Source organism: Nicotiana tabacum, chromosome 9, assembly GCF_000715075.1.
Source record: "Nicotiana tabacum cultivar K326 chromosome 9, ASM71507v2, whole genome shotgun sequence".
Classification (NCBI taxonomy): Eukaryota; Viridiplantae; Streptophyta; class Magnoliopsida; order Solanales; family Solanaceae; genus Nicotiana; species Nicotiana tabacum.
Window position 1 is genome coordinate 108,650,649 of NC_134088.1, and position 60,948 is coordinate 108,711,596.

General features: G+C 36.2%; 2 protein-coding genes across 2 annotated transcripts; one reads left to right on the forward strand and one right to left on the reverse strand.

Annotated features, from left to right (window-relative positions):
* The first annotated feature begins 29,099 nt into the window (after window positions 1–29,099).
* On the forward strand, window positions 29,100–39,913 carry LOC107826219 (isovaleryl-CoA dehydrogenase, mitochondrial). The gene is made up of 15 exons (XM_016653170.2): window positions 29,100–29,368; window positions 30,898–30,981; window positions 31,067–31,124; window positions 32,921–33,045; window positions 33,134–33,178; window positions 34,312–34,360; window positions 34,694–34,803; window positions 36,291–36,367; window positions 36,563–36,613; window positions 36,706–36,770; window positions 38,557–38,711; window positions 38,807–38,847; window positions 38,947–39,001; window positions 39,104–39,160; window positions 39,557–39,913. The coding sequence occupies exons 1-15, from the start codon at window positions 29,255–29,257 to the stop codon at window positions 39,701–39,703; spliced, it is 1,233 nt and encodes a 410-aa protein (XP_016508656.1). The 5' UTR covers window positions 29,100–29,254; the 3' UTR covers window positions 39,704–39,913.
* Window positions 39,914–41,644: 1,731 nt separating this feature from the next.
* On the reverse strand, window positions 41,645–53,779 carry LOC107826218 (auxin response factor 4). The gene is made up of 12 exons (XM_016653169.2): window positions 52,780–53,779; window positions 52,621–52,677; window positions 52,146–52,331; window positions 51,958–52,042; window positions 51,800–51,890; window positions 51,383–51,547; window positions 44,801–44,920; window positions 44,648–44,723; window positions 43,783–43,942; window positions 42,939–43,684; window positions 42,666–42,856; window positions 41,645–42,090 (listed from the first exon to the last, which is right to left on the reverse strand). Exons 1-12 carry the CDS (start codon window positions 53,158–53,160, stop codon window positions 41,907–41,909), a joined length of 2,442 nt encoding a protein of 813 aa, XP_016508655.1. The 5' UTR covers window positions 53,161–53,779; the 3' UTR covers window positions 41,645–41,906.
* Window positions 53,780–60,948: the final 7,169 nt, after the last annotated feature.

Genomic DNA, 60,948 nt, shown 5'->3' on the forward strand with positions numbered 1-60,948 from the left:
CTCTCCCCTCCCAAAACTATCTTGAAGCAGATTGAAAAACGGGCTGCTAATTTCTTCTGGGGCATGGAAAAATACAGGAACAAATATCATTGGTCATCTTGGCATAAGCTATCATTTCCTATGGTTGAAGGAGGAATTGGTTTTAGAATAATGAAAGATGTCTATCAATCAATGAGATTCAAATAGTGGTGGATATTTAGAACTAAGACCTCTCTCTGGAGAAACTTTCTTAGAGCTAAATACTGCCAAATATGACACCCAATTTCTAAGAAATGGGACACAGGACAATCATAAACTTGGAAGAAGATGATGACCAACAAAAAAAAAGTAGAGAAATATATTCAATGGAGGTTGCACTTTGGAAATTGTAGCTTTTGGTGGGATAACTGGTTGGGTACAGTGCACTTGCTAATTACAGAAGTGAAGGGGGTAGACCAGGAAAAATTACAGTTGCCCATTTCTGGGAAAATGGATAGTGGAACCTTCAAAAGTTGAACAAAAATGCTCCAGCTCATATGATTCATCATGCAAACTCTCATCCACTATATGCTACAGTCCCAAGATCAACCAATTTGGACACCTACAGTGACAAGGCAATTCACTTGTGCTTCTGCATGGGAAGTGATAAGGAACAAGAAGCAACCCAACTTCACCAACAAAGTGACCTGGCACAAAAGGACCGCATTCAAGTGGTCCTTTTGCTTGTGGAGGGACCTCAAAAATAAGTTGCTAACAAATGACAAGGTAATATCATTTGGTAACCCCACTGTTACCAGATGTGTATGTTGTATCAGACCTGCAGCTGAAATAATTGATCATATTTTTAGTAGAGGCAACTTTGCAACATTTGTCTGGAAGAAATATGGAGGGCCAGCTGGAATCAAAACTGAAAATATGCCACTAAGACTGCTTCTTATGAACTGGTGGCTACAGAAAAGATGAGGTTCAGAAGGTAATCCCAGATACAGTTCCTATCATCATTTGTTGGAACTTGTGGAAGAATAGATGCTCTGCAAAGTATGGAGGAAATAAGTCTTCTATAAATAGAGCCCCTTTTCCCATTAATTCTGACATTCACCTGTTGCTTCATGCAACTTACCCTGCTATTAGATGGCCTAAAATATGGGTGGATCTTTATTCTATCATTGAGGATATCAAGCATTGCACTACCACTCAACAGGTTGTTTGGACTAAACCAAATTCCAATTTTGTTAAAGTCAACTCTAATGGTAGTGCACTGACTAATCCAGGAAAGATAGGTGGTGGGGCCATCATTAGAAATCACCTAGGGGAGTTTCTTCAGAAACAGAAGCTGCTTGTTCTTTTGTGTAGGTTCTCTAAGACACTTCTAGCAATCCAATGTTATGAAAAGTGTTGTACTTTGATCCTCTCACACCTAATAGTCACCCAACCCATATACTTTAACCTACCACACCTACATCCACCAGTACACTACTCCAACAATAACACGCAGCCTTTATTTCATCCTCATCCCTTCCAGTCTTATAAGTTCAACTACAAAAGTAGTAGAGACCATTTCCTTCTTCCAGACTCCCCCCTTCCCTTATTTTTAAAAACCCCTTACAGAATCCAAAGAAAAATGCAAACATATAGCCATCACCACAAAAACATTTTTTTTAATAACTTTGCTTCATTTTTTGCAGGTACAATCCACTATGGTATACTCAATCATTTGACTTACACTCAGTGTCTGGTATTAGCAATCTCAAGGCTCATCCTACTGAGTGTTAGTCAAAGGTTCACAATATTCCATAAACCTCGTGCAATTTGGAAGAGAGGATTCTATAGCATCTATCTGCATAAGAAACTATCTCATCCTACCAACTATAACTCCACTAGACAAGCCTTTAGATGCCACAAGAACCTGAGATCAACACTCCATACTCATACACACAGGAACAACAACAACAACAACAATGGTCATAGAATACAATAATCCTCCTATACTGTCAGCAATGCCACATCCATTCATTGGAAGCAAGACAATGGTGCCCCTTTACTACTAATCTGTTTGTCGATTTTTGCAGGTACAATCAATAGGTCCATATCACTGATGCAGTTCCAAGGTATGGTATTAGCATCCTAGATGCTCAATCTATTGGAAATACATCAGTCTTTTAGGGTCTGTCTTGGTAATCCTTCCAATGCCACACACATATTTGGGTACAACAGGTCCACTCTCAGGCTTCAAATGTTAGGGACTCATAAGAACACAACTAGGGGCTCAAACCTTGGCCATCATACCACTATTATTACCAGAGTTCAGCTCCAGAAGTCTACATACTGCATCAATCTATCTTACATTGGAGAATGAAGTGTCTGGTTTCTACACTAATTATCATCTGTTACAAGTCCATTTCCTCTCCACTATTTTCTGGATAAAGACACCAAGGATAAGCTCAATCTCTTCTGTCAGTTGCATTCTTCAGAGGCAGCAAGATCAATCAACTACAAAGATTTCAGTCATCACTGTCTTCAAATTGGCTTTCTTTGCTCTCATTGTCAAAGCTAAATTGAAGACAGATTGTACCATACACATCTGGGTTTTGTCATGTTTCAAAGGGAGAATATATTTACCTTCTTGATGTAGGTTCTTTTGTTTCTGGAAGATGTATTCCCAAACTGCTTACATAATTGCCTTGGAATCAATTATTTGTATAGTTGACCTAGATTCATTTCACACTGTTTTTGTATACCCAATTGTCTGCCAACTATGGATAGGCAATTGGCATTTCATTATAGGTCTAACTTCACTCATTGTACATGATTCAATTGATTGTCTCTTTTGGATAATCAATTGTTTATCCACCATATATTTGGAGGTAAGGTCAATGTCCCCCTCCTTTGTTGTTCTAGTTGTTATTTTATTTATAAAAACTACTTCTACGCACAAGGCTTAGTGGATTTGACCAAAAAACAACCCCTTTGATCTGCTTACAGGAACCTCTAGTAGACAGTGGTAAAATGGATAGATACATAAGAAAACTAGGCATGAATCATGGTCTTTTCAACTGATCAAACAAAATATGGATACTCTAGACTACTGAAGTGGATGTTACTATAATCCAAGTGTCACGGCCCAAATTTCCCTCCATGGGATATCGTGATGACATCTAGTCTCTAAGACTAGGTAAGCCTAACACTTACTGAATTAATAGAAGAATTTAACCAATAATTAATAATGATAAAATAGAACCTTATTACACAACTTACAATTCCCATAATCGGTAGTACAAGTCATAAGCTCTAATGAGTTTACTAGGAAAATCCCTAAATATAACTGTTTGAAATGGAAGTTAAACAGTACAAATACAAAATCAGAGGGTGACTCCAAGGCATGCGAATGCGACAACAGGTTTACCTTTAGTCTCCACAGCTCGACCAGCCAGCTAATAATCAACAACAACCATGGCACCTGGATCTGCACAAAAATGTGCAGAAGCGTAGTATGAGTACACCACAGCGGTAACCAGTAAGTATCAAGACTAACCTCGGTGAAGTAGTGACGAGGGACAGTCAAGACACCTACCGGACTAAATATCCTAAACAAGTGTGAAGGTGAACTAGCAGAGAAACAATATTAATATAAAGCTAAGCAGGACAAGAAACACAAAACAATACTTGCAATGATACACTAATAACAATAATATTTAACGGGAAGCAGTCAAGTAGTAATACCGTAGAGTAAGATGGACACAATCTAAGTCAAGTGAAACCAAATAAAGGAAACCCAGCAACAACTCAATAAGAACAACCGCTTTCTCATCATATATGTTCGAGCATTTCCACGAGGTACCAGACCTCAAAATCACAGCTCACGGATCCCAATTCTTGAACCCTAATCATTTGGCATCTTGTGTCCACATTCTAATTCATAACCACATGGATGACTCACGTGCCAAGAGAACAACTCTCACGCAGAAGGCAAATAGACGAGAGTACATACAACGGTCAACAACGTCAGGAATCCTCTTCTTAAATCGATAGGGTGATTTAACTACGTGTATGCTTGTGCAAGTGTGCTACCACAGTTCAAGTCAACCGATAGGAGTAGAGACAATGAATGGCACATGAGAAACGATCACCACAAAATGTACAGAGTACTAAAAGCAGCAATGAAGTTGAAACAACGACTAGCACAACAAAGTTAGCTACACAGAACCAAACAAATAATGTAACACGGAGCAAGACAATTAATAGTATGCTAAGAAAACAATAAACAAATACAAGTGCACAGAAAAAGGGGAAATGAAAATAGAGCCCTCCCAAGGTACCGTCTCATAGTTTCAAATCGTAAATGAATCACAACGGCACAGCAGAAACCTCGTGCAAACAATAACAACTGCACGGCAGAAACCTCGTCCCACAATAACATTCGCATGATAGAAACCTCATGCCACAATAACATTCGCACGGCAGAAACCTCGTGCCACAACAATATTCGCACGGCGGTAACCTTGTGCCACAATAACATCCGCACGGCCGAAACCTCGTGCCACAATAACATCCGCACGGCCGAAACCTCGTGCCACAATAACTTCCGTACGGCAGTAACCTCGTGCCACAATAACATCCGCACGACAGAAACCTCATGCCATAATAACATCCGCACGGCAGAAACCTCGTGCCACACAACACTGAATACCACAACAATAACAATAATAACACAAGCGTACAACAAGTAATTCAACTCAGGAACTCCAAAACACAAAAAGATGGAAGAACGAACTCACAAGGAAAGACACAACAGGAGATAATGATACAACATAGCAATAGCTCAACAAGGAAGAGTTAATGTGTAGCAATGATCCCACATAAGTACAATTCAACGATAATAGGGATAACATGAATCAATGACTTCAATTAAGGGTAAGTCAACAATGATAAGGAATAACAAATCTTCACTTGGGGTGGAGCAATTACGGAAGAGATTCAGCAAATTCAATTAAGGATAAGCATATTATGAAAAAGATAATAATAACTTCAATCAAGGATAAACAATTACGAGAAGGATAGCATAGCACTAAAAGAGGCAACAATTTCAGTCAAGGCACATAAGAGTTTAATCGGCAATAAGGGTAAAACATGGAGCAATTAATTCCAATTAAGACACATAAAGGGTGAATTTAGTAAATGGGGGATTTAACATAACAAAACAACTTCATATCTAATGAACATAAGAACCTAAGGGCCCTAAACGGTCAAATTTTCACAAATAAGCCCGAGCACGTACTCGTCACCTCGCGTACGCGGACTTCACATGACACAATTATCACCAAAGACTCAAATCCTAAGGGGTAGTTTCTCCCACACAAGGTTAGGGAATATACATACCTCGAAGAAAATAGACCGTTACTCTAAAAGACCTGCTCGAGTGAAAAATCTTCGGACGGCTCAAATCTAGCCAAAATAACTTTAATTCATAAATAAAACTCATAGAAAACAATTCTGAATAATAAAGCTTCAATCTTTAACAAGATCTAAAAGTCGAACTCCGAGCCTGCACCTTGGAAAACGATAAAATTTACAAAACCCGAACACCCATTCCGATACGAGTTCAACCATACCATAGTTATAAATTTCCGACATCAATTCATCCTTTAAATCATCAATTTATATTTTGAAAGATTTCTTCAAAAATTTCCATTTTTCTCAACCCAAAACACTAATTATAAGATAAAAATAAAGATGGAATCATGGAATATAATAAACTATGGGTAAAAAATACTTACCCCAATGATTGGCTTGAAAAACCTACGGAGAATCTCTCAAAACCAAGGTCTACAACTCAAAATATGGTGAAAATAGCCAAACCCTCGACTTATATAATTCTGCCCAGAACTTCCGCATTTGCGGACAAGGAAGCGCAACTGCGCTCTCGCATTTGCGAGAAAATGTTTGCATCCGCGAACTCAACTGGACAGCCCAGTGGCCGCACCTGCGACTCCGCAAAAGCGCCCAAGCAGCTGCAGAAACGGACATCTTCGCATTTGCGATCGCTGGGCCGCAAAAGCGGCCATCGCACCTGCGTCAATTACTCCGCAAAAGCGAAGTTCCCCCAAGGCCTCAACATCGCAGAAGCGACAAAAACTTTGCATAAGCGACTCCGCATCTGCAATCAAACCTCCGCAGATGCGGATACACCAGAACACTGCCCAGCACCAAGATTGACCAAAATTGCCAAAACGATCTGAACCTCATCCAAAACTCATCCGAGCTACTTGAAACCCCGTCCGAATATACCATCAAGTCCCATAACATAACGCGGACCTATTCGGGGACTCAAATCATATCAAGCAACGTCGGAACTACGAATCACACCATGAATCGAACTTATGAAATTTCGAATATTCTAACTTCTAAAACTAGTGCTGAAACATATAAAAACAACCTGGAATGACGTCAAATTTTGCATGCAAATTCCAAATGACATAACGGAGCTAATCCAATGCTCAGAATAGCATTTCGAATCAGATAGCACCAAAGTCAACTCTCGGTCAAACGTAAGGTTGGCAAGTAGGCCGGTCCAGTCCCGGGACCGGCCCGGGACCGCGGGCCAAACGGGCCAGGAACGTTAGGACCGGTTTTAGTGGGCTTGGGCCGGTCTCGTGGGCCGGTCCTATGCTTTGGGCCCGCCAGGACCGGGACCATTTGGCCCGCCAGGGACCGAAACCGGTCCCGTCGCGGGCCAAACGGTCCCAACGGTCAACTTAAAAAAAAAAATAGCCGTTTAAATATATATATATATATATATATATATATATATATATATATATATATATATATATATATATATATATATATGTATGTGTGTGTGTGTGTGTGTGTGTGTATTTTTTTTAATTAGTTATATATGTGTGTATGTATTTTTTTAATTACTTATAATAATATAATAATATAACCCCTTTATTCTCCATTACTTCTTGTCCCCTTTATATAATAATATAATAAAATAACCCCTTTATTCTCCATTACTCCTTGTCCCCTTTATATAATAAAATAACCCCTTTATTCTTCATTACTTTTTGTCCCCTATATATAATAATATAATAATATAATAAGATAACCCATATTTAATTTTTTTTTTTAAATCTGGTGGGCCCACTTAGCCCATTTAGCCCGCGGGCCGGGACCGTTTAGCCCGGGACCAAACGGGCCCGGTCCCGGGCCGGTCTCTACAAAAAGACCGTTTAGTCTGTGCCCGTTTAATTTGGGACCGGCCCGGAACCGGGCCCGAGACCGTTTGGCCCGGCCCGTTTGGCCCGTTTAGGCCCGGGACCGGCCCACTTGTCACCCATAGTCAAACCCCTCAACCTCCCAAAACTTTAACTTTCCAATTTTTCACCGAAATGCTTCAAGTTACCCTATGGACCTCCAAATCCAAATCAGGACGCACGCATGAGTCCAAAATCGCCATAAGAGGCTATTGAAACCGTAAAAATCCCATTCCGGAGTTATTTACACAAAATTCAAATTCCGGTCAACTCTTACCGCTTAAACTTCTAAAATAAGAATCCTTCTTCCAAATTGACCCCGAATCATCCCAAAACTAAACTCGGCCGTACATGAAAGTTATAACATATAATACGAAACTTTTCGAGACCTTATGCCTCCGAACGGGACTTTAATTCTTAAAATGACCGGTCTGGTTGTTACACCAAGATAAGGAGCAACATGTCCTAATTAGTGCAAAACATTTCGACCACCCTTCTATCTTCTTAGTAGTTATCTATGCTAAATGCACTGAGGAAAGTAGAAGAGAGATATGGAAAGACCTGAAGAATATATCCAATAACATTCAAGGAGCTTGGGGTGTCATTGGCGACTTTAATGTTAGCACCTCCAATGAAGAAAAAAAGGGGTAGAAGCTACAAATTGGAGGAAAGCCTAGACTTCATTGAATGCCTTAATGAGTGTGGTCTTCAAGATGCAAGTTTCTTAGGATCAATATATACATAGTGTGATAACAGAGACCCTCACATAACTATCTAGAAGAGACTGGATAGACTTGTCTACAATAGTACATGGTTTGATACTATCTCCAGTACTTCAGTTACTCACCTGTCAAGAGCCTGCTCAGGCCATGCCCCTATTTTTGTCAAAATGAGTAAATGAGGTTACCAACCATATCAAATATTTCAAATTCCTTAATTTTTGGACTGAACACCAAGACTATATCCAGTACTTCAATAGAAGAAACTGGATAGACTTGTCTACAATAGTGCATGGTTTGATACTATCTCCAGTACTTTAGTTACTCACCTGTCAAGAGCTTGCTCAGGCATGCCTCTCTTCTTGTCAAAATGAGTAATGAGGTTACCAACCATATCAAATATTTCAAATTCCTTAATTTTTGGACTGAACACCAAGACTGCACCAAGGTAGTGAAGGATGCTTGGGAAGAAGCTGTGTATGGGAACCCTATGTATACACTCCATCAGAAAATCAAACATGTGTGTAAAGCTCTTAGTGTATGGTCCAGATAGGTATTTGGTGATATCTATGGGAACCCTCTGTATCAAGATAGTGAAGGATGCTTAGGAAGAGGAAGTGTATGGGAATCCTTTGTATACACTCTATCAGAAAATCAAACGTGTGTGTAAAGCTCTTAGTGTGTGGTTCAGATAGGTATTTGGTGATATCTATGAGGTTCCCAAAAGTTTGGAAGCAGAAATGAGAATACTGGAGGATAACTGTGTTAGTGATAACTCATCTGAAAACAGAAGTTCTCTCTCTAGATATAGAGCTGAATTCACAGGATACCTCAAGATTCAAGAGAGTATTCTGAGACAAAAAGCTAGAGACAAGTGGTTTAAAGAGAGTGATACCAACACAGCCTATTTTCAAAGTGTTATAAAGGAAATGAGAAGAAGATTGACCATTACTAAGATTATAGATGACCAAAATCAATGGTTGGAAGGAAATGATAGTATTGCAGAAGCAGTTGTGAGACACTTTCAAGGGATGCTCACTCAGAAATCTTAGACCACTAATTTCAGTGCTCTTAACTGTATAGAGAGGTGTATCACTAATGAACACAACAATATGCTTATTGTCATCCCTACTATTCATGAAATTAAAGAAGTTATTTTTATTATGGACAAGGGCAGTGCTCCAGGACCTAATGGACTAAGTGACTATTTCTATCAATCTACCTAGGATATTATATGCAATGATCTTCATAGAAAATGAAATTTTTCTTTCAAGGTACTAAACTGCCTAAGTTTTTCACACACACATGCTTGGTGATGATTCCCAAAATAGACCACCCTAAAATATTATCTGATCTCAAGTGTATTAGTCTTTGCAACTCCTATAGTAAAATCATCTCCAAAATCCTCAATAGTAGAATATCAAACATCCTTCCCAAACTTATCTCCAGAAATCAGTCTGGTTTTATAAATGGGAGAGCTATTATAGAAAATATTCTTTTGGCACAAAAAATTATCAATGATATTAAGAAGCCCTCTAGAGGTGAAAATATTGTAATTAAGCTAGATATGGATAAAGCTTATGACAGAGTCTCTTAGGACTTCTTATGCATGGCTCTTAAGACTTTTGGTTTCTCTGAGTGGTGGATACATCTTATTCACAACTACATATCCAACAATTAGTACTCTGTTATTGTAAATGGAAGAAGGCATAGTTTCTTTAAATCTAGTAGGGATCTGAGACAAGGAGACCCTATCTCACCATCTCTTTTTATCATCAATGTTGAACTCATATTCAAGATGCTGAATAATCTTCATGACAGATAAGGGTACAAAGGTTTCTACATGAGTGTCAATGGTCCCAAAAAAAAATCACCTTCATTTGCTGATGACACCATCCTCTTTTGTAATGGTAGTAAAAAGCATCTTGAAATGATCTTAAAAACTCTTGAAATCTATGAGGAAGTCTCTCGCCAACTCATCAATAAGGAAAAAAATTGCTTTGATGTAGCTGACAATACTAATGCTACTACGATTAATAAACTAAAGACCATCACATGAACCATCAATATTTTTCTATCAAATATCTTGGGTGCCCTCTTATTACCGAAAGGAAGAAAATATGCTACTACTCTGATATTGTCAACAAGATTATCAATAAAATAAGAGGTTGGCAAATAAATTTTCTATCTACAGGAGGAAGAGCCATTTTGATTAGAAGTGTGTTACTTACCTTACCTGTACATCTTCTTGCTGCCACAAACTCTCCCAAAGGTACCATTGATATCATAGAAAAATATATTGCAAGGTATTTTTTTGTCAAGGAATGATACAGGTGGTAAACACTATTGGACCTCTTGGAACAAATTGTGCTATCCTTATAATAAAGGAGGTACCAACTTCAGGTGTCTATCTGACATTTGCCATGCTTTTTAGAGCAAGCAATGGTAGACACTGAGAACTACAAACTCACTATGGAAAGATTTCATGCAAGGAATTTTTTTTACAATACTCATCCATCTATTGCTCAATGGACTTCTGACCAATCTCAGACCTGGAAAACTCTGTGCAGTATTAAAGAGGAGGTGGATAACAACATCTTACGGAGCATTAGTGTAGGAGAGGTGTCCTTTTGGTACGACAAGTGGTCAAACTTAGGTCCTCTCTATCTACCCCTTCAAGACAGGAATACACAAAACTATATCAGAGTAAATGAAGTCCTCATTAATGGGACTTAGGACTAGAGCAGATTTCAAGAGCAGCCTGATGAAGAAACTAAAAGGGTGATCAAGAATATGTACATCAAGCTATGCAGAAATAGGATGGACAAAGCCATATGGATGCCAAGCAATACATGACAATTTACAGTTAGCTCTGCCCGGGAGACCTTTAGACAGAGAAAGGAATTGAACATATATATCAGTGGGGTATGGCACAAAAAAGTTCCTTTCAAGATCTCTTTCCTCACTTGGACAACTATCTAAGATAAACTGTCTACAGAGGATAGATTTGCAAGATTTGGGGTTGATATTGATCCTATAAGCCACTGTTGTAACAATAACAATCAAAATTCTATTACTGAGAATGTTGATCATCTCTTCTGATTAGGAGAACATGCTAAGAAGATACGTAGATTCTTTGCTGGTCCTCTGTGAATTGACTATAATAACATGAACCTCAAAATGCTCTTTCTCAAATGGTGGAACTTCAAGGCTCGCAATTGTATTGCAAAACTCATTACTAGAATTCTTCCTCTGATTATTTGCTAGGAGTTATGGAAGTCAAGATGTAGCAAAAAATTTGAGAACATTAGACCCTCTTTTTATAGAACCAAAACTATATTTTTGTTTACTCTTGTGCAAATACTAAACAACAGTTTTGGTAGAGCAAGACTAAGAGAATATTGGCAAACAATATGTGTGGCGTGTGAAGCAGTGATAAAGCAGAGGATATCAAACATTGTCAAGTGGAACAAACCCCAACTCCAAGTTGTTAAACTTAATAGAGATGGGAGTTGTATTCAAGAAATGTGTGGTGGAGGAGGCTTGGTCAATGATAATCAGGAAATAGTTATTTTTGCCTACTCTATTCCTTTAGGACCAGGGACTAGCAACTTAGCAGAAGCAACGTTAATGATCTTTGGAATCAAATGGTGTGCTGCAAATGGTTATAGGCTAGCCTTGAGAGAGATTGACTTAATGCTCATCACTAGATGCATTAGAAGAAAATGGAAAGTCCCTCAGAAGATTAAGAGCATCATCACTGAGATCCAGAATATAGTTGAAGAGCATGGATTTGTTATCAACCATTGTTTAAGTGAAGCGAACAGACATGCTGATAAACTAGCAAGTCTCAGCCATAGTAGTGATATGATCCATGACTTCAACTCTTTTGTTGATCTCCTAATCAAGTCAAAGGACTCGTCAACATGAATAGATGGGATCTACCATCATTTAGGATTAAAAAAAGCCATATGAGGGCATGCCATATATGACCCACCATAGATTTTGTAAAATCATATACAATTTTAGTTAGGACTAACAACAGTTGTGTCATCTCAATGATCATGTACAAAGTTTGGGATGCCAAACTCAATATGTAACTTTTTGCATATAAATGATCAATGGGGACAATGTTTTAACCAAAAAAAGAAGCAAATCTAGTTAATCCTTTCTATTAGGAGTATACTCCTAATTTGATTTTAAACTTGTTGGTTGCTAATTCAGCCTTAGAAAAGTTTTTATTTGAATTTCTTTTTTAAAAAAAAAGAATTGACTCCGTATAATTTGTAAGAAAACTTTTTTAATATTATTTTTAGCTATACGAAAGATTGTACTTGGTATCATGTGAAGTATTTTTAATGTATATATAAAATATGTAAGAAAACTTTGCAGATATTTTGGAGAAGTAAAATTAGACAGCTACTATTACGGAATCATGTGAACTCTTATCAAAATAGTAGGCTTTGCGTGGTAAATTGAAAGCCTTACCTGGCTCCTATTTAGTTGTGGCAAAATAATGTCCAATTTCTCAAAAAGAAAAAAGGTTTCCAAAAATATATATTCACAAAAAACATTCACATGAGATCTACTTTACCGTTTTTCTACTTTATGATCCTCTCTTTTTATTCCTAAAATAATATTTAGGTATAGTCTCATATGTTATGCCAACAAATGGCAAACAATTCGGAATTTTCAACTATTGACTAAACTCCGAGCAAACTCAAAAGGCGATGATCATAAATGTTGGATGCTAAAATCTTGATTAGGTGATAAAGTCAACTTTTTTCTTAAATCATGATTAAAGTGAAGCGTATTATTAAATCATGTTTAGGTGATAATATATAAATAAAATATATGTATTTCGTATTTGTTGGTTTGATATAAATATGGTGGATATGATGATGGATAGTTCGATTAAACAAAGTTTAGCTTTCCAATTTATTTATTTTTGTCCATAATGAGTAACATATTTGTTGACAATAAAATTGCATCAAGAAAATAAGATCAACACCGAAAAATATTTCAACAATCGTAGTATTTTATTTCAAATAATATGAGTGTACAATCTCTATGAATCATCAGATTCTTCTTTCTAATAGTAAATAAAAAAGCATTCGAGCTTAATCTTGAATTTTATTTTATTTTAATCTAAGTGCTTGAAGCTTGATCTTGACGTATTTTTAATTCAAGGGCTTGCAGCTTGTTCTTGAATCTTCATCTCGATCTTTTAATCCTTAGAATACTTGCGTGTTTGTAGCTTTTAGAGAAATCTACAGTGTTTGATCCACGAGATCTCTCTTGCTTCTTGTTATAAGTTCTGGTGTCTTTTCTGGGTTATGAATACCCCTATTTATAGTTGTGGGAGGGAAGAGTTATGATAAGAACAAACTCTTTCCGACCAATCAAATTGAAGTGTGACATGACCGTATTTGATTGGCCAGAATGTCACTTGCACACGTGGCGTGGTTTCATTGGCCTTTTGATTTGGCTTTGCATGCCTTGTCACTTTGACACGTGGCACCAAACTAGGCCTATAGAAAGAAGACATGTTGAGCTTAATGAAGTAGGCTCCTCATTTGTAGCCCAATTAAATGGGTTAGCCCAACACATTTGGACTTATTTATTAAATTCATATTTATTAGATTTGAATAATTAATCTAATTATATTAACCCAATAAATTTATTTGGATTAATATATCTTGAATTTAAAATGTAGTCCAAATTAATTTACGAATTTAATTCATAAATTAATTTTATAAGCCTACAAATACCCCTATTTCAAGACTTATCGGGGTGTAGACCTGTCGAGCTTTTAAGACGAGACTTGAAGTATGTAAAAGACAATTACTACTCCATTTGATTGAATTCTTACAATTGCTCAGTTATTCTCCTCACATGTACTTGTTCTATAACGTAACTTGAGAAGAATGGGAATTTAAAAAGATTTGAGCTTTTAAGTGAAATTTCAGTGAAAACAGCCGAAGATAAGCCTACAATCCATAGTGACGATTCCTTTGTATTTCACTTGGACTTTTCACAAATCTTACTGGAATCAAACTGCTTCGATTGATTGGATAATAGCTTGTCCAACTCCAAATGGGTTTGGAAAACTATGCACCGCCTTTACCAAATTGAATCTTTCAAGGAGTTCAGCTATTGCAGTTGTCCCACATCGACATTGGCTCTCAAAAGCCACGACATCTATAAATACCGTACACCCTTCATTACATTAGTATCAATTACATCGCTTGCAAATTACTTTGAGTCTATTTTTGACGACTTGGAGATATTGATGCGAAGATAATTTTTTTTTTTTTGTGCTTTTTTTTACTATGTTATCTCCTTTTTTCTCTTTAGTCTTTTTATTTGACTTTGATTCTGCTGGAACTGGCTGGCTTCTGTTTTTGATGGCGTAACTTTGTCAAACTACGAAGTGCTTTAAAGTTCGAGACGAAGATCTTTAAAAGTTTGCGATGACAACCTTTAAATTTGCGGCGAAGACTCATAAAAGTTTGCGATGAAAACCTTTAAATTTTGTGAAGAAGACCTATAAAAATTCACGCAAAGATCCTTAAAAGCTCGCGGTCATGATCTTTAAAAGTTCACAGTGAAGACCTTTAAAAGTTCGCGGTGAAAACTTTTAAAAGCATGCGATGAATATTGATGATAGACTATAATTACGCATTTTAGTCGCTTATTATACTCTAATTTACTACACTTTAATTGAGTTTGAACTTTAATCGCTAGTGTTTTGCACTAATTGTGTGTTTTATGCCTTGTAGGAGTGATTCCGAGCTTTGTAGATATTATGGAATGAATTCAAGTAATTTGGAGTTTTGAAGTCTGAGTAAAACCCCAAAATAATTAAGTCGGGATCGTATTCGGGGATCAACGGATGATAGTTAAGAACGAACGAAGAATCGAGTAGGCATATTGCGCACTGTCTAGTAAAATACATATAACTTTTCTCTCAGAACTCTATTTGAGCTCCACAATATATGGTTGGAAAGCTAATTCAAAGTTCTACAACTTTCATGTTTTACGTTTTTCCAAATTCTAAACAGAACAGGGTAAAAATCGCGGTCGAATCTGCGGCCGCGGATCTAGCCGCAGATGTGAGGCAGAACACTGGGTAAAATCCGCGGCCGCGGACGTCCTGACCTAGAAAAGTGTCCTTTAAAAGTTCACAGTGAAGATCTTTAAAAGTTTGCGGTGCAGCCTTTTAAAAGCACGCGATGAAGACCTTAAAAATTCGTGGTGAAGATCCTTAAAAGTTCGCGATGACGACCTTTAAATTTGCGGTGAAGACCCATAAAAGTTTGCGATGAATACCTTTAAAATTTGTGGAGAAGACCTGTATAAATTCGCGCAAAGATTCATAAAAGCACACGGTAGAAATCTTTAAAAGTCGGTAATGAGGACCCTTTAAAGTTCACCACGAGTACCTTTAAAAGTTCGAGACGAACACCTTTAAATATTTGCAACGAAAATCTTTTTTAAAAAAATAAACTGACACGTTGATAGTTTTAGATTTGTGCAGCTTCACCAAAAATTTTGTATCTTGAGGTAGAAATGTTGAAATCGTGAACAGCTTGATATTATGGAAACTAGACTTCAAGATCTAAAAGATGTCCAAAATGTAGGATTTAATACTTTAAGGATAGTTTCACATAATATTTCGAAGTTAACATAAAATACCGATACGCTGACGATTTCAAACTTGCGCGACTTCACAAAAACTTTTATATCTTGATGTAAGAATGTCGAAATCACGAACCGTTTGATTTTTTGAAAAAAAAAACTTCCAAATCTAAAACATGTCTAAAATGTAGGATTTAATACCTTAAGGAAAGTTTCAGATAGTATTTTGAAATTAACATCAGATTTTGATATACCGACATTTCTGAATTGGCGCGACTTCTTCAAAATCTTTATGTTTTGGTATGGAAGCCTCAGGATCAAAAGACATTTTTCTTGCTATCAATAGAATTCAAGAGCTCCATTCTCACAAATATATTGGGTTCAAGTCTCACTGAACTTAAAACGTTATTCCAAGCTGTCACGACCCGATTTCTCCCTCTGTGAACCGTCGTGATGGCACCTAGTTTCTACGACTAGGTAAGCCTAATACTTTGCGAAAATAAAATAAAAGCATGAACATTAACTACTAACAGTAACAAATATCTAATAAGCAACTGAATGTCACTCGGCATATACAATTATCACCTCTGAAAAGTACGAAAAATATTTTTCAAAACCCGGAAACCCGCAAGTCACAAGCTACTGAGAAGTCTTAACTATTCTATACATCATTTCTACAGAAGGAAGGAAAAATGAACATAGGTGAATAGAGGGGGACTCCGAGGATCTGCGGGCGCAGGCAGATGTACCTTGAAGTCTCCAATAAGCAGCAATGACTGCAACTAGCGATGAGGCTGGTAAGATGAACCTGGATCTGCACACAAAAAATATGTGCAGTAAAGGGCGTGAGTACACTACAACGGTACCCAATAAGTACCAAGCCTAATCTCGGTCGAGTAGTGACGAGATCAGGTCAGGGCCCAACTGGTATAAATATAATAAAATAAGACATAATGAAATATCGCAATAAAAATAAATACGGATATCTAACAGGAATAGAATCAATGAAAGACAACAGCTCAGAACACAGTGATAACAATAGGGGATCTCCCAGAATACCGTCTCGTAGTCCCAAACGTAAATGTGCAGGGGGATCTCCCGGAATATCGTTCCGTAGTCCCAAAGTAAATATGCAAGACAGGAGGATCTACCGAAATACCGTTTCGTAGTCCCAAAGTAAATATGCTAGACAAGGGGATCTACTGGAATACCGTTCCGTAGTCTCAAAGTAAATATGCAATACAGGGGGGACCTACCGGAATACAGTTTCGTAGTCCCAAAGTAAATATGCAGTGCAAACAATAGAAATACAACTACATCACGAATTCTTACGATTTAGACTAAGTACAAGTCAAGGAAGAAGCAGGAAATTCACTAAGCATGCTGCACAAAGTTCACATAAACAATTAAGACACGTAGACATGTTGTTCTAAACTAAACAAGATAATTACATATGCTAGTGTAGCTCAGTTAAGGAAGACATGTATTTTACTAAATAAAAATGGAGTTTTGCAATAATAGCCCGTGTACGCACTCGTCACCTCACGTACACGGCGCTCATATATCAAAAACAGTACCAAATCCTAAGGGGAGTTCCCCCACACAAGGTTAGGCAAGCCACTTACCTCAAACCAAGCTCAAATCAAATCCGAAATCACGTTCTTGCCACAGGTATCCAACTCCTAGTGGCCCAAATCTAATCAAATCAATTACATAATGTAAATATAGCTACAAGTAACTAATCTAGCTAATGAAATCAAAGCTAAGACAAGAAAATAGAAAAACGCCCAAAAAGCCTCCCCGGGCCCACGTCTCGGAATCGGGTGAAAGTTACCAAATATGAACACCCATTCACTCACTAGTTTAACCATACCAAATTCACTCAAATCCGATACCAAAATTTCGATCAAAACCCCAAAATTTGGTCTAAGAACCTTTCTCAATGTTTTCCAATTTTTCATCCCAAATCTGAAATTAAATGATGAAATCAAGCATAGATTTGTGGGATTTAATCATAAAGGAGTTAGAAATCATTACCCAATATCTTCCTCCGAAAATCTCTCCAAATTTCGCCTTCTACCGAGCTCTCAATCAAATTTTGTGATATGAACCTAAACCCTCATTTTTGAACTTTAAATTCTGCCCAATGGTTCCTTAATCGCGATCGCGAAGAACAACTTCGCTCCCTCAGAAATTTACTCTACGCGAACGCGTAACACCTCACGCGAATGCCATGCACTAGCTTCTCACACCTACGCGATCGCAATAGTCCTCACGCGACCGCGAAGAGTAACACTCAAACTCCACTGCTGCTTCACTTCTTCGCGAATGCGGCCTAGCCTACGCGTTCGCTGTGCACTGCCTGATAACCTTACGCGATCGCGTCTTCAGCTTCGCGAACACGAAGAGTAATTTTAGTTGACCTCTCAGATGACCTACGCAATCGCGAGATCTCCCTCGCGAACGCGATGAAGAAAAATGTCTGCAATAACACCAGAAAATCTACCAACTCCCTAAGTCCAAAAATGACCCGTTGAGCATCCGAAACACGCCCGAGGCCCCCGGGATCTAAACTAAATATACCAACCAATCCTAAAATACCATACGAGTCGAGCCTTCAAATCACGTCGAACAACATCAAAAACACGGATTATGCACGGATTCAAGCCTAATAAACTTTAAAATTTCTAAATTCTACAAATGACGTCGAAACATACCAAATCTCATCTGAATGACCTCAAATTTTGCACACATGTTATATTCAACACTACGGATCTACTCCAACTTCTGGAATCAGAATCCGACCCCGATATCAAAATTTTCACTACCGGTCCAAATCTCTAAAAATTTGACTTTCGTCATTTCAAGTCTAAATGAGCTACGGACCTCCAAAACCCAATTCGGATACGCTCCTAAGTCCAAAATCACCCAATAGAGCTAACGGAACCAACAAAATTCCATTCTGGAGCCGTCTTCACACAGTTCCGACTACGATCCAAATCCTAAGGCTTAAACCTCCATTTAGGGACTAAGTGTCCCAAAACACTCTGAAACCAAAAATAAAACCTCCCGGCAAGTCATCTAAGTAGAAAAAGGTATGAGAAAAATAGTAAATAAGGGATTGGGGCTATTATTTTCAAAACGACCGGTCGGGTCATTACACAAGCAATCTTTCTTCTTATATTTGTGTTCCCTTTTGATGTCTCTCTTCTCTTCCCCTTTTTTTAGGGCAGTGAGCGGATATGAATACCAATAAACTTAAAGGTTATGCGAACCTGAAGACATAGAGAATCCCCATAATTCAATATAAATACGTTGTAGCCTCCTAAAAGACTGTCATCATTTCATTGAAGACACCAATTTACTATAGCGGCTTGCCCCTTTTAAATCAAATGGGATCCAAAGTTTAATAGAAGAATGGTATCTCAGCTCGATTTTCAAGTGCTGATTGAATAGATTACATTCCATCGTACTTCCTTCGAATAACGATTGGGGCACTATGTATCTTTTGAACTCATACGACTGAACTCAGAATGAAACTCTAAGCTGCCTACGTACCTCGGTGAAGAGGATCAAGTCATACTGTAGTTCAGAATGGGTGTATTTTTATATTTTATTTTTTTATTTTTTATGTCCTAACTTTTGCCTAGGTCGCCTCTTTCGAGGTTTTCAACCTAGCACTCTTTTGTTTTGGTAGGCCTTACACTATTTAGACTCATGCGGGCTAGGAGTGTAGGAACATGCAGTTTAGGCTCATGTGTCAAGGAGAGTTTCCACTTCAAGGATAATACTTCTTAAAAAACTTGCCATTGATAGAACCGATTCTCATGCCATCTGCATCAACCAACTTATAAGCCCCACTTGAATAAGCTTCTTGCATGACATATGGCCCATCCCATTTTGAAGTGAACTTCCCTACAGGTTTATGGGAAGTAATAATGGGTCCTCGTATGGCAAGGACTTGATCTCCTACTTGAAAGGAACTTGGGTGAACTCTTTTATTGAAGGCGCAAGACAATCGAGCTTGATAAAATTCAAGACTTTGTTGATCTTCCAACCTCTTCTCATCAAGAGCCTCTAACTATGTTAGTCAAAGTCGAGCATTCTCTTCATCAGTGATCCCTTCTTGAATAGCTAATCGTAATTAAGGTATTTAACGCTCGAGTGGCAAGACGGATTCGACTCCATAAACGAAGGGGTCGCTTGTGTTGGCATGCGATGAGTTGTCCTATATGCCCATAAAGCTTCTTCCATACGGTCATGCCAATCTCGTTTGGATTTGGAGATGAATTTCTTTAACAAGTTGCATAGAGTCTTGTTGAATGCCTCAGCTAGGCCATTGGCGGCAGCATTATACATAGAAGAGTTACGTTGCTTAAAGCCAAAGAGATCACAAATCTTGTTCATTAACCTATTGTCAAATGGCTTGCCATTATCCGTTATTATATAAAGAGGAATGCCAAAGCGATAGATTATGTTTACTCGGATGAAACTTGTAACATTTTTCTTATTTACTTCCTTAAGAGCAATGACTTCAACCCATTTTGAGAAGTAGTCAGTTGCAGCCAAGATATATAAGTGTCCACTAAAGGATTTTGGTAATGGTCCAACAACATCCAATCCCCAAGCGTCAAATGGCCAGGATGCAACAGTCGGGTGTAATACTTCGGGAGGCTGATGAATAAAATTTGCATGGAATTGGCAAGCCCTGCATCTTCGAGCGTAGTCCAAGCAACTTTTTACCATTGTCGGCCAATAATATTCCATACTTTTTATATGGAAGTGGAGCTTTGGTCCAGACTGATGTGATCCACATACCCCAGAATGTGCTTCTTGCAAAGCTTGGAGTGCTTCATCTTCCCCTAAGCACCGCAAGAGTACTACCTCAAATGATCTTTGTATAGGGTATCTTTGTAGTAAAGAAATCGTGGTGCACGACGGCGGATTTCAGTCTTTCTCCTCGGATTTTCTAGAAGTATCCCATAGCTCAAGTAATCGATAATGGGTTGTCTCCATTCTTCCTTCTCAATTTCAGAAATAGCGACAAAATGCCCGAGTTTATTTTTTTCACTTTCACCCTTATTTGGCGGCGGTACTATCCATTTTTGGCAGATAGTAACTTGTGCTTGATCTGGCAGGGTTAACGATAAAGTTAGGGCAGCTAAAGCATCAACCTTCTTGTTTTCCTTCCTAGGCACATGTTGAATAGTTACGTCACCGAGCCACCCCATTAATTTTTTAGCATAATCATGATATGGGCGTAGTTTAGGTTTCTTAACCTCGTAACTGCCTAAAAGCTGGTTGATCGGTAACTGAGAGTCACCCAAATACTTGCAATTGCAACCACTTCATTTCGACAGCCATTTCAAGCCCAAGTATTAATGCTTGATACTCAGCAACATTGTTAGAGCAGAGTTGTGTCAACGTAAAAGAGTAGGGCAGAACTTCGCCTTGAGAGGCGACAAATACTACGCTAGTACCAATCCTTCGCGATGTGCAGCACCATCAAAGTACATCTTCCATGGAGGTAGTATTTCAATGACCATTGCGTCTTTGTCAGGTAGTTCATCAGTTAGTTCCCAGTTATTAAGTATCAGATGATCTGCTAAGAAGTCTACCAATGCTTGTCCTTTTACAGCCTTTTGAGGGACGTACACAATCTCGAATTGTTGAATTTGGGGGTACCATCTTGCTAGTCGATCACTAAGAACAGGTTTTGACATCACGAACTTGATGGGATTTGCTTTAGAAACAAGACGAACAACATGAGCTTGAAAGTAGAGCTTCAAATTTTGAATCGAGAAGACTAACGCCAAACACAACTTTTTAATTGGTGAATAATTCATCTCGTTTGGTATCTTCATCCTGCTCAAGTAGTAAAGAGAGTTCTCTTTTCGCTCACTATTTTCTTGGGCCAACAGTGCTCCAACAGACATTTCTTGTGCTGCAATGTATAGTATCAATGGCTTTACAGGTATAGGGGTTGTTAAAATTGGAGGCTTCATCAAGTAGGATTTAATGCTCTCAAAGGCATTGCTACATGCTTGGTCCCACTTGAAAGGGACACCTTTCTTCATAAGGCGACTGAATGGTTGGTATCTCCCAGATATATTCGATATGAAACTCCTAAGATAAGCTAGCTTTCCTTGCAAGCTTTTCAATTCATGAATATCTCGAGGCTCAGGCATTTTCAAAATTGCATCAACTTTGGCTTGATCAATTTCCATCCCTCGATGTCGGATAATAAAACCAAGGAATTTTCCAGAAGTAACTCCAAAGGTACATTTCAATGGATTCATCCTAAGTTGGTACCTCAGGAGTAACTCAAATACCATTCTCAAGTCTTTTAAGTGGTCGCTCCTCTTTCTCGATTTTACCACCAAGTCGTCAACATAGCATTCAACGTTCTTGTGGAAAAGGTCATCAAAGATATTTTGCATAGCCCTTTGGTAAGTAGCGCCAGCGTTCTTCAAGCCAAAAGGCATTACCTTGTAGCAATAAATACCCTTAGGGGTGCGGAATACAGGAAACTCTTTATCTTTTAGTGCCATGCAAATTTGGTTATAGCCCGACGAATCGTCCATGAAAGACATTGCCTCATAACCAGTAGTAGCGCTGATCATCATCTCTGGAATAGAAAGCGGGAATTCGTCTTTGGGACACGCATTGTTGAGGTCCCTGAAGTCAACACACACTCAAATCTGGCTATTCTTCTTCCTTACAGGGACAATACTTGAGACCCACACTTGAGACCCATGTTGGGTATTTAACTTCACGAATAAAGCCAGCTTTAATGAGTTTATTAACTTCACTTTTAATCAAGGGAACCAAGTCCGGCCTAAAGCGCCTTTGAGCTTGCTTAACAGGACGAGCGTCATTCTTGACTGCAAGGTGAACGACTGCTACTTTAGGGTCCAAGCCAGGCATCTCTTTGTAACTCTAAGCAAAGACATTTTTAAACTCCTTGAGTAACTCAATATAAGTGCTTTCTTCATCGGCTACTAGTAAAGCACTTAGATAAGTGGGCCTCGGTTCTTTATTAGTGCCAAGGTTTACTTCTTTCAAAGCGTCCATTGTTGTCTTTACCCCTTCTTCAAGTTCAAGTAGAGCATCTTTTACATCTTCATCTTCTTGAGGGTCCCCATCATTGAAGGATATATGATAACACGGTGAAACATCCTCCAATTTTGCATCATCATCCATTGGAGATGGAACACCATTCTCGCCTTGTATAGTAACATCATACGAAGAACCCATGCTTTCTTTATCTTCCTCACGTTCCTTAGTGTAGACCATAGTATATGGCTTTACCTTCAGTACTTCTTTACATAAAATCACAAGTTTTGTTTGTCACCTCATCCTAGAATGAACCAAACTTTGGAAATCCTTAGAGATCTTTTGGATTCTGGGCGAAGCGGGTGTTTTTATGCTTTGATAATTTTTCTGGAACTTGTTCCCCTTCTTTAATGGACCCAATATCTCAAATACTGAAGTACTCACAGTTGATTTTCCAAGTCGATCAAAGACTGAAGGTCTGTTAGAAGCGGTAGATTCATCTTCTATAGTGATATAATTATTGCTTGCCCTTCTTATGGAGATGCGAACTGGTGATGGTTTCTTGTACCCCAAACCTCCACATGGTTGCCTTGTAGCAGCTTCTGATGGGAGCTTCCCTAATTTTGATGGCTCATTGGGATTGTATCCAGCTTTTGCAAATAGCATGTAAGCATTAGGATCAAAGCCTTCATTTGTACGCTTCGTAGGGAGTGCCACATTCTGCGAAGGATTTTGGGCCACAAACCCTGTAAGTAGCGTTGAGGGCAACTTTACTGCCTCAATTCGTTTGATCGGAAGAGTTAACTTCCTTAGCATATTGGTTTGGAGGTTGGCCTATTCTTCATCATCTTTCTTCTTTTTAGGTACATAGCAAAACACAGGAGTTACTTTCTCACCGTGAGACACAATGTTCCCTTTATGAGATTTATTTGAGCTAGGGTACACCTCCTCAGCAACATCTTTGGCTTTGTCGGCAACCACCTCAGCTCTCTTAATTGTGGAAGCATCATTCTTGCCATTCATGACATCATCAACTTTTAGCTCTTTCACAATGCAGTTCTTTAGGTAGAACTTTTCATCGGTAAAGTGTGATTCAGCCTCGGTGAATGGCTCGTCATCAACAACTATCTTCTTCTCGACTCCTCCCTCGTAGTACTTCAAACATTGATGGTAGGTAGATGGAACCACTTTATTCTTATGTATCCAAGGCCTTCCAAGAAAGACATTATATGAAGTCTTTGTATTGATCATATGCAGCCATGCACTTGATTGCATATCTTCAATGGTGATTCCCAACCTGATCGCACCTATGGCTCTTTGCCCCCCCCCCAGTTGAATCCTTGAATCATGACATGACTTTTCAAAAGTTCGTTCATAGGGATACCAAGTTCTTTCAGAGTACGAATTGGAAAGATGTTCACTAAGGATCCTCCATCAACTAAAATTCGATTTACCCTTTCATCGCGCATATAGCCAACCAGGTACATCGGTCGGTTATGAGTAGTGTCACCTAGTAGAAGATCATCATTTGTGAACTTAACTTTTTTATCGTAAGAATTAACTTCTTGAGGAATAGACTCGATGAGCTTTTTTGAATACTGTGCCAACAATAGGTCATCACTATTTTCTTCCCTTTTATCAGCATTGCAACAAGAGGCCTCAATACCATAATGGGAAATCTTCATGCGGAACCAACTTGGTAAGAACTCCTCCAAGTTCACTGGATGTCGTGGCTTTTGAGGGTGGTAAACCTCCACTTTTGCCTTTTTCAAATGCTTAACGGGATTCCATTTTCTTGTTATTTTTACCATCATTTTCCTTGTTGGTTGTTCTATCGATTCTTTACGTAGGCTCCTTTTGTGGCGTCTACGACGAGTCACCAACATTCAACCTTTATCATCATCAGGCTGATCAACTTCAACTTTAATGTTCTCCAATAATTCTTCATTTTTACTTTTTTTAAAATTACATAATTCATCTGGACTGAATGAGCCAAAGGTGATAGAGACTTGGTTTGTGCTTGCTTTCTCATCTTCAAGCACGATCTTCTTTTCACGAGTCAAGTCCATAACTTGTCCTTGAAGACAAAGCACTTCTCCAGAGAGTGGCTTACAAATCGATGGTATTTGCAGTAATTTGGGTCATTCGTTTTCCCAGCTTCATTTGGATGCTTCATTTTCGGAAGCTCAATGAGATTTAACTCGAAGAGATCTTCAAAAATTGCGGGCACATGGGTACTCCTTATCTTGCATTCCTTTTGGAGTCAAATTTCTACTTGGCTTATCTTGAAAAGAAGTGGATTTCATATTCTGCTTCTTGCTCACCTTCGTCGTGAACTTCGCAGGTGATGTATTCACATTCATAGCTTCTTTGCTTTCAGACTTGGGTAAGAACTTGCTCCATTTTCTGACTTCTTGCTTGTTGTTCCCCTTGCAAGGCTTATAGATGGGCAGCCTTTTATTTCCAGCAGAGGCCATGCTTAATTCCATGTTATGGGCACGAGTTGCAAGTTCTTCGAATGTGCTAGGCTTGATACCTTGCAAGATGTAGCGCAGTCCCAAATGCATGCCTTGGATGCACATCTCTATGCCAGAAGCTTCACTAAGCATGTCTTTGCAGTTGAGGCTTGCATTCCTCTAACGATTGATAAAGTCGATAACTGGTTCACCCTTCCGTTGGCGAGTATTTGTAAGTTCCACCATGCTTACAATGCGCATTGTGCTATAAAAGCGATTGAGGAACTCTTACTCTAGTTGATCCCAGCTATCAATAGATCCCGCCTCGAGGTCTGTATATCAACCAAAAGCATTTCCTGTTAGCGAGCGGACAAACTGCTTGACAAGGTAATCTCCATAAGTCCCAGCATTGTTGCACGTCTCAACGAAGTGCGCCACATGTTGTTTTGGATTACCTTTACCATCAAACCGTTGAAACTTTGGAGGTTGATAGCCAGCAGGCATCTTCAACATATCGATCCTTGTAGTATACGGCTTTGCGTATGTAAGAGAGGACTTGGTAGCAACTTCATACTTATTTTTAATAGTTCCTTCATTGAACTCCTTCAATTGATCGATTGGAATCATCCCTTCAGATGAGACAGAGATAGCCTTAGCAGATGCAACTTGTCTTGGGGGAAAATCACTCTCTAGAACTTCTGGGAGCTTGTCAGGTGCATGGGTGGGTTCTTTTTCTATCAAGATTCCCACCCTATCTGTTAACTTATCAATTCTAGAATCTTGATTTTGCATGCACTTGGTCAAGCCAACGATTGCTTCCATCAAGTTTTCCAACTGCTCATCCACAAATGAAGCGTTTGTCACCATGGCTTGCATGATTGTTGTGGCTGATGGAGAGTAGCACAGATTATCACACATATTGATTCTCGATAGGCTCACGTTATGCGGTGTAAGTAGAGAGGAACCACAGCTTAAAATATCATCATCTTCCTTCACATCAAAGTTCTTGGATCCGGAGAGATCAAGCAGAGCAAGAGTTTTCTTAATCTTTTCAGCAACATTGCTTCCTCCTTCAGGTGCGTTCGTGGAGGATCTTGCTCCTTTTGAGGATGAAGATCCAAAAACAGGGGTTGGTGCGGACGACACTTGGATTACTTGTTGTCCTGAAGAGCTTGCTTTGCTCCTCGTAACTGGTCTGAAGCTTCCAAAGGTAACATCGAGGATGTTTTCCACATCAGCACAAAACCTAGAGTTAGCAGCCTTAGTGGATGTTGATCTGGAGTTGATTTTCTTTGAAGCCATTTCGACGTTCGTGAACTTTGGTGATTGAAAAGTTGAGATGAGAGGTAGAGATTGTCCACTGGGCGTGCCAGAATTTGTAGACAATAAAATTGCATCAAGAAAATAAAAATCAAGACCGAAAAATATTGCAACAATTATAGTATTTTATTTCAAATAATATGAGTGTACAATCTTTATGAATCCTCTGATTCTTCTTTCCAATAGTAAATAAAAGAGCCTTCGAATTTAATCTTGAATTTTATTTTATTTTAATCCAAGTGCTTGATCTTGACGTATTTTTAATCCAAGAGCTTGCAGCTTGTTCTTGAATCTTCGTCTCGATCTTTTAATCCTTAGAACACTTGCATACTTGTAGCTTTTAGAGAAATCTGCGGCGTTTGATCCACGAGCTGTCTCTTTCTTCTTGTTATAACTTCTGGTGTCTTTTCTGGGTTATGAAGACCTCTATTTATAATTGTGGGAGGGAAGAGTTATGTAAGAACAAACTCTTTCCGGCCAATCAAATTGAAGCGTGACATGGCCGCATTTGATTGGCCAGAACATGTCACTTGCACACGTGGCGTGATTTCATTGGCCTTTTGATTTGGCTTTGCATGCCTTGTCATGTTGACACGTGGCGCGAACCTATTGGTTCTTTTGTTTGACTTGGCGTGCCACGTCATTTGACACGTGGCACCAAACTGGGCCTATAGGAAGAAGACATGTTGGGCTTAATGAAGTGGACTTATCATTTGTAGCCCAATTAAATTTGACTTATTTATTAAATCCATATTTATTGGATTTGAATAATTAATCCAATTATATTAACCAATAAATTTTTTTAGACTAATATATCTTGAATTTAAAATATAATTCAAATTAATTTATGAACTTAATTCATACAAGCTTTATATGCCTACAATATTTAACAAAAAAATAATAGATATTTCTCTCTCCGATTGGCACTATTTGCTAATTAATTTCATTTGGCAAAAGAGAATGCTATCGTACAACGTTTAGAAATAAATTAATTTTAGTTCTTTATTTCATGCTTAATGATATATTTTTATAATCATTAAAATAGTATGACAAATTTAATTTCGTACCTAGTTAAATTCTGTCATATAAGCTAAAACAAAAATAGCACATTTTTTAAACCTTAATCAATTCTGTATCCTTATGGGGCAATTAATATAATAATCTTAGCATCTTCCATTAAAAACGCGAACATCCTCATACTAGGAAGTTGGAATGGAGATTTTACCAGCTCACGTGTCTATCTGCATCTAGTCAGATGTTTATCTTGTAGTATTCCCAATAATTTAATCTTTAGTGTAAAATTGTATATTATTCCTTATTACTTATAAAATAATATATTGACATTCGGTGTAAAATAGTGTATAATTAATAGTAGGATTATTATCTAAAATAATGTTGTTAATTTCGTAATAACTTATACAATAATATATGTATTATTTATTATGAATAGAAGGTAAGAAAGAATATCTCGTTTTAGCAATACATCAAGATGAGTTTCTAAACATAATATGCTACATAATAATTCATGTATAATCTTTCATTATTATTTATTACATAATAAGTCTTGCTAGTATATTATTTTTTGTGTATAAAAATTTCTGCCTAAATCAAACGACCTCATAAAGTCTAAAAAACGATCTCTTAATCAAAGTCAAATATATTATTATTCAGTATTAAACAAATCCAATCTACCTAAGTCCAAATAAAATACCTAAAGTTTAAATAATTACATAATAATTTTTACTAGTAAATTATTTACTCTATATAAATAATTTCAACCTAAATCAAACGACCTCGTAAATTTTAAAAAAAAAGAACGATCTCTTGATCAAAGTCAAAATATATTATTATTCACTATATAAACAATTCCTATCTGTCTAACTCTAAATCAAACACCTTAAGTCTAAAAAAATGCATAATAATTTTTACTAGTATATTAATTTTGTTGTATAAATAGTTTATGCTTAACAACCTCGAAAAGTTAAAAAAAAAAAAAGAAGAACGATCTGTTATTAGAGTCAAAGTATATTATTATTCACTATATAAACAATTTCTGTCTACCTAACTCTAAATCAAACACCTAAAGTCTAAAAAATTACATAATAATTCTTATTAGTATATTACTTTTCCTGTATAAATATTTATGCTTAAATTAAACAACCTCGTAATATCTAAAAAAGAATAATTTTTTATTGGAGTCAAAGTATATTATTATTCACTATATAAACAATTCCTATCTACGTAACTCTAAATCAAACATCTAAAGTCTAAAAAATTACATAATAATTCTTATTAGTATATTATTTTTCATGTTTAAATATTTTATGCTTAGAAGGGAGTCTAGGAACAAACGGTAAAGTCATCTGTGTGACCTATACGTTACGGGTTCGAGCCGTGAAAACATTCACTAATGCTTATATTATGTAGTCTATCAACATCACTCTATTGGGTGCGGCCCTTCCCGAACACCGAATTGCCCAAATAATTTAGTCTTAGAGTCAAAGCATATTATTATTCACTAAATAATTTCTGACTAACTCTAAATCAAACACCTAAATTCAAAAAAACACGGCCTCTTAAAAGTCCTAGTGAAATTAATTAGTACCTTTTTAGGGACAAAGAAAGGCCCCAACTCTAATGTATATCTTACCAGAGTTTGCATAATTGCAGTTGCGTCCACAATTTGGATAGTCCAACCACCATAGTTTTTCTTTTGTCAAGTACACATAATCTGGAACTATAAATAAGCATCATTTAGTCATCTTTTTTCCAATTGTTCTCCATTTTCAAGAAACTGTGTGACAATACATACACATAAATAAAAGATATGCATAAATTGTTTGCGGCGAGGTCTTTGACATCTGCTTTGTGCAGAACCAAAAAGCAGCAACAGCTTGCTGCGTTTTCTACTTCATTACTCTTCGATGATACACAAAAACAGGTCCTAACCCATTTATCTATTAATGAAGTTACAATTACTTTGCATGTAATTATAGTTGCCTATCAACTGTGCTTTAATCTCCTCTATATTTTTTTTCCTTTTTTATATGATGGTGGTGTTCGGGCCTGAAGAAATTAGGCTAGCCATTAATATAGTACAATTTCTCTTTTTTGATTATAAATATAGTTGCCTATTTATGGTTTTTACAACTGGGTTGGTAATTCCAGGCTCTGTGATTTGTGTATGACTCTATGTAAGTATTTGGTTTAGGTAATTAATGATTTAATGCTGAATGGGTAGTCTTGTTTTAAATTTTAATGAAGACCCATTTACCTTTACACTCTTCTTTCTGATTTTCTCTCCCTTTTGTGGGCCCCTTCTGTAGCAATTTTGATTGAATTGCTTTTTGTCTTTGATCTCTGTTACTCTTGGTTTGCATCAGTGAAGGAGCCATGAATTCTGACAAGAGGATTCAAAAAGAATAAAAAATGCGGCACCTGGAATTTAAATATGTATTTCTCTTATATTAAGGGGATTCGAAATTCTATTTATGTATAAAAAAATGTTTTTACTCCATTTATGCAGTATTACTTTTCGGCAAAGGGGATTTCAATCGAATACCCTTGATTGCATGTGTCCCCGCCGCTGGTTCACATAGTCATATGTGATGCTCTATAATCTGATTTTTTTATAACCCTAAAATATGAATTATTTGTGAAAGGTGTTATCAAGGTTTTGGATGATTCTTGAAAGATGTCTGCTGAGACTGGGAATTGATAAATTGCTAATTTTATGTGTTCATTCTCTGTGCAAGCTGCATTATGGCTTCAGCAGTAGTCAATCTGCTGAATTGTCAATGAAATTGTGCAACTTTACTGAATCTTTATGAAAGAAAGCTCTTTCATCCTATATACTGTAAAAGGGGTGCTAAAAGGCCTAATTTCTATAAGCTATGCTAATGAGCCATTCCTCTTGCAGTAGGTTCAAAATCTCGCCTCCTATCAGTTGGGGGGGGGGGGGAGGGGGTTCATGTCACATGGATAAGTTGGAACCAGTTGTGGAGCCAGAAGTTCATCCAAGGGGTTTCAAAATATACAGAATGTCAAACCTAAGATTTGAACCTATGACCAAAAGTAATTTTTGAACCCCCTTTGCCACAACACCAGAATCTTTCCTTATGTCAAGGGGATTCAATAGTTTATATATAACCAAAAAAAATCATTTTTACCCTATTTGCGTGGTACAATTTTTCCGCGAAGGGGATTAATTGAACCCCCTTCCCTCCCCCTAGTTCCACCCCTCGTTGGAACCACTATAGAGGTCTGGGAATGGGATTAGAAATTGGTTTAGCATTTTCCTGTGCAATTCAGCGGTTAGTACATCACTGCTGAAAACTTTTCCTATTTACTTAAACCAGTTAAGAATATGTATTACTTTAAGGCAATAGTTTTAGTTGCATCACATGTGAATTTAATCTTTTTCGAATGCAGTATGGCAGTTTTCTAATTCTTCCGTATGCAAATTTACAGTTTAAAGAAAGCGTGGCACAATTTGCTCAAGAGAATATTGCCCCTCATGCTGAAAAGATAGATAAAACAAATTATTTCCCTCAGGTACATGCAATATCTGCTCTTTTTCTCAGGAGTATTCTATTAACAAGAAATGATATTTAAACCTTGATTCTTCTTGCGATATCAGGATGTTAATTTGTGGAAACTAATGGGGGATTTTAATCTCCATGGTATTACAGTGCCAGGTAAGCCTTTGATCATATTCTCTCTATTGATTTTGATGTGATATTATAGGGACAAGAGAGGGCGGAGAAGAAAACTATTAACACTCCTCTAGAGAGCTATATTTTAAAGAAGAACCCAGACACTGATATAGACACCATAGTGTAACCTTCTTGATGTTAAAAGCCGTACTTGCTTTTATACTCTTTCTTGACTTGCATTATTTTCCTGGATTCTGAGAATAAAAAAAGTAACTTAATACTTCATATTATCTTAATTGATTTTTTGTGCACTTACATACACTGTATTGGAGATATTCTGGCTAAACAGTTATCTGTCGGAGGGCTTAATCTGTTCATTAAGATGGACATTTATGCATGGACATTATATCAGCCGAAGCTGTGATAGGGCTAAACAAAATTATTTCATTGAACACTTTTTCCCCAAGTGAATCAACATACTACCAGCTGACAATTACACTCTTTAATAATTGGGCGTGCAAACTTGGAAACAGTATCTCAGCTCTTACTTTTGTATACCTTACATTATCGAAAGTCTGGATCAGTCTATTGTCCACCAGCCTTTCTCTTGTATGGTGTTTGAAACCACTATGTTCGCTGCCTTCAGCACAAATGATCAGCTTGCCATGAAATGGCAAGGACCAATACCGAAAGGGAAATCTCACTTAACTGGGGATGAAGCTGTCACGCGTCAGTTCTTTTATTTCATATAACTAGATCAACCTGTCTTTGCTCTAGGGAAACCTGGTATGGAGGCAGTCATATAGTAAAAGGATTTGTAAAGTAACCTATTTGTAGTTCCAGCTAAAAAAAGGGGAAGATGTAAAATATGATAACTTTCAATGTCTCTCTTATTTTGCTCTTTAGTCTCCCTCTTTTAAGGTTTCACTCCAATATGTGTTTAGCCGTGTGACTAGGAAATGGATTTGCCCTTGAATTGAATTGATGAGGCATCCTCGTTAGCGTGCATCCAATTAGGAACTGAACTACTAATTTATTAATTATGAATTGGGTGCTTCAGCCACTTGCCATGGTGGAAATTGGTTGAAGATAGTATAATGCAAGTGAATGTGTACGAAGAAGCTGTTGTACGATTTCTTTGTTTGCTTCGTTGTGGATCAATCTAGCACTCCATCACTGGCCCTATGATCTTTACAGATTGAGAATAGGGTTTTATCAGTTGCCAATGTAATTTGAAGCTTCAAATTCAGATTAGAGTATAATGTTTTAGTGATCATGAACTTCAATATTCTTAACATGTGTAACAGGAGTTAGGTTCACATAGAGGAAGCGGAAATCGGAATCTCCTGATGTCTTGAATAAAGCGTTAATCAGGATATCTTTTTCTGGTGGTATTGTTTATCTCTGCTGAAGCCCATACTTCTGAGGGACGTTATCTTGTGGGAATTGATTTCATTTGTTGACTTGCGTTAAACAAAGACAGGAGTCTATCCTACTCTTCCTTTGGGTTGCAGAAGCATATAGCTAATATGTATGCTTCATTTCGCTCAAGAGATACTGTTCTTTGCCTTTTGAATTAAGAAATTAACATCCCGTGTCCAAAATATGTTTATGAAAGCAGTTATTTGTAGGGAATGAGTAACCGTGTAGCCCGACTTCTTTCACTTTAGAGCTCTCTTTCTTTTTGTTTTCTTTCCTTTCTTTTTCCTGCTCATAACATTTTACGCATTATGACCTTCAGATTTTCTTCTTCCTTTAGCTATAAATTTCTTTACATACTGGAACTTGTGACAGTGGAGAAAGTTGTATGTCTGAGATTGCTCCTTGCGTCTGTGTAGAGGAATATGGAGGACTTGGCCTTGGTTATCTGTATCACTGCATAGCCATGGAAGAGATTAGTCGAGCATCAGGGTCAGTTGGCCTTTCTTATGGTGCCCACACGAACCTATGCATTAATCAGTTGGTAACTGTTTTACCACTCGTGTTTTTATATATAGGTGGTCTATCTGCGTTGCATGCCACATATTTAACAATTACTGATGATTTTGTAGGTTAGAAATGGATCGCATGAGCAGAAGCAAAAGTATCTACCAAAGGTTATCTTCCATCATCACATTTTGTTTACAGTAGTATATTTACATTTCCTGCGAACTACTGTTTTTTCCAGTATAGGTGATTTACATCCGTGGTCTTTCAATAGACCACCCTTCATATTCAATGAACCAAAAATTACATCATCTCTTTCAGAAAATCACCTGATAATTGAAAGAGGAAATTATTCATGTTAAAAACTCTCCTTTATATCATGTATGTTTTACCATTCGGTCTACTCCTGCCCTGCACAAATTCTATTAAATTTATTGGTTCAGACATGCTATTTTTAGTACAATGGTTGGAGTCTCATGAAAGTTCCTCTTTAGTTTTGTATTCCTTAAGGATATCATGATTCACCAAAATATATCTCATACGTGCTTCAAATCTTTGATGGTGGATCCACAGTCTAGATTACTTGAAACTGTTGGAGTTGATGTTTTATCAGGAAAAAAGGTAAAGAAAGAAAGAAAAGGAAAAAATAAAAAAGACTGTTGGAGCGAGTATTCCATTTGCCCAGGGTAGGCCATAGTTTTATGCACTCAACAACTTCACATAGTAATGGCACAAGCTCGATTCACAAAGAACTAGGTATGAATATACCGACTTACTGAAGATTCAAATACTTAGTCTATTATTTCTTACAAGTCATCAACAACATCCACAACTTAGATAAGTCTTCTCTAGAAATTTTCTGAACTGGATTAGCTCAAATGATCAATGGCAGAAATCACGTGGTACCAAATGTATAATACCAATAAATTACAATTATGAGCTCTAGACTTTTATAGCAAGCAGCTGATATGGATTTATAACTCAGAATATTAGGAAAGATGTAGGCTTCGAGTTATAGATGAAGGTTATTCATATGGTTGGATTTTGTAAATTACTAATATTCTCTTTAAGAAGTTATACGGAGAGCAAGTTGAGCTATGGTTTGCTCAAACATAGCCCAAATTTCTTCTGGCTTTTAATTGGCAAGGATTTGGCTTTAAATATAGGGGGCAAGAAAAGTGGGACATTTGTTATTTTTATTTTTAATATCCTTGTTCAGTTAATTTTAATCCCTTCTTTTTAAAATAAAATGTCTGAATGGCTGACATAGTGGCTAACTCTTTTATGACTTGATTGGATGTAGCTAATCACGGGTGAACATGTGGGGGCTCTAGCTATGAGTGAACCTAATGGTAACTACTGTTAATTCCTTTTTATTTTATTTTTACTTTGGTTATACATAAGAGAAAGGGGACTGGGCATGGGGAAGGGGGGTACATATGGGGATTTGAACCCACACCTACATGGTGGAGGTTGGATAGCTCACCAAGTGAGCTACCCTGAATCCCCAAATACTGTTAATTCAATTTTCATTTTGTGTCTCTCGTCATCATATTAATTTGGTTGTTAAATCTCCATTTCCTTTTTTCATTGAGTGGAGTGGTGGTCAGCTATTACGAGAGAGCGAAAGGCTTGTGAATTTTTATGTGTTGAGTGTCCCTGAATAGTTTCATTTCCTGGTTCAGCTGGGTCAGATGTTGTTAGCATGAAGTGCAAAGCTGATCATGTTGAGGGTGGTTATGTTCTGAATGGAAATAAAATGTGGTGCACAAATGGTCCAACTGCTCAGACACTGGTACTTTTCTTGAATATCATCTCCTTACTTTTCGATTTTATTACCCAGACCCCACTCATGGGATTACATTGGGTTTGTTGTTGTTGTTGTACTTTTTGATTTTTTTTTTTGGTAACAATGTGAATATTACCATTGACATCACCAAATGATTACACTTATAGAGGACCTAAATCTGACCACAAACTTTTAGGCCTCCAACAACAGAAAAACAACTAATTACAGATAATTTGTCTAACTAAACTCCTACATTTTTGTGCTTTCTTAGACTTCTGAAGTAATTCTATCCTTTCTATAACTTCCCTCTTGATTTGTGTAACTACCTCTGCTCTATTTACAGTTCTTCCTTTTGTCAAGATTTCTTCTCACTTTATATTGTTTGATTGCCATTAGTTCCTGAGAATTTATCTTTTGTATCACATATAATGGATTAAAAAAAGGATACTGTTCTTAATTTGTTTTAGTAGAAATAGTAATTTAATTACCTCATTCTAAAAATAGTCTTAAGAATTTGAATTTTAGATTTGACATACCTAATCTATTAGGTGAGAAAGATGGAAGATGGGCAGAAGTCATATACACCACACGTAAACATAATACCATATGAAAATCAACGGTTGAAAGACAATAAGAGAAAAGACCAACAAGCTCTTTTCCTGCGAAGGTGAAGGGCTGATTTCTGGAGAAGCTCATTTATTATATCGAGGAAGGGTGGAAAGAAATAAATGTTTTTTTTCTTTCAAAATGTTAATTTAAGTGAAGGATAAAATAAAAATAGTTAGATTGTTTTCCTGAGAGTAGTTACTTTCGTTGTGCTATATGAATCATTCAACATGCAATCCTTTATTCTAGTTGAATTTGATTCACTACTTTAGTTCCTGTAATTGAATTTCTCTTTACAGCCTTGGATTATTATTTATTATGCCTAGAGCTCTTTCTTGCACTCTTCATCTATAATTTTCTCATTTATTCGGTTTGTCTGTTGATCAGCTAAATAGAAGTACTCATCTAAATTTGCTTATTGACTGTTAATTTTGTAAGACAGATTGTCTGGTTTCTTTCTAGCAGTATGCCATAATCACTTTTGTCACATGTGCAATCTCAGCAGATTGGCTATTGAAAAGTTACTTTTGAGATATACTATTGATGCACCTGCAAAGTCTATATACTCTTTGGTTTTACAAAAATTTCTCCTCCTCTTTCGAGTTCACCTACCTTTATATGTTTTCTTTTGGCAAATACCTGAACTTTCAGGTGTGAATGGTGTTTGTCTGTGAGATTCTCTTACAAGTTCATTTTTCCTGATATCATTGATAGCTGAAAATGTGCTTTTTTGTTAAAACATGGCTTTAGAAATAGCCATATGTCAATTTTTCTCACATCCTTTGGCTAAGTTTTATCTTTGTGTATCTAGAATTTGTATTTCTGGTCTTTTTCTGAACGACAATTTAATTTAAAGGTTCAGTTTTGAAAATCTATTTCTGGATCAGGTTGTTTATGCAAAAACGGATGTAACAGCTGGTTCGAAAGGAATCACAGCGTTCATTATCGAGAAGGGAGTGCCAGGGTATGCCGCCTGTACTGATACTACTTGCGATAGAAAATGAAAAAGGGAGAGAAAATACTAATTGTTTCTTGTTTTATTTTTCATAGCTGCATGATTGCATGAGACGAATAGTAAAGCATGATTTATTATAACAAAACACTAGATATCCCAGTGAGCTCGGGACATGCTTATCATCTACTTTAACTGAATATACAGATTCTCTACGGCCCAGAAATTAGACAAACTTGGGATGCGAGGGAGTGATACGTATGTACATCTTGCCCAAGTGTTGCTCTGTTTGGATTTATATTTTTGTTACTATACTGAAGGTGGCCTAATAACTTTAATCTTACCTGTAGATGTGAGCTTGTGTTTGAGAACTGTTTCGTCCCTGAAGAAAATGTTTTGGGGCAGGTAGGAAAAGGTACGAGTTCTGAATTAACTTCTATGTTGGCCCAAATATCTTGCCTCATTTCTTCCTTAATATTACACCTTACTTCCACTTTCGGTATCGAAAGTGAAAAAAGAGGGACTAGCTTATCTAACGGAATAAGTAGTGGAGAATCTGAAAAAGAAGGGTAAAAACTTGAAGGGTGTGATCTAATGAGCTACAAAAATTTCAAGCAAAGAGAGTGCAGCATTATCTAATTTTTTAAATACAGCTTATGCTAAAGAATTCTTAATCTTAGAGTTGCACAAAGTTTTTGTCTAGATTTTTATGTATAGATAAAGTTCAAAAGATTTATGTTAAGCTGTCACTAGTTTTGAATTCCAGCTATTTTCTTTATTCTGCTATACTACCCCTACTTATACTATTTCTGAGATAATATCCTTTTTTTTACCTCGCACACTATATATTCATCTTTTTATTTTGGTTGCACCAAGTAGTGTTGCTTTCCCTAAAGAGAAAAAGCTTTTTTGATCGATTGCATAGTACCTTATTGGTATGTAATACAAGGAAGTTACACGGGACTACTATTGGACTCTTTAAAGTTTGTTATTCTTTGTCCTCTCCTGCATATTTATTTACACTAAGATTAAATGGTAGATGTTCTTTAACTTTTGAAAGAGCATGCCAAGTATATGGAGATTTAATTCAGAATACTACAACTCTAACTAAGCCTAATCCTAAACTGTTTTGGTTGGCTATATGAATCGTCAATATTCATTCTGTGCCATCCGGACCTTTTTTATTCCAATAATTAATAATTTGTTTTTTTCAAACAATTAGGGATTCTCCAACAATAGAAATTCTATACAAAAAATCTCTAAAGAACTAAAACTCAGTCGTATGCCAAACCTTTAAGTAGTATAAACCAACGTTACTGAGCTTTAATCCAAACTAGCTGGTAATGCATATGTGGATTCTTTTGCATCTGCTCCTTTTGTTTCAATTTATATGACACTCCTATTTTGGGATTTTCCAAAAAGTTTAAAACCGTTTCATTTCTGTCAACTTCTTCAATTTCCCAGAATTCAGTTCCTTAAATTATCCAAATTTTAAACTTTGATGTGATTTTTCTTTATCAAACGAACTTTTCAACTGTTACTTTACTATTTTCTTCCACCAGCATTAGTTTAATTCATATATAAACCAGTGTTGGTAAAGGCTCATTTGAGGCGTGCTTAAGCCCTGAATCTCAAAAAGCTCAGGGTATGCGCTTCCCCTCACTTAGACTGCGCTTTAGTGTAGGCAAAGCTCTAAGGCCCACGCCTCATTGTCAATAAGTTCTATCTTGAATAGAGTGGTACATACAATAAATATAATTGGCTAAAAGATAGTATTAATTTTTAAGGAAATGATTATGAATGAACTTGTTAGTTTTTTTCTTGCATTACATATATACTTTTATTTTTTTCTTCGTTGCGCCTTTTTTAACTAAAGCCCACACTTTAATTGCACTTTGTGCTTAAAGCCATGATAGACCTGTGTGCTTTTTAACACTTTTCGCCTTTGACAACACTGATATAAACATGAAAATCTTAAACTTCCTGTCCAACACCATCGTATAAATTGAAATGGAGTGAGTATTTAGTTAAGTTCTTCGTAAGTCTGCATAGCTTGTGAGAGATTGTACGTCTTTTGCAGCGACTTCCTTTGATGTTATTTTTGGTTTACCTCGTCTCTTTTTTAATCCTTTATCATAGTGACACACCTAGACGATGCCATTGCTCCTACCTCTCTTAGAAAAGTTTTTCTATTGCTTCAGGTGTTTATGTCCTGATGTCGGGGCTCGATCTAGAGAGACTTGTTTTGGCATCTGGTCCTGTTGGACTTATGCAAGCCTGTCTTGATGTTGTTCTCCCCTATGTTAAACAGCGAGAACAATTTGGGCGACCGATTGGAGAATTTCAATTTATACAGGTTCCTAACTGCCTTCTGGACAAATGAACCTTTATTGCTGTTCTTTGTCTGTCAGAATTCTTAAACTTATCTGGGCTATTGACCTGAAAATATAGGGAAAAGTTGCTGACATGTACACAGCTTTGCAATCTTCAAGGTCAGGTGTTCTTTGTTGTTATACTTCTTCTCTATCGTTTTCGTTACTGATTCTGATCAATGATATCATGTGCTTATTCTTTTTCATTGTTCACAACAGATCTTATGTCTATTCTGTTGCAAGGGAATGTGACAGCGGCAATATTAATACAAAGGTCCTTGCAGCGGAAACTTTCATTTGCCTTCTTCTTGTTCAATTTTAGTGTCCTTACTTTAAAGAAGCTAAACTTAACCAAAGAGACATTTTATTTGTTCAGGATTGTGCTGGTGTTATACTTACTGCTGCTGAAAGAGCAACCCAAGTTGCTCTTCAGGTGAAAAACTTTATTCCTTTCTGTTCGTTTCTGATAATTAATTCTTCTTCGCATGTCTGTGTTCACGCGTCATCTTTAGTTCGGGACTTGCTATTATTATTTCTGACTAGTTTGAGAACATAGAAAATGACTGTCATTTCTGAAAGAATCCCCTAGCAGCAGCTAGCGGATTCTTCACAAATTTCTTTTGTCTTGGCTTATTATGGTAATGCCAACATGTTAATGGAATTAAAGCCACAAAGCTGCTATCATTTAGTAGGAAAGATGATAGGGTAGAGGGGCGGCCTGTAGTCCACCGAATTTCGAACCATGTGTCATTTGGCTCCCGGAAATTTTTCGATTATAAAAGTTTAGTAGGAAAGTTGATGTGCTTACGAGATTGTGCGTGTGGTGCAGGCGATTCAGTGCCTTGGAGGCAACGGCTACGTGAATGAATACCCAACGGGACGCCTTCTGCGAGATGCCAAACTGTATGAGATTGGGGCAGGCACAAGTGAGATCAGAAGAATGATAATAGGCCGTGAACTTTTTAAAGAACAATGACATTGAAATAGATTAAGTCTTGAGCTCCCTGAGAAATAGCTAAGTCTCTCTACCCCCCCCCCCCTATTTGGAACAAAAGGAAAATAAATGAAGTTGTTCCCTTTAGCTTATATTATTTTTCTTTTCCTTGGCAGAAGCTCTAAATATTGTTCAAATATGTTGTCCTTTTGTTTTTTTCTTCTGGAAAACAAAGAATTTGCCTATGAAAAATGGTTTTAGTGCTTTCATAGCTGGAGTATTAATAAATGAACCATAGGGTTGTCATTGGTGATCCACTTCATCAAAATATTCAAATGGTAAGGCTACATACTTTTAGTGCAACAGTCTGACCTATTTACACTACCAGTGCAATCTATGACACTAACAACCCACCCCCTTCCCCACCAAAAATAATCAGAAAAACATTGTTTTTACAAAGTACTCCTACTGTTAGTTAAAACTGATTTTATGAAATAGGAGTATTAAATTAGAAAGATAATGTCTGTATCATTTGTGTCACTGTTGGTGATAGTGCAATGTACACATCAAACGAAACTAATAAGAAAAAACTTCAAATTATATCACTATCTTTAAGATTTAAGAAGATTAAGACATGTTGGAGTAGGATTTCTTGCAACTCCAACAGTGATAATTCTTTATTTGTCTCCTCTAGGCTCTAGCTAGGACATAGTAGCTCAGTGTCTTGAGATTCAAACAAATATTAGACAAGTAGAAACTAAGCTCCATTGGAAAAAAAAAAAAAACACCCACACATTCCTTAGACATATCAAACTATTTTTTGTTTGTGTCTATATGGTAAAGGAGGTATTTTCTCATTTCACAAGTCTCCACAAAGAGAAACAACTACTTACTGGCCTAGAAAGACGACGACGACAACAACAACCCAGTATAATCTCATTAGTGGGGTATAGGGAGGGTAGTGTGTACGCAGACCTTACCCCTACCCTGGGGTAGAGGGACTGTTTCCGATAGACCCTCGGCTCCTTCCCTCCAAAAACTCCCCACCTTGCTCTTAGGGTGACTCACTCACAACCTCTTGATTGGAAGTGGAGGGTGCTCACCACTAGAGCAACCCACTCTTGTCGGCCTAGAAAGACACCAGAACAGAAATAAGAATCAGTAGATAATATAAAGCTTACAAGTTACATGAAACATGACAGTGGTTATCTAGACTTGTTAAAAAGGGCAGCCCGGTGCACTAAGCTGCCGCTATGTGCGGGATCCGGGGAAGGATCAGACCACAAGGGTCTATTGTACACAGCCTTACCCTGCATTTTTGCAAGAGGCTATTTCCACGGCTCGAACCCCTAACCTCCTGGTCACATGGCAACAATTTTACCAGTTACGCCAACAACTTCACGGGTTATCTAGACTTGTTACTGGGGAATAAATAGGTATGTCTAGAATAAGTGCCTCAAAACTTTTTAAATATTGAAGTGCTCTAACTTCAACAAAAGCTAGCCCACATTTCCTCTCAATGCATTTTTATCCTCCTACCTCAAGGGTCGTTTGATATGATGGATAAGCAAAAATTATCCTAGATTATAAATTTAGTACCGCTTTATCCCTTGCTTGGTTACTAATCCTTGGATAAGCTATTCCGAGATTAAAAATAGTATCTGGATAACTTATACATGTTAGAGGGTGGAACAATAATTCCAGGATAAAACAGTAAAATTGACAATTCCAGGATTAATACAACAAATCAAACAGTCAATAAGAATAATACCAAAATAATTAATCTCACAATAACTATTCCCAGCATAACTTGTCTTCAAACCAAACGACCCCTAAGAGATTAGACAAGATAAAATAATCTAATGTTCAAATATAAGTAGGTTAAAACAAAGTTAAAGTAGGTGATATAGTTTTTCCAAGGCACAATTGGAGGTGGTTGGGTTGGGCTTGGGGGGTTGGGGGGGGAGAGAATGGAGAGAAGGGTTAGTCATACAATGTTCAATATTATACATAGTGGAACATAATCAGAATACAAAGTTATGGCATATGAGTCACCATATAATTTTATACCTACAAGTCCCATTGTAAGTTGAAAACAGACTTCCAACATAACTTCACAAGTTGACTAAGGAATAACAATTTATTTAACATAACAGGAACATCTAGTAGGTAGAATAGTATCACATATATTTATATATATATAATTTAACATAACAAGCACGACATTCGTAGAATCTCAGCTTCTTCATATCCTGATTACAGTTGGAGAAAAATCAGGCTGGCCAACTGAAGAAGATTTTGAGGCATCCATGAATGCCGGTGCCTCCTCCAAACAACTTTGAGTATCATCACTTATCCCCTCAATTGTCATTTTCTCCACTTCTTCTTGAGTGTATATATGGATCTTGGATACTACCTCACAGAACTCACTACAAGTCATTAGAAAGTACCCGTAAGTATATCGACCAATCAAGGGAAATTATACCTTTTTCAAGAAGGTAAAGGAACCAAACTCCATATTTTGCAAACTCAAATTTTAAAATTATTTAGACAAATGCCACTTAAGATGTGATTTGTTACACAAACAGCCGGCCAGATTCACTGCTTACTTCTTTTAGCAGGTATACATAGAGTATACACTGATTATACACAATTATACACATATTATACATGAAGTTAACATATATTACACATCCGCCGACTATTTTTAGTTTAAGAAATTAGGCGGGCGGCTATTTGGGTTAATTATTCATTGCAAAATACCAATGTCCTAACAAGTTGAGTGGACTTTTTAGCTTAATATGGGAGGAAAAAAGTAAAAGAAAACTCGGATTCCGTAGAGATGATTTAACATTCAAAACTCAAGAAGCTAATTGGAAGAGCAATTTTGGGTGGTTCTCTCTCATGATTCATAGATATAAATCGTTTGAGTAATATCTTTTGAACTTGGTATAAAATAATTGAGACAGCAATGAGAACTCAAATGCATGAAAAAGAGACTTACTGCCATGGATCGTCTCCGACAACCATCATGTCATTCTCACTGTCGGTATACAAGATTCGCCATCCCTTATTGGGATCTCTTAGGAGGTCTTCCATGTTGAAAAGCCTCTCCAACTCAACCAGCAAATCATCATAGCCATTCAACCTTGAGAGATCAATGGCTCGTCCAACCAAGCTGCCTTGTTTGTGAACCTTCACCCATTTATTAAATATTAGCAATAGAGTCTGAAGTGAAAGCATTTCCAATCCGTTACGCGCGCTTATGGAAGCTTACCTTTGTACAGCTCCTCTTACCAGAACTGTGCGAGCTAGGAGTAGAGGGTTCTTTAATCAAGGAAAAGCCAAATAGTTTACAAGAAGCTTGTGCATTTAAGGAGCCACCGTTCTCATTCTTGAAATTTGTCTCTGGAATAGACAATTTGGACATCTCCAGTGGCCTCTGCTCATTTGCAAACTTCTGCATTCCACCTTCTTCCCTCCTAACCCCATTTTGGACTGAATTCTGGCTCAAAGTGGGATTTTCTCTTTGGAAATTATTATTAAAATAGGAATGCACTACAGAATCTTGTCCAGCTCTATACATCGCATTATAAGGTAGAAACACATTCCTCGCCCCTTCAGAAGCAAGAGGATAGAAATTGGTCTTCGGCCTCTGATATGTGCTAAAAACATTGCAACCAAATTCAGGTTTTCCCCAAGCACCAAAATTAACATCACCTTTTCCAGTAAGGGATCTTAACGAGCAAATTTCTTGACCTTGCAAGACCTTTGGAAACCTATTGGATTCCAGAAAGCCTGTGTAGGTTGTGGGAGGCTGAGTTTTCACAAAGTCTCCAACAATTATGTTCTCTATACCAGTTGGCATGAGATTGTGACGAGCTACATTTTGCAGCTCAAAATCCAGTGGGCGGACTGTCTTATCACATCCATAGGGAGGCGATATCAGACCTAAATTTTCTTGACCTTGCAAGACCTTGGAGGATCTTACCGACTCCTCAAAGTCCAAAAGAGCACTCCCTCCTGTGAAAAATAAAAAAGGAAAAAGTACGAGAACGTTAGTGGAATCATGACATAATGACAACATAATTAAAATAATATTCGGAAAGTTTGATCAGTACCAGCAAAATGGCTGTCTAATGATGGAGCCTGCTGACTAGTCCGCAGTTTCTTCAGTCTTGGAGACTGAATGCTCAGTGGTGGTAAGGAAACTGAAGAATCAATTTCCCATGGAGAAACCCGTTCTTGATGATTACTCATGATATCATCATCCCATCTGACCTATTATAGTTGATGCCATGGACACTTAGATCAAAAAGTTTACGAGTTGATCAACGGACACTATACTTATTCTAACAGCTTTGGTTGGAAGAAATTATTTCAAGATGCAATACAAGGATGTATTTGAATATCATGCCCATAGCAAACTTTATCAGTCTTGACAGGAAAAATCTATCAAGCATCTTACAACAACTGAGCATTTAGCAATTTCTCGTTGTAGTTACAATCGAAGCAAGAATAGTTTGATAATTAATCTTAGCCCTGAAGGGCTATACAGGCTTTAATGCACATCCATATTCTAATTATTATTTTTTACCTTTTAATCAACAACAACAACAAACCCAGTGTATTCCCACAAGTGGGGTCTGGGGAGGGTAGTGTGTACACCGACCTTACCCCTACCTTTAAAAAGGCAGAGAGGCTGTTTTCGGTAGACCTTGTGCTCAGGGAAAGAAAAAAGAAAAAAAGAACATATTCAACAAGCAGATCTAGGTGTTAGAAAACCGCCGAGTCTGGATAAAGAGGGTACTGCTACAAGGGAACACTGGCAGAAAATTCAAGAACATAAAGGGGTCTGAAAATAACAAGAAAGAAGATTACCCTAGATAAATAGAACATATTCCAACTGGCTCAAAAACATGAAAGTATAAGTGGAGCATAACAACTTCTATATACAATTTAATGCTAATTATATGCTAGGAGTACCATCAAACATCTCCATTTTGAGTTGGGCCATCTAAAGGGATCCATATCACTTATCCCGGTCACTACACCGCTGTACCTGCATGCAGTAGTGGAAATTTTATAAACTTTCTGCAAAGAAAAGCTGAATATGGGATTTGGTAAGGATACAAGTACCTTCTTTCAGGTGAATCATCCAAATCGAATCTCATTTTAAATCTTGTCCCAACAGGAATCCGACTGTTGATGCTTTTCATGTACTTTTGGTACGGTACAACAAAATCAGCATGACTAGCCCTATATTACAAGCAAAACTTTTTCTCAAAACCATCTATGTAAGCATCAATAATATCTGGAAAATTCATGAATGTAAACTCCTGCAGGCTGCAAAAGTGACTAAAGTAAATTTCACACTTTAACATAAAGGAATTTGATTACAGGATTGCACATAATATGAGACTTTTTCATCCATTAAATTCTTTTTTTTAAAATATTTATAATTCTTTATTGTTCCTTAGATAGGATATAAAAGGTTATATAATTTGGACAAGAATCTTCTTGGGACACATATGAAATGAAGGAAGCAGCAGAAATCACGCTTTGCGCATCTTTTTAACTGAATCGACCCTTCCATATTGTCAAGGGTTTTACCAATTGGTTTTTAAATCATAGGTCTGAATGTTCACAAGCCAAACAGAGACACAAAATGGCAACACAAAAGAGTAAACGATTTAACTTCCAAGAGCATTAACATCTTATACTATTGATTCTATTTTCATAGAGATCTAGCATAGATGCACTTCCTCACAAACTTTATAAGGTCATGTGTTCCTCTCTAAGAAATTTGCTTCTGGGATGTTAAACTGGTTTCCATAATACTGGTATAGTTCACTCCTATGGAGATTTACCTGGAATATTCCTCATGCACCTCAAACTTGAAGAATGCTAAATCAACATCTTTGTGTATCATATAAACATCACGAAAAAGAAACGGCAGCTCCAATTCATAAATAAGCATGAAAAATGGTCCAGAGAATAAAGAGTTACAAATTAGATATTGTAAAGTTGCGTAGTTATATACATGATAGGATAGAGATGTTCCACTACTGGATTTATTGCAAGACTTTTACCAAACTAAAGATCATCCTTTAGTCCATTGATTGCTTTAGCGAACATGAAAAACAAGACAATAGAGGTACAGACTGCTCGTACACAAGTAAGCTTCCACAGAATTAGTTTACTAGGCAAAACTACTTGACATGCGCCACTGGAGAATGCATGCACCAATTTGAACAGCAAGCACATATGCATCTGAACGACTCATTCTAATTAGGGGAGGGCATAAAATCCGAAAAACCGAATTCCAAACCGGACCGAATTAATTCGGTATTTCGGTTTCGGTATTTCGGTATAATTCGGTATTACATTTTCGGTATTTCGGTATAACGGTTCGGTCCTCGGTATTAGGATCTTGAAATTTCGGTATACCGAATTTTAAAGAATTTTATGTTGGACCTATACTGCCCAGCCCAACCCAATATGTTGTATCTCTAATTCTCTACACTGCCCTAGTGCCCAGCCCAACCCAATAAGGCCCAACTCTTACCCTCTTTACTCTTTAGTCTTTCCCTAGTTTCACTTCACTACAGGAAATTATAAAGGGAGAAACAGAAACCTAGCCAAAGAGGCAAAGAGCTGTGACTGTGAGAGAGAACTCAGAAAAGTGAGAACCTCGGCGCGATAGAGACGAGTCAGACGACGTCACAGCGACTTCACGACCTCGGCGCCGACGACTCTCAAGTGTGACGGCTGGTTTCCTTATTTTTTACCTTCATTCTTCAATCTTCAACTCTTCAAAAGGTTCATAACTTTTCATTCTTCAATCTTCAGTTTTTTATAATAATTTATGGTAGATTAATTGGTAGTTCTTGGAATAAGGAAAACTCTTTGTTTTGCCACTTGTTTTTTTTTAATGGCTAATCTCTTCATAAACAAGTTCTGGAAAATTCCACTTTGAACCTAAAGTCCTAAAGATTCCAGTGACATGTAAAGAGTGGGATTAGTTTTTTAGTAGAGTTATTAAACTACAAGATTTGAATGAGTGGAAACTAGGGGTGGGCAAGCAAAAAGAATTTATGTGATTATCTTTCACTAGGTGGCGTGCAAAGAGGCATTTTCTTGTTAGGTGGCGTACTTTATTTTGATTATCTTCATTTGATATAATAATGAAATCAGCTAACAAATTCTATATTTGTAAAAGAAAAAAGGAAACTGAACGTCTACATTAATTGTCTAATAGAAGGTTACTAACTTTGACATGAAGACTCACTTCTAGATTCCACTCTTTGCATAATATTATTTTTTCTTGCTCTCAATTACTAGTATTTCTAGTGAAAGATAATCACATAAATATATCTCTAATGAGATTACAAAATTATGTTAGGGAAACAGTAGCCCAGAAACTCGTAGATATCCTTGTCAAATACTTGTCAACCTCCATTTTACACTTTGATTATCTAAACTCAACTCTAGTCTCAATTTGCGTTTATATTTGTTTTAATTTTGTATAGATAGCGGATGAAAGTAGAGTAAGTGATGCCGGTTCAACTGAAAGTTTACCTATTACTGAAGATAGCAACACCAACACAATTGATACTCAAGATTCTAAGAAAAGAAAAGCCATGCAACCTCGATCCGAAGTTTGGCAACATTTTGATAAATTTGAGGTAAATGGGGTCGGTAAAGCAAAGTGTAGATATTGTAAGCAAGCTTATGCTGCTAATACGTCTAGGAATGGAACAACATGATTGAAAAATCATTTGGCTAGATGCAAAGAATACCCACCTTACATTGATAAAGATAATAGTCAAACAAAGATAAATTTTCAATCTTGCCAAAATGATGGAGGATCGCTTTGGAAATTTGATCAAGAAGTGGTTAGGAGGGCCTTAATTGAGATGATAGTTATTGATGAACTACCATTTAGCTTTGTAGAAAAGGAAGGCTTTATGAAATTTATGAGAATAACTCAACCATTATTTCGTCTTCCTTCTCGTAGAACAATAACAAGGGATTGTTATGAAATTTACGGTGAATTGAAGCAAAATCTAAGAAGGTCTTTTAGAGAAGCACAACCAAAAATTTGCCTCACAACAAACACATGGACTTCATTGCAAAGAATAAATTATATGTGTTTGACAGCCCACTTCATTGATAGGGATTGGAAGTTGCATAAAAGAATACTAAATTCTTGCCCTATCACTAGTCATAAGGGTGAAGAGATGGCTAAAGCTATTTCTAATTGTTTGCTTGAATGGAAATTAGACAAGGTGTTCACTATTACCGTGGACAATGCTTCTTCAAATGATGTCACAGTCAAAGAATTGTCTAAAAAATTAGATATGTGGAAAACTAATATGATGAGTGGTAAACATCTTCATGTGAGATGCATGGCTCATATACTAAATCTAATTGTGCAAGATGGTTTGAAAGAAATTGATGCTTCTGTCACACGTCTTAGAAATATTGTGAGGTATGTGAGATCTTCGCCTGCAAGGACCTTAAAGTTTAAACAGTGTTGTGCATATGTAAAGGTAGAATGTACCAAAACATTATGTTTGGATGTTCCTACTAGGTGGAATTCCACCTATTTTATGTTGGATACGGCACAAAACTTTGAAAAGGCCTTTGACAAGTTTCATCTTTTTCATGATGAATTTTCTGCTTATCTATGTTCTCATCTTTGTGAAGATGGTAGTAGTGCAAATCCTCTTGAATCTGATGATTGGGTGAATGTGAGGAATGTGATAGCGTTTCTTGCAAGATTTCACGAGCTCACCAAAAATGTTTCAGGTTCACGTTATGTCACCTGTAATTCTCATTTTGAGGATATATCTGAACTTTATTGTCATTTGAAAATGTGTTTAATTAGTGAGGATGAGCATTTGAGAAAAATGGCTGAGCGGATGCAAGAAAAGTTCAAGAAGTATTGGGGTGAGCCTGAAAAGATGAATAAAATGATTTTTATTGCTTCCGTCTTGGATCCACGTAACAAATTTGAATATGTTAGCCTTGCACTTGAAGAACTTTTTGGGGAGGAAAAAGGGAAGAAAATAAATGCTGAGGTGTATGCTTATATGAATTCTTTGTTTGAAGAGTATCTAAAAAAGTATTCAACTGGATCTTGTCCTCAATCTTCATCTAGTTCTACTTCATCTAATAATACATCTAATACATCTAGTGGGAGTATTTTAACTGCATCATTAATAAGGACGAAGCTTCACTTGAAGAAACAAAAGAAAGACAATGGAAGTGGGGGTGCTAAATCGGAGTTGGATAAATACATTAGCGAAGAACAAGAGCCTTTTAGTGAAGAATTTGATATTTTAAGTTGGTGGAAAACACATGCTCCTAGATTTCCTATTCTTTCAGAGTTGGCTCGTGATGTGTTGGCCATTCCAATTTCTAGTGTGGCGTCGGAATGTGCGTTTAGCACCGGTGGTCGTATTCTTGATTCATTTAGGAGTTCATTGACTCCTAAATATGTGCAAGTTCTTGTTTGTGCTCAAGATTGGCTTAGAGAAGAGAAGAATCCTATTAGTGTTAAAGAAGACTGGGAGTATCTCGAGGAACTCGAGTTTGGTAAGCTTTAATATTTTGTGTGTATTTTAGTTCAAAATAATATATCATACTTGTTTATTTATTGAACATATTTGGTCGAATTATCTTTAGATATGGAAAATAATGGAAGCACTACTAGCATTGTTTGATGTATAGTTGCAACTTGCAACTTGAGTGGTAAGTTTAATACTCTATTTGTTTGGTGATATACTTTTGTAGTTTTGTTTTATTATCATCAAAAATATAATATTCTAACTTATGATTTATCTTTTTTTTTAGGTTCAAGTGCAATGATGACCCTTGCTCCTAATGTTCATCCAAAGAGGGATGGCACATATTGTTTAAGGAAGCATATTAGGCGTTGTCTTGAGCGTCTTCCTGAAATCCGTATTTAAGAATTAAGACTAAGTTGATTTGAGACTATTAGTGTAAACTTGAATAGAGGGATACCCTCTATGTTTTTGTTGCACTGTGTTTAATTCTGCTGGTTGCTGCTACTCGTTAGTAGTTGTAACTATCTTAGGTTGCTGTGATATTTATTTACTTCTTTTCCCTTTCAAGTACTTGTTAGGAATGTGATAATCAGGTGTGTACTTGCTGTGAATGTGATAATCATGTGCTCTTACACGCCTTTTATTATTTAGTGTTTCTAGCTTGCTTATTTTATTATTTAGTGTCGCTGCCTTGCTGCCTTTTATTAAGCAGAATAGCAGTTGGCAGATTATTTAGTGTTGTGGTGCTGTCTTACTTACACACCTTTTGTTAGGCAGAATGGCGGATTTGATTACTTAGCACTTGGTAGTACGACACATGAATATGTATTAAACCGACACCGTACCGAAACCGTACCGAACCAAAATAAAAAATACCGAACCGTACCGAAATATTTTGGTACGGTATTTGGTATACACAATTGATAAACCAAATACCGAAATACCGAACCAAAACTCTTAAATACCGAACCGAAATACCGAATGCCCACCCCTAATTCTAATTGAACGAGCCCATTTTTGTCTCACCTAATATTTTTCATCCGACTACTGGAAATCCAGGACTATTAATTAAGGTGATTAACTCTTTTATAAACGAAAAGACCACTACCTAGTTAAATTCGGATCAAATACTTGGGGTGCTCTTATAAGCTACTAGTCTCAATTCTGTTTTGTTTCACAGCTGATGCCACATAATTGAACTAAGAACCCCTAGTTGTTCCTTGATTAAGAAACAACTGACAAATAGAATAAAGGTGGATTGCAATAGAGCCAAATAACTGCCACACCGCCATGCAACCATTCCGCTCTGTTCTGGCGCTCCCACCAATGACAGTCCAAATCTAACCTCATGCTTCTGTGTTATATCACATCATTCTTATTAAAACAACACAATGATTTGTAACAATGAAAACAATGATTGATGTTTCGGTGTCATCTGTCTTATACAGTCGTCTCCGTACTGTCTATGCACTGATATTTATTTCAAGAAATAAAAAAAAATAACACTCAAAACCATCTGAAAGGGAGATAGTAAATCAATATATACTTCACTTTGAGATCTATGACCTTGTCAAGTAAATAACAAACATTTAAACTGTAACGTGATTAAAAATAGAACCATCCCTAATCAGCCTAATTTAAATTTTAAAGAAACATCTTTATGTTAAACAAAATTAGTACAATAATATTAGTGGATATCAAACTTCACAACATCAAAAATAATTTAGTTCCCAAGTTTGACCATAAATAGTACAACTTTACTCCTAGAGCAACTATTTCCTTATAGAAAGCTAAGCAAATCTTCTAATACAACTTATCTGCATGTAGAAGGTTACACCATTTGTATCTATTAAGATATTAACTTGAAGCATTATATGGTTGTTATCCAAAACTTAGATACTTCATTTCAATCTTCACCAACAAGAAGTTGGATGGAAACTAGCAATATTTATTTATACATATTTGGTTGTTTTGCCTTCGTCAAATAAATGCAATTAAAATTGAGGCACGTGAATATCAAATCTAATTAACGTCGTACAGCCTTAAATAGTAAAACTGTACAGACATGGGATATTACCACAGATTTTACTATGTCAATTAGGCAACAACTAAACAGAAAACCATACACAGAGATTTAGCGAAATACCTTGGGCTATAGAAAACATGGAATGTACTCTTGGCTGACACAGCGGTAGCAACTGCTGAAAGAACATCAGAATCAGAATATTGACTTTTGATTATCGATTCAGGAAGCCCATTTCTAGGTCTAGCAGCTCTTCTTATTCCCAGCCTGAGATCTCCGCCTTCTCCCCTACAAAGATCATTGGGACTAATTCAATAAAATTTAAACTACTACGGCAACTGAACAAGCTTCAAAAGTTGAATATTGGAACAATTAAAATCTTGGCAATGATGTCCTAACTGGTCATTGCATAGCAAAAAGTAGGAATTGGACCTAATGATTCTGACAGCTTCCTAGCACAATGACTTTATATTTTTCATATGTTCTAGCGCCTTAAAAGTTAATCCCTCTGAGTATACCATTGTGTCAAGATATGTATACCTCAAGAAGAGAACTGCATCCCCTGAGACAAGATTCTTTTGGCTGACAAAAATACTCCATCCAGTAGTGAGCAAATGTCGTCTCGGCTGGCCTGACAGAAAAGCATCACATCATAAGAATCTCAGACTGAGCAAGCATCTAAGCATTTAACTTAATACCTCTATAAATGTGACGAAATTTCCACTCGACTCCGTGCAGATCCTTAGCAATCAGCTCCTGAGATGGCCTTTGCTCTTTGTAATCCTACATTTCATAATGTAGCAACAAGTTAGAAGTAAATTTACCAGACAATACAAACAATCAGCTTACAATCTCTTCTAGCAAAAATCGCACAATGGAGTCGCACCAGAGGTGGGAAACAGTCTTCAGCTGCTCTACGGGGAACTGAAAAGCCGCCATGGGTACTGGTATCAGAAGCGGTCAGCGTCTTACAGAACATGTGAGAAGCTGATTTTCCTGGATTAATTCCATTCCCTTCCTCATCCACCCCCAAATCTTCATGTTCTTTCCCCTTTAAGCTTATAGCCACTGACTGTGAAAAGTACCAACAAATCATGGAAAACTCAATTCTAGCTCATTGTAAAAGTCATACTAAAAACAAAGACCAGTTCAAGTTAAAAGAACTGAAAAAGGCCCCTTACATTGAAAAAAATGAACAAAAACAACAGCTAAACACAGGAAAGTTAACACCTTTATTCACAAATTGAACATAGAACAACAGCTAAACACAGTAAAGTTAACACCTTTATCCACAAATTGAACATAGAACAGCAAAAATCAAGATTGGACATTAAAATAGCTGCAGTTGCAATTGGTCTTACCTCTGGAAGAGGGAGAAGAGTGAGCTGTGTATAAACCTCATCATTTTCCTTATTTGCCTATAAATTCACAAGATTATAAAAAGAAGCAGCATATTGTAAGGAGTTCACAAGTGAAGATAAAATCTTTTAATCTAAAAGGGGTAAAAATCAAGAACTTACAAGCAACTGAACATCTTCCACTCTACAGAAGATCTGAGGCTGAAGACCAAAAGTTGGAAAATCCATTTTGATGGGTGAAAAAGGAGAGACAGAAGCAGCTTCCTCCATATGACCTTGAGGGAAATAGACAACTACATTTCCTTTCTTTGGTAAGCTTGTTAAAGGGCCAGCACAAGCATGCCAAAGCTCCATGTAAATTGAGGAAAGAGCAAGTGAAGAAGAAGAAGAGGAAGATGCATTTGAGGAACAAGAAGAAGTGGAAGTAGTGGACAAATTGCAATTAACACAACTACCACCAACACCCCTTTTGTCACATTCTCCATTCCAACATGCATTCTTCTCCACTTCACTTACTATTGCATGGTTCAGATCAATTTCCATTAAACCAAAAAAAAAAAACGGTTCTTTTTTTTGTTTTTTTGGTTTGGTTTTCTTTGTTCTTAGTTTCGCATTACACCCCTAACAAAACAAAGAAATAGGGAAAAAAGCAGATTAAAAATTGAGACTTGAGAGGAGAGTAATCAAGAGTTTGCCACAAAGTTGAGAAATAGTAATAGAAAATTGGGAAATGAAGTCAAATCATGGCTTAAGAAATGTTAATATTTAAAAAGGGGTTGTCTTTAAAGCAAGAACAGGGAAAAGAGATTGAATAAAAAAGAAGAAGAAAGTCATGTTTTTGGAAGTAACGAGGGAGGAGGAAGCAGTAGGCTAAAAGTTGAGGAGAAGAAAAGAAGTTAAAAGGGTGTCAAATAATAACAAGAAATTCAAAGTATGATTCCTCATCTTCCCATTTGCAGTTCTGAGAAGAGGGAGCAGAAGACATAGACAATTGCTAAGGTAGCACAGAAGCAAAAGTTAGAAAAAAGCCAATGTGCTTAGTGCCCTTTTGGATTCAAGACTCTTGTCTTTTTTTTTTCCTTTTTTTTTTTTTTGTGAGAAAGATAGCCCCAACAAATACTGTGTTGAGTGGAGGGGACAGGTTAAAGACAGTACAGAACCCACACATCTTCATCAACCTTCTCTCTTTTGCTTTGCATTTTGCCTTTTTCTCTTTGTTTTTTCCTTTTTTAAAAAAACAATATATGTGGAGCATAATCATAGTACTGATTCTCTTTTCCTTTTGTAATTTCTTTTCTACATTGTTAGATTTGGAAAAATAATTCTATTTATATCGGCTTGTTGTTTGACGTTACTTCTTCCTTTTCATTTTCCCGAGCCAAATATTTTTTGGAATCAGTTTCTCTATCTCTTTCAGATAGGGGTAAGGTTTGTTAGCAGCTTGTTCATATTGTCTGTCTTAATCCAAATAAAAGATAAAAGTTGAAATAGACTAACCATCATCAAAAAAATTAGTTAATTTCTGGACTTCAACTTATTTGAAATTGAGACATATAGGTCACGGGTTCGAGCAACGGTAAACTTGTCTTCAACTTATTTGAAGAGAAGTCTTAGAGCAACGGTAAATTTATTTTCATGTGATCTATAAGTCACGAGTTCGAACTATGAAAATAACGGTAAGCTATTTACATTACATCCCTTGGGGTGCGACTCTCTTCCGCATCTTGTGTGAATGACTTGTGCCCTGGACTGTCCATTTAACTTGATATTATTGTAATGTTAAATTTGGAAAAATAATATTTTTATTTTAACTAAGTAGAAGTGAGGTGAGGCCCCCATTTCCATCAACCAAGACAAAAGGGGAGTTTCTAATTGAATGCAAACAAATGCAGCTTTTAACTCCCAAAAAAAGAAGTTGAAAAGAAAAAAAAAACATTTATTGGTGTTCCATTAGCTAGTAGCACTATCCCTTTTTGGTCACTGAATTTAATTATGCTTCTTGCCTTACCAATCTTTTTTGTTGAGTGGGATTTAAAGTTACCCCCAACAGTAATTATCCTTTTTCCTGAAAAAACATAAACAAATACCTATACCAGTACATTATTTAATAGTTAGAACCACTTAAAACTCATGAGCTGTTTTCTTTATCTTTCTTTTTTCTCCTTTAACACTCATGAGCTCAAAAAGCTTTTTGTCTTTCTGACTAGGGTTAGTGAAGTACCCTTCAATTAAAAAACTTTAGTACACTAATTAATAAATGCAACAAATTCAATTTAACCAGTTTTAAAAATGTACTTGTCATAGATTCAGGGTTATTGTTTTTCTTTTGATGAATCCTTGTCATGTACTAAGCTAGCAAATTTTTTTATATATATAAAATTATGTTCTAAACAATGAAAATTTACATAAATAAACACATATTATGTACTTATTGACTTGACATTTATATATCGGATACTAAAAGTTTCTTTCTTCGTGAACTAGACAAATCAAAAAGTGTCGAGATATAGCATAGACGAAATGCGTAAAAGTTAGTATATTTTATTAGATTTAATGTATACGTTATTTTTCCTTTTTAGTTCATTTCAAAAAAAAGTTATACGTTTTAATATCTGAAAACTATTTATTTTGGACAGTCTTTGTTGTGTTAGGGCTCGTTTGGTAGGAGGGACAAGGAATAATTAATCTCAAGACTATTTAAGAAGAATTTATTCTGTGTTTAGTTGGGAAAAAATTATGATATAATTAATTTAGGGATTAATTATCTCATGATTATAGTTTTTTTTATCCCCATAAAAAGATGAAATAACTAATCCTAAGATAACATCTTTCCAACCAAACGACCCCTTAGAAATCATTAGGTACTGCTAACCAGATGTTCTTTTGTACGTTGTGCGTATTGAATTTCGTATAAAAACTTTCTTCTTCTTTTCCATATTCTGTCAATGAAATGTAACAGATGAAATAAATAACGTTGAGTTAACCATTTAATATTCAAAACTCACTAACCAATAATTAATATAGATTCTCTCGATACACTCATAAGTAAGAAAAATCCTTCGTTGTGAAAGATTTTTTACATTGAGGCTTAAACTCAAAATCATTAGGATTTTAACTGTCACATCACATTATTTATTATCGATAGTAATAACCATACATAGTTACTTTGATATCAAAAATTTGTTCCTTTAGATACTTATACCATTCCGTATCAATTTGTTATAGCTAAGTAACTTAATGAGATTAAATAAATATATTAATCATACTAGCCAAACGGTGCAAGTAGCACGCGTTGAGGATAAAATTAGAAAAGGTCGCCCTGAGATGGTTGGGTTATATCTTGCGTTGCCCTACAGAGGCATCGGTCAGTAGATGTGAAACTAAGGTAAGGAAAGATGTTAAAAGTAGACGAGATAGACCTAAAATTATGTGGAAGGAAGATGCCAAGATATACAAATATAAATGCAGACTTATAGCCTATTTGGCCAAGCAGCAAAAATCAGTTTATTCTGAGAAGTGTTTTTTCTCAAAAGTGCTTTTTCCAAAAGTACTTTTAGTGTGAGAAGCATTTGTGTTTGACTAATTAATTTCAAAAATTCTTCTTAGCAGCAATTAGTGTTTAGTTAATTAGTTTGAAAAATTCTTATGAACAGTAATTAGTGTTTTGCCAAGTTTTTAAAAATAACTTTTAAGTGTATTTTTCTCAAAAGTATTTTTCAAAAAAATGCTTTTTGAGAGAAGCTACTTTTTTCTGCTTCTCCAAAACTGCTTCTGTTTCTCCTCAAAAGCAGTTTTTTTTTCTTCTAAAAGTTTGGCCAAACACTTCAACTTTGAAAAAAATATTTTTTTTTGGAAAAAAAAAATTCTTTTGACTTTGAAGAAGGTTAGCCAAACAGGCTATTAGCTAAAGATAAGGTACAAAAGAAGAAAAAATCCATATTTGTGACTAGTTAGGGCTAGGCTTTAAATTTATTAGAGAATTTTTAATGTTACCACTATTTTTATGAGTAAAGTTTATGGGTGGTCATTCAACTTTGTGTTCATTATGCAAAAGTCACTTTTATTCTTTTTGTTACGTAAAAATTATTCAATTTTGTGTTCATTACCCAAAAGTCACTTTTCTTTCTTTTGTTATATAAAAATTATTTTACTTAGCTCTATTTACCACAAAAGTCACATTGGCTAGATTTTATAATACTTTTACTTAAAAAGTCTATTATATCCTTGACATTATAAATCCTCCCATGTATATAATACCTTATATATTATATACTATATAATATATTTTTACCTAGGTATTTTACTTATAATTAAAATAATTTTAAATTAGTTTATTTATTATTTTTATAATATATTCATACATTTAATTTTTTCGTGGCACTCAATTTGTTTAATCATATTCAAACATGAACATATTTTAAATATAAAAATGATGGACAAATATTATTTTTTAATATTTTTTTAAATAATAAAAACATATTTGTTTAACAAATGATGGTTTTTATAGTCAATAAAAAAAATTAAAAAAAGTTTCAAAGATATTTGTGTTTAATATTAAGTTTTTTAAAGCTTTATGTGTTAATATTATTTAATTGAAAGTAGTAATTTGAGGTGTCATTTTGCTAAATGTGAGTATTTTATTTATTAAATTAATGATAGCTTGGCTGATAAATCAATGGGCTTTGATTTTTTTAAGTTTCATTAAACATATTTTATTATGCATGATTAAGAATGTGGACTTGAGATTTGTTCACGGTAATGCTACTAACAAATTTAATAATGCTACTTATATATCTTGAAAATTAATATTAAGAAAAAATTAAATGTACGAATATATTATAAAAATAATAAATAAAATTATATTAAATTATTTTAATTATAAGTAAAATACATGGGTAAAAGTATATTATATAGCATATAATATATATAATTGAGAGAATTTATAATGTCAAAGGCATAATAGACTTTTCAAGTGAAAAGTTTTTAAAATCTGGTCAAAGTGATTATTGTGATAACGAGAGCATAGTAAAATGATTTTTGTGTAACAAAAAAATAGACTTTTGATTAATGAACAGTTGAATGACTTTTACGTAACAAAAGAACGAAAATTAAATTTTGGGTAATGAACACATGAATTTACTCTTATTTTTATTATTGTTTCTATTATTATTATTATTATTATTATTATTTATTTATTTATTAATATAATTTATTTTTGCTATTACTTTTATTTTATTTTATCGTGATGACAACATGAGTTGATCTAGAAAAGGAAACGAGTATTCATATCGTCGATCCCAATTTTATTTGGGACTAAGGTCTACACAGTTTATTGTATGATTAAGTGACATTGATTTGATATAAACACCTAATGTAGTAAATCAAGAGACACACACCGGCAAGAAAGTTGGTTTACCGGCGGTTGAGGGGTGTAAGGGAACAGGAGGAGGGTGGGGAGTAATGGGCTAAATTAGACAGCAAGTATGGTGGGAGTGGGTGGGGGGTGCCTATCTATATCTGTTTAACTTTAAACGTTTCTCATGTCTCATCACTATATCTCTGCTGTTATATTGTTGCTATCAACAACTAAAAGTATACTCTTACTTACTCTCCTCAGGCGGCGCGTGCTATATCTTTGCTTTATTCTTTTTTGTCGTTTCTCACCCAGTGTCCGATATTCGTATTGGGCTCGACTAAATTCGAATCCGCGCTGGAAAGTGTTATATTTAGGGGGTAGAGGGGTAAAACGCTCCCTAACAAAGGCGATTCCATACCCAGGGTTCGAAATCGAGACATCTAGTTAAGGATGAAGAAGTATTTACTACTCCACCACAACCCATGTTGGTTGCTTTATTCTTTATTTTGTTACAATCTGTGTTACTTAATTTGTTTAAACAATTTTATCCATAATTTTCTTTTAAAATCTTGTTATTTACAAGTTATACAATCATAATTTTAGTTTAATTGTTTATTTTTCCTGAATACGATATTAGATTTTCAGAAAAATTAGTAAGGTAGGGATGAAGTATTAGGAGAAAAATCTAAGTAAAAGGTAATTTAATTTCTTCTACGGACAAGAAAAGATGGCGAAATAATAAATCTTAAAACGTTCTAAAAATACTCTTAGAAACGTGCCGCCACGCTCGTGAAAGAGAGTTGAATAAATGGTACAGAGTCTGCAGTGAGCAGAGAAAGTTAAGAGTATCGAATGGCCTGCGCTTTTGGCGCTGCGGTAATTGCCCCACCCCTCCCCACCTACATTCCCCCATTATCATCAGCCTTTTACCCCTCAACTCCCGGGTCCTTCTCTCCGCACCCCACCCCACCCAACCCCATCCCCAAATTTACAATGTATTTTATATCTTATACACGTATTTGTATATGATTCTGTTTACCCTCAAAATCGGCTAATAATTGAATTTGTAAGTGATTTTAAGGATACGCGAATTAACTTGACACAAAGCGATAAATTAAGTTGCTATTGAGTAAATAAAGATAAGATAAATTCAAATCACACGAGTTGGATAATTTCAGTCTTGATGGAATAATCGCCCTCGAGCCGGGCTAACCACGACCGATGTCGATAAACAAAAGAATAAGAGCTTAAATACAGAGAAAATAATAATGTATTGCTTTTGAGTGCGCGTTACAATGTGTCAAAATGAATTATTATAATTCCCCCCTTATATAGTAGGGGAGTCCTATTTTAGGTACAACTCTATAAAAGGTAAAAAATATTCTGATTCACTGATTGCCGGCTCCTTATCGATACGCGCCGAGATCCCTGCCATAATATTTGGCCAGTCCCGGATATTTCGGCCTTATGTTGGCTATACTGGATTGTCTAACAATGTTCTTCGAAGTTGCTCGAGGCTAGGACCGATCCCGGGATCATGGCCTCGATATTCTCGAAGGGAGGCGTCATGCCCCCAGGTTCTAGTCTGGTGGGACTTTGGCTCGATTTCGGTCCCTTATTACCATGTCTCGAGCTTGACTTATCTTGTCGGAGGCTAGAATGCATCATAAGCTCGGTTTCACCCGTATACATATTGATTTAATTTATATAAATTAGTCTAGTAAATAATTTTTTGCATTGTTAGATACAAATGCGTGGCCTAGTGATAATGACTGAGTTGAGAATGGTGACGTTTCATGTTCAAATTTCAGCAAAGACAAAAAATATTTTTCGTTTTAAAAAAATAAACCTATTATTATTTGGCGGGGTCAAATAAGGTTTTCTTTGATTATACTTTTTGTAAATATTTTAAATTGTTAAATATTATGATTTATATTACTTTTTATTTAGTTTCTAAATATATAAATTTTAGTTCAAAAAATTTAAAGAATATATGTACGAATTCACATCAAAAATTAATCAATTTGACTCTCATACTCCAAAAAATTTCAAACAAATTAAAACTTCTTCTACTATTTAAGTCTCGATGAATAAGTTACACGATAATTTGTTGGTGGGAGCCAGTAGGTATGTAATGAAATTATTGGAGAGAGTCCAATGAAATTATGGTATAATACATATTCCTCAGTAGTTGCCGTTCAGAAATAGCCTCCTGGTATCAAATTATTACGAAACTGCCAGTGGTCAGTCTCTTTATGACACACAGAGACTATTAACTGACTTTAGCAGTGCACGAGCATTTAAAAAAGCTGTTAAAACATGGGAAGGGTATACTTACTTTTAGTGGGCTCAAAGGTACTGTTTGTTTGCTTTATTTTGGGCTCGACAATCTTACCCTCATGGCCCATCAGGCCCTTAACTATCCTTTTCACCTTTTTAACAGTTCCAAGTGTTAGATTTGATTTGACATTACTACCCTTGAGAGATGGGTTTATATATATATATATATATATATATATATATATATATATATATATATATATTATTTTTCTTTGACAGTTTAAAGTCTTTTTTATACATTACTTATGTATAAAATCTTTGTGGGTTCACTGAAGTAAAATTAACAAGCAAGGTAATTAAGGCATATGAATGTGGAAAGCTGCCGGAAACCGGCACCACCTACCCGAGCAAGAGTTGTGCCCATAGGGTAAATCCATAGAAGGAGAAAGTCAACTACGAAAGTTATAAGAATAAGAAGAATTGCTTAAATAAAGTAGTCACTTCTTTTTTCGGTATAACGCTATGTTCGTTGAGCGAATGAACATAAGTCAAACCGAATATGAGAAAAGTTATAAGATCGTTGTCCAATATTTATCATCGAATCCCTAAATGTGCATCTTCGAATGCTTCAGCCAATCCTTAATCTCCCAGTATCAATATTTTGGCTGCTCAAGTTGGTACAGGTGTAGAAGTGG

Excerpts from the sequence above, each read along its gene's own strand:
- LOC107826219 (XM_016653170.2), top strand. The coding sequence starts at position 29,255 with ATGCATAAATTGTTTGCGGCGAGGTCTTTGACATCTGCTTTGTGCAGA. Across the intron at positions 33,046-33,133 it reads ACCTATGCATTAATCAGTTG|GTTAGAAATGGATCGCATGA; the intron begins GTAACTGTTTTA and ends ATGATTTTGTAG. Across the intron at positions 34,361-34,693 it reads AGCTATGAGTGAACCTAATG|CTGGGTCAGATGTTGTTAGC; the intron begins GTAACTACTGTT and ends TTCCTGGTTCAG.
- LOC107826218 (XM_016653169.2), bottom strand. The coding sequence starts at position 53,160 with ATGGAAATTGATCTGAACCATGCAATAGTAAGTGAAGTGGAGAAGAAT. Across the intron at positions 44,724-44,800 it reads GATGATTCACCTGAAAGAAG|GTACAGCGGTGTAGTGACCG; the intron begins GTACTTGTATCC and ends TACTGCATGCAG. Across the intron at positions 42,091-42,665 it reads GTCGGAGACGATCCATGGCA|TGAGTTCTGTGAGGTAGTAT; the intron begins GTAAGTCTCTTT and ends AATGACTTGTAG.